Below are 72,089 nucleotides of genomic sequence, written 5' to 3'. Positions count from 1 at the left end.
ACTTTAGTGCAACTCAACTCCTCAGAGCAGAATGTAAAGCTACCTTTAGGCTTTGGTAGTTTCACTACCAGAAATGTGTAAACTAGACTCCCTAATAAGACCTGAAAGAAACGCAAGGCTTCATGAGATTCTGGAAGCCTATGCTGAAAGCCCCAACGTATGCTGTTGAAATGGTACAAAAAGAGACTTTAGGACCTGTAGTCTGAGCTCCTACTCCTAAGCATAGGCAATCACTGCTTTCAATGAAACCATTTCAGAAAAGTCCGAGCCTGAGGATGGGGCTCTGAGTCACTGGTTTCCTTCAGTAGTGAAGCCATTTCCCCAGGGACTTCAGTTTCGCAAGCCCAACTCTACTCTGTTGATTAAGGAATCCCATGACTTGGACCATGAGAAGTTTTTCATTTATTTCGGATACAATTAAAGGCAAAGAAATTTAGCGTGTAATTTGCTGGCAAGCTGTACCCCCTACCTCCCCCCCATTGCCCCCTAACCCTTATGCTTGTTTTCCAAATTTGGGTAGTGATGAGGCTCAAGGGAGATGTGAATTATAACTTGTCTGTGGCTTGGCTAATGAAGAAGGAAAAGACTTTGTTTCCATCTGGACTGTGGTTTTATTTATTTTCTCCCCTTTACTTTAAATAAAGGAAGTTGAATTTCTTAAAAAAAATTACTGCAAAAGTAAATTAGCCTAAGTTTACTGGTAGTGAGAGTGTGGCTCCTGAACAGCCCTTGTCTAAATGAATACTTTTTGCTTATATAAAGTGTATTAATATTAAGAGAACATCTTCAAGATGTGCAGCACCTTGTAAAGTTGTGAGGGTTTGCCTACCAGAGCAGCTTGCTGAACGTTAGCTGTGCAGGAAATTTTTTACAGACTGCCTCTGCCTGTGTTTTCTTGCTCAGTGGGGTGTCCAAACAATCCCTTCTGCAGGGAAAAAGAGGGCAGTAAGTGTAAGGAAGTCCTAGATTTGGAGGTGAAAGAAGCACTGTCATCCTCTGCACCCCTTGCAGCCTCTCACTTTATAGATCGGTTATGCAGATATGCAATGCTACAGCTAGAAAAGCCAATAACTTCTTTCTAATTTAGCTTCTTCCAATGAGCTGGGAGCAAGAGCTGAATGCTTTGCCTTTGCAGGTTTTCCAAAAAGATACTAGAGGCTGCAAAGACCATCATTTGATAAATGAAAATGAAAACACAACTTGAGAGACTAGCAGAGACAAAATAAGGACAAGACCAATTAGCAGCAGTTAGGTGGTTTACACTATTTCAGGATTAATTTCTAACAGTGTGGGCTACTATTTCTGGGCAAACACCATTAGTTTGACATCATCTAATTCTTCCTCAATCCACTGGTGTGCTCTGCTGGGTGCTTAGGGAGTTCCCACATCTCCACTGATTTCCCTGCAGTCTCCAGGAAGGCTTGTGGTGGCTTTTGGAGGACTGCAGTGAAGGGTGAAGATCCCTTCCACATCACAAAACCTCAGCCCCAGCTGTAATATTTTTCTTAATCTTCTGACAAAATTAGAAATCAATTTGCAGCTAAGTTGTAGGAGCTACAAAGGAGCAGTTGGACAGGTTTCTCTTAAGTTTTTCTTCTGCTTCAAAATGACTGTGAATCTCCACAGTATGTTCCCATATGTCCTTAGACCATAACATTGGAAAATGTACATATGGCTCTAGCATCAACACGAATGGTGTGAAAATGAAGCTGGGGTAGAAAAAAAGAGCTGTAACCCCCAAGTGGAAGAAACAATTTCCTATTCTGTTGTACATAGGAACTTGGGTTTGTTTTCCCTGGGTGAAATTTATCCCTGGAGGACAGGAAGCCCACCAAAAATCCTACTGAGGTCCTATTTTGAGAAATCAAATGTGTCTTCTCTGAGCAGAAAACCAAAAACACAAATTCCATCTTGTTCTCATTATTCGTCCCATTGAATGTTATTAGGACCTGTTGAAGAATGTTTCTCTGGGCTTTACATTCACTTTTAGAGTTGTTTGCCTTGTTGGAGGTAAAGGCAGTTTAATTTCCCGTTCAAAATCTGCAGCACGCAGAACTTGCATGCTGCCTTGCAGTTATGCACACCCACGCCCCACACATCAACGCGTAATTTGGAGGGGGAGGGGATTTTACTTTTGTTCTTTCTCAGATTGATTTTTTCTTTAACACAAGATGTGTAGACAGAGAGGACGCAGCTGTTGAAGCGGTAGAAAACTGAACACACGCAGTAATGGACTACAGTAATGCACCCTGTCTCCTGTCAGTCCTATATGTATATTATGTCATGCTTGCTGCCTGCTTCTCTTAAAGGAATAAAAAAAGATATCCAGGAAGGAGTCATTTGTTTAAACACAAGCAAGAGGAACAACTGGATGCCTGTGTCTGGCTCTTCATTGCTATCATGTCTACGAGGCCCCTCATGCATTAGGTCAGACGTGAAGTCTTTCCTTTTCGATAAGATGACAAACGGTTTGTCCTAATTCAGTAACTGATGTACTTAAATGCCTTGGCCCAGCTCCTGAAGCTTGCTAAAATATATAATTCAATCTTATCAGATCCTGTTACACTGCTTCCTTGTTGACCATATGGTGGCAAAGTTCTGAGAAAGGAAATAGATTCAGGAAAGAAACAATGAGAATTGTTCCTGCTTCTGAATGATATATGGGGTTTACTTAGTTCCTACTGTTTCCTGAAAGGGCACTCTGGAGAGTGAATTACTCTGTTAATGGTGTCTAAAGACATGCACCTAAAATAGCTTCTGTCCTACTGTTAATAAATAATTTGCAAACATGTCACACTTCTCGGCTTTTCATTATATTAGGAAGAATAGAGACTTCTCACAGTCCTGTCCCTGGGTGTGCATTTAATTTTATCCAGCTTCTCTTACACTAATAGAGCTTCTCTCCCAAGCTCTGATTCAGGGAAAAAAAACTTGTGTGGATCAGGTTCTTAAGCTTCCCCCCGCCGCCCCCAACCCATAACTGTCTGGTCCCCAAACCAGCCTGTGCTGCTGTTTGCTGTGCTTTTTTTTTTTTTTTTTTTTGTTGTTGTGGTTAACAAGCCTGAGAGGCATTTAAAAAAAAAGATATATCTCAGACCTCCTGGAGTGAGGTCACAGGACTGTCTCAGACTCTCAGCTTCTGCTCCTTGATGAAATGAATTGGTGTGTGGGAGCCACATGTCCCATGGCAAGCGCATATTGGGTGAACCAAGATCAAACTGCTGTCATTTTTTGGCTTACAAAAAATACAGAACTTGCTGACACTGAAAAAATGAGCAGACTGAAAGCATAAGCAAGAAAGGGGATTATCTTGATCTATGGATGCTACTCCTTGGAATACACAAACAGTACAGATGACAACCTCTTATAGCTAAAGGGGTTTTCATTTTATTACTGACACTGGTTGAGATTGAGCGATGTTCCCCTGTTCCTGTGTAATCCTCGCTGTGTAGCTGCTCTACCCTGGAAATGTGTAGTCTGGCTTCAGAGAGTTGTTCCATTTCTCCTCCTCCTCTCGTCTCTGGTCATTCACCTTTCACTCTCCAGGTTTGTTTCTCTTCCACTGTCCGTAGCCATCCCTTTGTGACACCTCTGAACTGGCAGCAGGTTTGGCAGGGAGCTTGGACGCAGAGATGGTTTCATTTCTTAGCGTTCCTTGTTCCTGCCCCCCAAGCAGGACGCATCCATCCACCACGAGCTGGGAGTCAACCTGGAGCAAGCGTGTGGGTATGGCCATAGGGTCTGTGGGGCTCTGTCTCTTTGGGAATGGTGAAACCCTGGCTGTAGAGTACAGAAAAGATGGTGGCTGCAGTTCCTCCTGAGTTCTCAGGGCTGCATTATGTAATGTTCATATTAAAAAAAGAAGTGTGCTTTCTGTAGCTGAAAAAGAACAGTGCTTCTTATTGTCAAGGCTTCCTCTAGAAGACAGTATAACAAATGGTACTTCAAGATGAATAACATCTAGGCTAACATTTTGGGGACTTGACTCAAAATTTTGCATTTGTCTAGGTAAGTTTGTAGATAAGGATTAAACTATCCTCTGTATGAACGTCTATATGAATGCTTTGGCTGATTTTATGATCTAATAAATAACTGTATGCAGAAGTCTCTCTTCCTTTTCTTCTTACATTTTCTACTGCTCCTTTTTTTTTTTAAAAAAAAAAAAAAAAAAGCAAGCCCCAAACCTCTCTTCCTAAAAGATGGTTTAAATAGCGTTGCCACCTGACTTTGCTTGCGTTTTGTGTGTGTGTCTTTGGTGTCATCACTGCTGGAAATTCATATCACAAGATTCCTCATCTTACTGTAGTTGTGTGGAAAAGCATGTTCCAGTGGCTGTGGCTGGGGAGAGCTGGGCTATCTTGCTCTGTTGCTAGTATTAATTAGTATCACCTTTGATCATCTCTATTTTAAGCCTTAATTTTGCCTTTCAAAATGCCAGACACAATCTCATCAGGAATTGCCTATGATGTGTTTTGGGATGGGCGATCCCAACATGTGTACATCCTAAATGTTATTCTCTGCAGTAGTGAATTAGCTCAAAAAACCTCGCTGCTGGAGGGCATTAGCAGAACTTATCAGAGTTCAAAAATCCTGAACATAGGGAGTTCACAGGACTGTCTAAAGGTATGTTATACCAGCCATAAACTAGTAACTAATTGATGGATGTCAATTAGAAGTTTTTCTGAGGTAATTATCCATTTCTTGTGCTTTCCTCTGAAGCAGTTTATCCTTTTCTCCAGAAGTGACAAGTACCCAGGGTAAGAGGAGTTACTGAATTTATCCAGTGTGGCAAGTCCCATGTGCACTGATGAAGTGGGCATGGGAAGATGTCTTGGAGTGTAATCAAAGTAAAAATGGAAAACAAAAGCTCTACCTTTGCAGCTGTTTAAGGTACTACCTGGCTTTCATTACTAATCCTTCCCTGAGATAAAATGAGTAGGGCCCTAAATGATTTTAAAGTAATTTACTGGCCTCCTTAGAATAATTAAATAAATAAAATCATCAGCCACACTCACCTCTCTGCTAAACTAATTATAATAAATCTACAAAGCAGAGGAAAGAATGGGATTTAAGAAACTGTCAGTTTTGGAGAGCTGCTTTTCCCCCACGTCATGCTGTTTGCTTTTCCTTGGTATTGCCCTTTATACTGATGAATAAAGCATGTAGGCCCCAGTGCTGGTTAGATCAGTGTATGTCTTTTCATTTGCAGGGCTTTTGCTTGGGTAAAGCCTAAACTGACTTTATTATCTATATTGAGGTCTTCTGGTGAAGGATCCACATGCAGGATTTCTTGGTCTCATTCTGCCTTCAGGTAGCCACAGTACAGACTAAATTATCCTGTTATTTCTCAAAATATTTCTCATCTGACAGCATTTACGAGCTGATTGTCTCGAGCATTTTGAGATACTGGACAGTGATTACTCACTGGTTGCAGTTTGCTTCAAAGCTTCTTAATGGGGACAGAAAACCTTTTATCTTAAGAGACCTGAAAAGTGCTTTGCAAACAGCAATTAACCTTCAGCCATTCCAGTCTGTTAGCTGTTAACCTTGTAAGCTCTCTCCTGAATCCTTTGCCTGTGTGTGTTCAGTGCCTGAACCTTGATTTAATACATGAGATGTTACCATGGTGTTAGTAAAAAATGCTCTCTTGACCCAGGGAGAAACTGGAAGTTTGGAGGTCGCTTCAGTTTATAATGTAAAGGGAAAAAGAAAGTTTTGTGGACCCCAGGTGGATTCTGACTGGAAAAGGGAAAGGATAAGTCAGCATTTGGCTTTTTCTTTTTTCCTCCTCTTTTCCTTTCCAAATGGTTCTATCTCTCTAAGAGTTTCAGTGTGTTAAAGGAGTTTTAGGGCTTTGCACGGCAGAGCTGTGATTGATCGCTGTAGTTGAGGCTTGCAAATCTCTCAGGATGCCCTGGCTTGAAACAAGCTGCTCTCTTGGTGAAATATTTTAAATTGATCAATAACTTCTCCTTTTGTTTATAATTTAATTACGCTCTGAGGAGTGGAAATGGGCAGTTGAGAGTTGATCTGATATCTGTAGGTCTCTTCCTGCTCTCCCTTTGAGGAACAAGGTTAGATGTTAAGAAACATAGGGCATCAGTCACACTTGATTCCTTCCTGTATTCCACCAAAATCATCAGCTGTACCAGGACAAAATTTCATTAATGTTGTGGCCAACCGGTCTCCCAACATGCGCATCTCCATAACATGTATTTATTAGCTAGGAGGACTGCAATAGCTTTCCTGCCTCAGTTTTGCTGTCTCTTCCAACACTAAAATGCCATGTGATGTTTATTGGTCATTGAGCTGCTCTGCACCTCTGTTTTCCAGCCCTAAAGTAGCGAAACAATATTGACCTGTCTTTCAGGGTTGAGGCAAAGGTGGATTACTATCTGCAGAGTACTTCTAAATTCACAGATGAAAAGTGCTTTCTTTCTGACAGAAGCTTAGAGTCAAACCACTTCCGTGCTGCAGTCCCAATTGGCTCATTTTGCAATAATCTCCCAAGTTGCCTTGTGCAGTGCATGTATTCAGATTGGTATAGATATATTAATTATTGCTGATTAAATGTGCTTGTACTAGCCACTGGATGTCCCAGTTTTTTAATTTTGCTATCACATCTCATTTAAAAAAATATTTAAAAATTAGTGGCTTTTTTTTTTTCCCTAGTCCCCAGGCTGCAAGGAGATAATTTATTTTAGCATAGCATAAAAAGCTAAGGGGATATTAAGGCAGGGAAGTAGATGGGGTATCCCTGACTCTGGGGCTCACATGTAGTTTTATTTTCCTCGGTACTCTGGAGACTTCTTTCACTGAGGTTTATAAGAGAAATGGAAGTGTTTTGGTGCTGCTAGTGGGTTCAGGGGAGTGAGTAAGTCTGTTAAACTGGCAAGCTGACACTTCCGAAATAAGATTACTGGCAAATCAGGGAAACTGGTACTGTTTAATGCACTCTGATGTGGGCAATTTAATTATGGCTGACTGGCAGAGGGGAGAAGAAGAGCTGGTGGTGTTGATGATACATGTTAAATAACTGGGGATGGCAGTGGCAGAGCATTCACGAAGGCCAGCCCTGATCTAACAAGCTCCTATTTCCTCCAAATATTTAAATGCAAGCCTTAATGCTAATAGCTGTTTGTGCTCCCTTCCTGTTGCTTATTATCCTACAGGTAAGACACAAGGTCACTGAGCTGGGCTGTTTGCCAAGGAAGTTTAATTGCAAAATCTTTATTAAAGAAAATGAAACATTAAGAGCAATGTGTCTCTAGGAATGGATTACATTTTCTTCTAATTATCCAGAAATATGAAAGCTGTGTGCAAGGGAATTACTGCAAGAATTAGCATGAGATTATGTAATCACCCATTTTAACGAGGACCAAATTTACAAAGCGACCGTGGTCTACTTAAGGATTGCTGCCACCAGGGAATGAACTGCATCTCACTTGTTTGGGGGGCTGTATCTGCCATGGCCTGATTTAGCAGCTTGTCCTCTGTGCTACGCTCAGCCTAAAAGGGTGGACAGCATCCTCTGCGCAGCAACGTGAGCCGCTACCTGAGCGGAGCTGCTGTTTCGGCATAGATCTTTGAAACACTCATAGACTGGTGGTACGAGCTCATGCCTTTTTGAACCAGTGAGAGTCTTTGATGCTCTCAAAATTAATATTTTAAAGAAATCTATTTCTTTTCTGTTCTGTCATACCACTCAGCTGATATAAAGGGCTGGTGAGGAACCGCATGTCCATTGTATGTATGGGAAAACTGCAAGTGAGAGAACCGAGATTGAAAACTGATTGAAATCAGATCTGTGGCCTTCACTTTAATCGTGAAACATCTCACTGGAAACAAACTCGCACAAACTTCACTTTCTACCTGTTTTCTAGGGGTGCCAACTAGTCATCGCTCCAAGACTATTTTTTTTAACCATTATCTCCTTTTTTTAACCATATCTCCTTGCTCATTTATGGTATTTTTTTTGCATACAAATAGTGGGGGAATTCAGTGCCAGGCAAGTTTTTAGACATCATCTTATACCACTGCAGCTATCACTTTGCCTCTCGCTAGTCCCTGTTCCTTGCTGTGGGTACAGATGTGCTTTGATTTTGCTGTCCTTGTAAGGACTATGTGTCAGCATGAGGCCATCAGAGGGCATGTTATTCTCCCTGGCTTGCTGGGGTTTGTTCTCTGCTTTGTTGGGATGCTATTCTCGAAACACAGCTGCAGTTTTATGGAAAATAGTTCTCTTTGCACAGATATTAATGATTTAACTCTTGCATATGTAATAACAAATTTTAACTTCTAGACAGGGTATTTCATTCCCCAGAGTTTCATAACCCTGTTGCACAGGTGCAAGAATTGGTTCATTTCTCAGGGAAATTTAGTCACCTCAGGGATGCATTATGTGTTACCTGCTAAATCCATCTATCTAGTTTTTTATTCTGAGCCTACTCTGTGCTTTGCAAATGCACAAGCATTTCCTTCCCGCATAGCTTTACATTATCCGTTGAAAATGAATTATAACTCCAACCCTCTAATTCACTTACACTATTTCCAAAGTTGCCTTATTGAATATTATGATATTTTGTGCATTCATGTTTTAATTTGCATTTGATTTAGCGCCCCAGACCTTGCAGACTGACCTTGATTATCCTTGGAAGAAGAAAAAAAAAAAAAAACCAAACCAACCCAAAACTGACAACAATACACAAACCCATGCTTAAAATTTAAGCTCTCTTTTATTGTTTGAAGAAGAAAAAAAGGTCTCCATGATTTAATGTAAACACACTTGTGTAGTTGGTGTTATAACATGCTCTCTTTAGAGGTTGTGCTTCTGCCAGAACCTTTGCCTCTCTGTAACATTAAATTGCAGAGGCTTGAATTCTTCAGTCCATCTCACCTATGACTCTGCTGTGAACACTTTGTCAGCTCTTCTCTATGCTCCAGTATTTTTGTGTCTGCGGCTTAAAAATTCCCTTTAGTTCTAGCCCTAGTGAAGTCAATCGCAACAATTCCTTTGTTCTTATGTAGCCACAATTTTAGTGGTGATGGTAAAATAACACTGCTTCAGAACGTACTAGTGACAGTAATGTTCCCAGAGTCCCAATAAAGTATGGGAAGAACTGACCAGGTAATTCAGACCGTGATCAACTTTTTTTTCCCTCATTTTCCTAAATATACATGCTCTGTCCATGGTATCGCAACATTCATTGCAAGTAAAGGTAACTGTCCACAGACTAAGACAAATAAACAAATTTATTCCTCAAGAACTGTAGGATTGCCAACTAAGATCTTTCCAAACACTTTACAAACCAAATAACATCACCTTCTCGTGAACTAAGTATATCTGGGTGGCATTCATCAAGGGATTTCTCACTCAATGAATTACCTGTGATCAGGTCAACATTTTTATGGGTTGCTGCCTATCCAAAATTGCTGGACAAATGTTTTTGAGCAAATTTCAAAGCCTGTTCTGCTTTCAAAAGGTTTGCTATAATTGCTTATTCACATCGCAGGTCTGAAATTCCCTTGTCCCTTCAATAGGTATTCAGTTAACCATTGCTTATGCTTTATTTCTGCATTCTTACTGTGTAACTTTTCTAAACAGCAGGATAGCTCTCTTTTCCCGATAAAATTACTTCAGTTTTAAAATGAGATTCATCTAGCCCATGAATCTTGTTTTCTGCTGTTTGTTTAAATACAGCCTGGTTTGTAAAAATGCTTGTAGAACACACAAAATTACAGGGTAGAAGTGCTGAATCAAAAGATGTCAGAACATGCTTAAGAGGTCCTAGATACCTTTCCTTCTGGATTCAAAGATTTGCAAAGGCTGTGGTGTCTGGATTGGGCCTGGCACCCAAAAAAAAAGTCTCAATACTTTATTTGCTCCTTCCACAAGATGATGGATAACCATGTATATAATTCCTGGAGAAAACCCACCTCCATACAGAAGTCCAAGTGGTTTCTTTCTTTCACATTCTTTTTCTAACAATTTAAAAAAACAAACAAACAAACAAACAAAAAAATGAAAATCAAGCCATCTGTCCCAGAGGACGGAGAAACAACAGCTTTCCCTGAGATGAACCTCTTTGACCTGATGACCGAGCACAGATTTTATGATACTGGAATGGCACGAGCATACCAATTCTTGACATGCTCATGGTCAGTAGCTTAGGCCTTATCAGAAACTTATTCTGGTAGGATGAAAGCTATCCTAATTTTTCTGTCTCTTCCAGACACATGACTGAGACAGGTTATAGATGGATTATAGAAGAGATGAGTTTGATGGCTCTGTTCTGACACCTTGCTGTGTTTTTATCAAAACGTATTTCTAATAAAATGCAAAGAGGCATTTATATCAGCTGAGAGTTTGACCCAAAGACCTTACAGCTTTTTGTGGAGACACTGCCCTCATATAAATAGCTGTTTGTTCATGCTCTTTCTCCTATTCATTATGGTCAAAGTCTGAGCTCATGTCTGTTTCTTAACGCACAAAGAGTCTATAAATTCAGGGATGCTTGAGTCATTCTTGAGTTTCATTAAGTGAAATGTTACATTATGATAAGACTGGGCAGTATGAATGTTAGCTTTTTAAGATCTTATCTCAGAAAAAAAGGTTCTTTAGCTATTTTGAGCTCTGCAATTACCCACACAAATTAAAGAAATTACCCTCACTATTAAAGAAATACAATATGTCCCACTACCAAAAAGCAGCAAATAGGATTTAGCTTGTGTTGGAGAAGACATACTGTCGTTTTTGTTTTTCATTGCCAGAATAATTGTAGCAGATTTATTTAACCAATCATTCATCAGCTAGTTTACAAAAGCTCCTGGGGCTGCTGCAGTTGTTGGACAGTTGACAGAATTATTTAGCTGATAAATACAAAAGATAATTTAATTCAAGTATGATTTCTGTGGGACTGAGAAAAAACAGCAGTTGTTTTGTCTTTCTTTGGATTCCAAGAGGATGCAGAATTAGATCTTGGAGTATGAGTTAGTTTCACAGTTGGCCTTTTGAAATATTCTGCTATTTTAAAAATAATTTTAGTTATTAATCCTGCTTGTAGTTAAATAAATATAGCTACATTTTGCACTAATTATGCCCTCAGTCCAATAAAGCACTTAACAGGTGTATGACTTTAGAATATGAATAATCCTGCTGGCTCGTATGCTTATGGTTAGATCTGTGCATAACAGCTTGGTTCATCAAAACACTATAAACACTTTAGTCTCACTATAAACAGTAAGTTTTAGGTGTGTGCTTGGAATTAAGCATGTGTTCAGTTGCTTTGCCTGGATGGTGACGGAAAATAGCCTGTTAAATTAACTACATGCAAGAAAGCTTTACTGGATCCAGGTCTGTTGGAGTAAGATTCAGAGGGTCACATATTTATAATTTGGTCTGGGGTGCAAATGACCTGATATAAATGCCATAATTTATTCTTGGTGTTAATTGTTGTGACACTTGTGATACTCAGTAATGTGTTTGCTAGTGGAACAGATGACTTAGAAAAAGGCAAGAAGATTGATCAGAAGTCTGGAAAACATGAGAAAAGATAATCTGAGGAGGTCCTAGAGCCCTTGCCATTGGAGGTCTCCAAAAGCAGGACAGACAATGTCCCCATGGATGACAACTATGATCAGCCCTGCTCTGGAGTAGGTGATGAACAGAGTGACCTCTGAAAGACTCTGGCCTCTGGTTCCTGAACCCAGCAAAGTTTCACTGATAAATATCTGAACAATTCCCATGCCAGTGGTTTTATCATTAAACAAATAGCACAAATACTTTTTTTTTCTTTTTTATAAAAGAAGTCATCTTGGAAATAAATGAAATGTGACATGAATAGGATGTTAAGTGTACACTTGTTTTTTAGCCAATCAAATGTTTATTTTCTTTGTCTTGTTGGAATCTTACCTCCCAATTGGAGAACGTTTTGTGCAGATTAAAATGAAAATTAAATCTGACATTATTTCCTGACAAGAGCTGAGAAACTCAAAGGCCACAATAGTATTGCAAAGTACTACTCTTTTTTTTTTTTTTTCCTCCCCCCCCTCCTTCTCAGAAAAGTCACACTTCCCAAATGGATTGGAATGTGCTGGATAGAAGGAAATAGTGTAAACCACCACCCTTTCCAAAGCTGGTCTTCTGTACGTTGCTATGAAGTGGATCTGACAGATATAATTCAACTGCCTAGTCTAGCTAAGTGCATAATAAAAAATACTTAATCTCAAACTCTTACCTGGCCTTTAAACTCTCAAGTCTCTGGTGTGGTATGCAAGCTCAACTATCCTTATTTTAGTGAGGAGAGAATAAGTGTCACTTCTGTGTGTAGAAATTGGCCATGGAAATCCACCAAGACTATGACAGAGGTGGAGCCAAGAGAGCTGTTGGCATTCCCCCTCTGAATCTTTTTCCTGCTGCTGTATAAAGAAGACCTAAGAAAACCATTCCAGAATTTCCATGCCGCCTCCTCTGCTCAGAACAGAGATGTAATTGCCTAGAATACCTTCCTTTGGCCTCTACGCATGTTTTCCTCTGCAGGATCTGCTGTTTGTCCAACTCCAAACCAAAGTTACCCCCCAACATTTCACCATTTCAGAGCAAGAAGATTCCTTCTTTTTTTTTTTTTTCCTCTCCCTTCCTGGTGAAAGGGATTTGATGGAAGAGCCCATGTTCTGCAATCTAAGAAACCAATATTTTCCAGGGTGTGTTACATCAGTACATCATTATTATGCTCCCCCCTCCTTATTAATTTATTTATTTTATTGCTGGTGTTAAATGTTTTTGTCAAAAGCAACTCTTTACGGACCATTAATGCCAGAGCAGATGATTGTTTTCCACCAGCCCTCATGAATAATTCAAGCTGCCAGCTCACAGTCTCATCCTCAGCACTGAGGGCTTTTCTGTGGAAGCGGGCTTATTAAAGGTAACAATCATAATGAGGCTCATCTTTGAGCAGGATGTACTCATTAATCCTCGGAAGCAACCCTATCTTGAAACAAATCATACAGTGCTGGGGCTTTTTCCACTTCCTGATTTTCTCTCCCTCTGCTGCTACTTTTGATGATGCTACTGCTTTTGAGATTCTGTTATAACAAGAAAGTCAAGGGATGTGATAAGTACTTTGGGAGAAGTGGAAGGAAGAGTAAATGGTGAGATGAGTGCCCAGCAAGCAACCTGTTTTTCCTTCTCCTTGTTCCTCTTTCTAAATTAATTTACTTCACCAGTTTGCATGCCCCTTGCGTGCTGGCTCTCTGCAAGTACTTGAATGAACATGTTTATTGGCAGAAATACTCTGGGACTCAGGGAATGATAAGACTAGAATATTAAAGCAATGAAAACTGTATACTTATTCATCTACCAGGAACTTGATTATTAATTCTGATAATTGGTTCTCAGCTGTGTTTACACAATGGTGGCAAAATCTTATAAGTAAATTGTGAGGTTAGTTCTGAAGTTGGCAATTGGTCTTATTTGTGCCAATAATAGAAGATAACTGAGAAAATACTTGGAAACCAGCCTATTCTCTTGGATTCACCAGTATTCAAAACAATCATGAAACATGTAAGCTCTCCCAAATGGTAATAATATCATAGTTTTTTGTTTTCTTTGCTTTGAAAGGTGGTTTCGTATTAGTTAGTCTAATGTTTTGTGAATGTATTTGTCTAAAAATACAGTAACAGCCCTTAGATTCATGCACAGCTGAGCTGCAGGTGGCTTATAGACCGGCCAACTGTTTGCAATTTTAGCAAGCAAATGAGCAGAGATTGGTCCTCCTCAAATCTAAAGGGATGCTGTTGCTCTAGGCTCTTTGGATCATAAACAGCGCATCTCTATTATAATGTGCTTCGCATAATTGCTTATTGCTTGATACGGTTCTATAGGTTACTGGAATGGACTGAAAAGATAGATTTTTTTTCTTTTTCTACTTTTATGGTGCTTGTGCATTGCTATTATTTTTGCTTTTTAAAATGGATATGGAATGTGGGAAAAAAATAAGCACATTGTTTCTGCCTTTGCTGGAAGAACCTGTCAAACATTGTGGAATATCAAAGACAATATTGTATCAGGAGCCAACTAAGGCTGAATATCTAAGAAAGGAAGGAATCTTCATTAGGTGACCTTAAATTTTCCATTTAAATCCATATTATTCTCAACTTCCCAACCAACCTGGATTGAATGCACTGCCCCTGGGGACTGGTACAATGCTTGCCACTGATCATATCTCCCCCATAGACCCTGTTCTGGGGATGTGGAAAGACTGGTATTCTTTCACACCCTTTTGAGAAAGCTAAATGTCCCTTTCCTTCAATCTATTAAGTTTATTGAAGAGGAGGTTAAGAGGTGATTTGATCCACTAATAGATAGTAGACAGCTCCATTAATCTAGAGGTGGTAAGTAAAGCATGTAACAAGATCCAGTGGTTGGAAGGTAAAGCTGGCTGAAGTCAAACACTGCTATTTTTAACGCTGAAGGTAACTGAGCACTCATGGAGATCTGCTGTGTGTTTTCCCTCCTCCATGTAAAATACAGTGACTTGAACAGTAGTTGTGACTGATAGGGAAATGACTGTATACAGTTTGGTGACTTCTGTTCTGCAAGAGAACACCACAGCTGTGACTATTCCTTCTGGCCTAAAAGTCTATGAAGGATGAAAGAAACCCCACACCTACCCATCTCTCAAGTTTTCAGTACTTAAACAGGAGGGAGGAGTTATGATAATATGATATTCTATGTCCAAAGAACAACAAACAGAATATACTGCTGTAACTTAAAACAAAGAGATATGCACGGTCCTAAAGTGTCTCTGTTGGTTTGTCCTAATGCTTCCTATCTCTGCAAGAAAATAGAGAACCCTTTTGTTACGCTCTTTGTCTATCATTTTCAGGCTGTGGTGGTGTTTCATCTGTCTTAAGAGGGAGCATTGGGGTACAATATTAATGATAGCAGAACTCATTGCATAGAATACATTAGTCATTCAATAACTTTTGTCTTGTTCACCAGGACCAGTACTGCCTATGTTTTGTTTTCTGCTGCAGCAGAAAGTGTGGGCTGACAACTCCGTAAAAAAATTTCTTCTTTAACTTGTTTTTCCCTCTTCCAAGATAAACTGAAGCCTAGGCAGGGGGAGGCCAGAGGAACAACAACCCTACCACTGTTCCAAAATAATTCAACTCTTGCTTCTTATGCTAGGCATATCCATGAGTAGATGCCAATTGAGCTTGTATACCTAACTACTGTGGCTTTAGAAACTAGGCTTATACAACTAATTTTAAGTTGCCAGAACTTGGAAAACAGGTTTTGTTGATATGGATCTGCCCAATAAGCAGGTGGGAACCCATATGGGAAATACTTTATTTCTCTTTCGAATCCCCTGAGGCTCCCGTTTCCTGGAAAAAAAAACACCTTCAGATTCTTCATTTGATACATATGACACAGCTGACTGCTCTTTCCCCTTCAAAGTATGTAGGACAGGGCATTTATTTCAGTGGTAAATCTGCACTGTGTCATGTTTTCAAATTGGTTAGTAGGAGGTGACTGAGGCATCACCCTCCCCAGGCAACCCCAGATAATCCTCTTTGGTTTTGATGCCTGTTGTCACTTGAGTCTACAAAACAAGTTGTTGTGCTCCTCAGAATGGACTCTCTACATATTCCAATTCCTTTCAAGGTCACTTGGAGGACATTTGCAGCAGCATTTGATGGAGATTATGCTCTAAAGGCAGGGAATGAAGAGCAGTTGATAAGGGTTTAAAAACATTAAACTTGTTCACTTGCTAAAAGCATAAAATCACAGCATTAAGCTTGGTTGTGTCCTGTTAGCTTAGGATAAAGTTTCTGCATAAATGTCAAGTGATGTGAATATTCATAAACCCTTACTTTAAGGATCTTTTAGTCCTCACGGTGCCTTTTTGTGATAGTAAATCAGAGTATGTGTATATCTAATAGCTGGGGGTGATAGGTAGATTACAAAGTGGCAGTTTGGTTAAAAAAAAAAACCAACCCACAACTATAAAGTTTGGATTTTAATTCTCTAAATATATCTTCAAGAATAAGTGTCTTGGAGGGTTCTCATGCCCCTAACTCTGGCCATCTAGCACAGTGAGGAAAAACTGATTCTTGAAGACTTAGAGCATTTCTAATTTGAACTTCAGAAGTGCAGATACTAATGAATAATAAAATGGCATATACAGGAAGGCCAGGATTTTAGGGTTTGGGCTGTCTTGTGAGAGTTTTATTCTTTGAAATATTTAATCTTCAAATAACAAACTTTAATTATTAGAAATTTGTTAGCTAATCTAACACTTGCATTCCAACTATGAGTTGCACAGAGTTTGAATCTGCCTCCCAAGATATATGTCGTCATCCAGACTTCTACCATGCTGTGCTCTTGAGCATGTACTGATTTGTCTTAGCCTGTTATAGAGAGAAAGATGAATAGAAGCAGTTCAAATGTAGGCTGAGATTTACACTATAAGTGTCCTCAAAAGCTAGAATTTTCAAGTCTGTTTTCTCCTTCTGAAAAACTCGTCAGTGCTGTTGATGAGGATCATGTGAAGTTGGTGTGAAAAAAATCTGTGAAAAGTCTCAGTTTGTCCCAGCAAAGTCCTGAACCTTGGTGTAAACCTGGGGAGATTTATGGTTTCAAGATGAAATCAGGTAATGCTGAAATTCTCATGGGGTTTCAATACCAGGTGAAATATGTTGTTTATTCTTAGGTTTTCCTTTGAACTTTGTGTTTGAACTCCTAAAAAGAGATTATTTTTGGGGGCGCAAATTACCGCCAGATGGCAAAGGATAAGTGTCTGACAACTCTTCTATCCTGTAAACATTTAGTCTAGGTGAGTTTCTGGAACTGGAGGGTGGAAAAGACTACAGGGGAGAGCTGGAAACTTGCAGCATTCCTGTCATTGTTTTCTGAGATGGCTGAATTGGCTCAGGCTACCAAAGGGCTGATGAAAACTAAGAAGATTCAGAAAATAAATAGCATTTGATTTATTTCATAGAAAAGTGCTAAAAGTTGCAATCCTCACTGCTTTGCTCTGTAAAATATCCTGTGGCCATTAGTTCCACATTTTAAGATAAGAATTTGTGTAGAAATGTCCTTTTTTTTTTTTTTTATATATGTTAAATCTGCTGCTTGATAAATTAATTTAAGGTTCTTTAGCTGTTTTGTTTTGAAAAATAGGGAATAGCCATCTTTGCGTTCCAATAGAAGAGCTTTCAGAGCTGCAGTTATGCTCTTATGTACTTCTACAACAGTCAGTAAAACATGCTCATGATCTTCTGGGCTCCCGTTGTACATGAAGATGTAAATAAGAGCACGTATACGTTTTCAGTGGCTATTGCTTGATTCTTCTGTCTTGGAGACATTAGGTCCTGCTCAGACTTGTACTAGATGGCTCCTAGAAAACCCTATCAAGCTTGGAACAGAATTTAATCCAGCTGTTTGAGCGGCGTGAGGATGGGGCTGTGTTCAGTTTCATTAGTATTAAATGTTTGCGACTCCACTGTCTTTAAATGCTCATGCTGGAACTGGCTTTATAGCACAGATTAGGCCTTTATATTTTTGTTTCCATTAAAGCTATGAGGGACAACAATGAGGAAGAAAAGAAAAAATCAATGACTTCTACTTTTTCTGTGCCACAATCTTCCTCTCTGCAGCTGTGAAGTGGTTCTCCAGGAAATTATTGGCCCTCCCTTTGTGTCTGCTTTAGAAATAGCAACCCTGTGGAGGTCCTAGCTAAAATGATTTTAGTGTAATCAGTGTTCAGAACTTTAATTGTGGAGTTCAGTCCTTTTTATGTCAAGCCAGACAGTACCTATCCAATGTCTAAGCTTATTCCAGCTGGACTTATTCACTAAATTGTCTGACCTTCTAGAACAGAAGATGCTTTAGATAAGTACATGTGTCCAGAATTAAAAATCCTTGCATCATCCTTAAAAAAAAAAAACCAAAACCAAAAAAACCCCTCAAAACTGTTTCCATACTCTATGCTTCTGACCTGACTGGGAAGGGAGGGTATCTCATGAAAACCTGGTCTGGGTTATTGCTCAGGTACAGTCTGGCGGGCATGCACAGCTCTTCTTCACCTGCCATCTCAACTATTGTTTGCAAGGACTCTGATTAATCTCATTTACTAGATTGCTGCCTAAAGGAAAAGTCTTAGATGAAAATCCCTGGAGTCTGAGCAGCAATAAAAATACATATCAGCCCAGATATTTCTTCTACAATAACTCTGTATGTTTTTCTGTACATAAAGACAATTCTAGACACACACATATTCATTTTCCATATACAATTTCAAGAGGAACTTCAACACCATGGGAACGTTATCTTTTTTTTTATGTATATAACACTCATGTACAATACGTGACCAATGTGGTTCCATCCACATCACTGTGCAGTTTAAACAATAACAAAGTTGGGCCACCTGCCATGAAAAACCTCAGCTTGTGGCTTGACTGCTGGGGAGAAATTTCACAGGTCTCGTAGAAAGCAAGGCATGAAAATATACTGTGGGATTGCAAGCAGCTTATCTGAGGGAGAATGTGCCTTGCAAAGACAGAGCTGAACAGAGTATTTCATGTCTTTGGCAAATGTGGTGTGCGTGATCTGAACCATTAATCAAATACTGACAGCCTGCTTGGGGAAGCAGAGTGTCAAATGGAGGAGGGCTTGCAGAGCCACATCCAAATGGCATCTGGGGGAAAAAAAAGGGGAAAAAACAATGAAAGGAATGTTTATGGTACTGGAACAATTTTACTTACATTTACTCTAAACCTTTAGAAATCTATATTGATCTGAGTAGAAGCTGGTGCTGGGTGGAGGGCGGGGGGAATAAAATCAGCATTCCATGTTGCCCTGTCAAGTTTGATTTATGCTGGGCATTTGACAACCACTCAGTTCAGAAACCTTTCAGAACCTTCTTGTCTACTTCTTAAGAAAAGCAAATGAGCTTTAAAAAAAGAAAAAAATAAAAAAAAAAAGAAAAGAAAAAACAAACCAACCAAAAAACCCCTACCGCAAAACAACAACAAAAAACCCAATCTGCACTAAATTTAGACAATTCTGCACATCTGGCGATGCTAATGTCTCTGTGATGTGTGTCCAGATGTCTACTTAGAGAAGGTGGAAGTGTATTCAGATTGTTTATGTATGGTATTTGCTGACTTTAATTTTGGCAATCTGTGCAATAGCTGCTTTTGTCAAAATAACAAGGTTTTGTCTTCAGTTTCCCCTCCTTTTTAATATTCTTTCTTTTCTGGAATTAAAAATATTGTGTGAGGCAAGAAAGATTCTTTTATTGCATTTATTATAAATGAAAATTAAAAAAATAATCTAGTTTGCCTTTATGAATTTATGTATATATTGGAAAATGCAGAGTTGACCCTTTTGGAGCCCATGTTTTTTCTGCTCCATTTATTTTGGGAGGAGTCCATACTTAGTTTTCATAGTGATGAGAGGTACATGTAGTCACTGATGTGAGAAAGAAGGTTTTAAATCTTGTGGTGCTACTATAAATTAACAGAAAGTCATTAGCATTACTAGAGTTATGTTTAATTTCCAGCAATGCCACAGAGACCAGCTGATCTTCAGTATAGTAGTATTTACATAGCTCTGCTGGCCATGGAAATTCACAGCTAAGAAATGGCTTGGGTTTTTTGGTGGTGGTGGTGTTTTTTGGGTTGTGGATTTTTTTTTTTCCTTCTGCTTGCCTGCTTTTCTGAATTACTACTGGCTGCCTCCTATCACCAAAAAAATTGCTTACTTCTTGCCCATCTAAGGTATATATTCTAAATATCCAGAGACACATATCACTTATATTGTTCTAGGATCATTTAACTGAACTGCTTTTAGCACACTTCTAAAAGTGTGCTAAATATGTTAAATATGCATGAACATGCAAGCTCCTCTTATAAAGAGTCTTTATTAGAGAAATGAAAGTGTCTTATGTGTTTTGGGGTGGGATCTTCAGAGGAGATTATGGGAGCTCAGGTCTCACACTGTCAAAAGCTAGTCCTCAGGATTTGCAGTTAAGATTAAATTTGAAAAATAAGTGAACTTTTTTCCATGTCATCATATTCACTGCTTTGTTTTGCCTCACCTCCACCCCAAACACCATTCTAGTAAAAAGGGTGTTTCATCTTTCCTTGTAGTATGCTGAAGGAGCCAAAAAACCCTAACAGCAGTCAGCCCTGATCAATATTCTGACTGTGCGTGCAATTCTCTGTATTTGTCTTGAGTGATCCTATGGACTTCATTAGGTATTCAACATGCAAAAAACGTGTGGGTACCTGCCTGTTGGCTTGGAGCAACCATGGGCTGAGGAAGGTCTCAGAGGTCCATTGTCCTCTGTTCCAAAGGCTGTTCATCTCCAGATGAAGGACGTTACATGTGTGACTAAGGAGCATGCAATTAAGGTCCCGTTGAGGACAATAGGGTACCTATAAAAGAGAGGGGAAGCCAGATGCACACAGAGTAGTTAAGAGTTTCTTGAGCAGGGAGGAGGCGGGCTGTGAAAGATGTGGTAGGGGATGCTTAAGGGGCAAGTCTGAGAGGAACCAGTTTGTTGCTTCAGTTTGACATGTCCTGGTTTGAGTGCTGAAGAATATAAACTGAGTTTAATCTTATAACAGTAGCTGGCTGTATTGCTTGAGGTAGGTTTATTTTCTCCAAATCTGTGAGTTTCCTTAGTCCATTACAGTGATATCGGTAGCTTTTATGGATTTTTTTGCACAATAAGTTCGTGTAGTTAATAAATGGTGTTGCCATAGAATTTGCATTACACTTCTTATTACATCCTATGACTGCAGCTTTATGAAATTAAACCTGTCATTAAAGAAAAAGCATTATTGACTGTCATCTATGGGGAATGGGGAAAAGCACATATGACAGAAGTAGAGCTGGGCAGTGAGCATGCTTATGTCCAGGCTGAAATGCAGGGAGTTCATCCGATTGCTGGGGGCTGAGCTAAACTCCAAGATATATGAATGTCTTTACCAAATGACACTCTGTTGGACAGTGCCATGGGGTGTCTTCTCTGAGGCTGAGTTCATGGACATTAATGCTAGCAGTTGCATTTTAAAGCCTGTTTTGGAATCCTTTTCCAGGACACCATGGTCTCTCCAACCTGACCTGGTTGATGGGCAGCTGTGAGTGCTCAACTGCAAAGAGCCTGTAGGGAACAAGGCTCTGGAATTGGAAAGAGAACCAAGATATTCACTTCTGCCACACAAGCTGGTGTATAAAACTGTGTGTTTGCTTCAACAAGCCAATGGGCAGCCTAAAAACCATCTTGGGCTCCTGCTGTGTCCTGTCCATTGGTGCTGCAACAGCACCAGTGACAAGGAGTCAAGTGAAAGGACTTGAGCATGAACACGCAGCCTCTTAAAAAACCTTCAGAGGCTTCTGTCAGCTTGTTTTTTAGTTGGAGTTTTTAGTTCCACATGTGCATTGTGGAAGCCTGTTACCATGAGTCATGGTCATTGTTCTAAGGGCAGAATTGGAAAATTGCAGTGCAGTCTGCAGCCCTGTTGCAGATACACAGACTGCAGCCAGGCTTCTTCCCTCAGTGGTGAGAGCTGGAAAAACAAGCCCATTAGATCTCAATGATTTTTGTTCCCTAGGGAAATGAACGCTTCTTGGTAAGTCAACAGGAGAATATAAGGTGTTTAGAAAAATCCTTAAGAGATTAGACAAGCTAAACTCTTGTCACTTACAGACTATCTTTAAAACAAAGAGACAAGTCGGGGGTGGTGGGGGGGGAAGAAGTCTGAACTTCCAGTTACCTCTGGTGTGAAATACAGTCAACTTAGCCAAGTCAACAGTGAACTCTGTTTGCTCTCCCCATGCTAAAAAATTCAGGCTTGTCTCGGGGATGTTTCTTGACTGCAGTGAATATGCAGTCAGTTGCATTGGCAGGTAATACAATCTCTCAACTACAACGAGCTCTTCCTTCCAAGGCATTGTAATTTTTACAGCTCAAGTGTTCTGAGGGTGCCAAAATAATCAGGGCTCTGCATTTCATGTTCTTGCCATATATGGCCTAGGATCTGATTGTTAATCCCTCAAGGTGGCAGTAGCTTAATTAAAGCTATGTACCAGTGAGGAGATAATTGTAATGTCCTTTGAGTGGCTGGTCCTAATTTACGCCATGTACAGCCTGATATAGTCATCTATAATGTATCAAAGGTCCATGCTAGCTTTTAATGTAAAGCCGTGTAAGATAAATGAAGAGTACATGTGGCAGGTGCTCAGTACATGCATTTAGATTAAGCCCTGCTCATTGAGGTGGTGATTAGATGAGTTATGTCAGGGAATTGTAACTGCTTCAGTGGATGAGGAAAAGGTTATTTCTAAGAGCTCATTTTAACAACATAACTGGCACATAATTCAGATATCAAATGCTAAATGAGAAAGGAGAGCAGGAAGGGTGCAGGGTGCAGATGCTGAGCCATGTGGACAAAACACACACACATGCAATGGAAGTTCTAGGGCAGAATTGCTGCTAAAAAGCTATTTGAGTAATGCTCTTTCTGATTAGCTTTAAATACCCAGTAGTGATATTCAGCTACATCTAAAGTGAGGTTAGGGTGTGATTTGTTCAGAAATGGGGGCTCAGTCATAGTTCATTTGCTTTCCCTGTGTCCCTATAGACCCAGGAGCATGCAGGTCAAATCTATCAGTACAAAGGTGGAAGCGCAAGGTTTGTCTTGCTCAAACAGTTTTATTAGCAAGAGAATCATTGTGTTTATCAAACTGGCAGAACTTCTGAAAGAGGTAGTCGGGACTTGCTCTTTCAGCACTGCAACAAGATCATAAAGGAAATATGCACTGATGGCTTTATTAACTCTCCAAAAATATCTGAGACCTTTTTGTTTGTGCTGTTTCTCCAACTGGGCTTGGACAAAAACTGGATCAGAGGATTCAGTGAGCACTAATAGGCTATGCCCTACTCCTGTAGACCATGGGTGCTGGTGCATGAAGAGGATGAGTCAACTCTAAAGAGAAGAGAGCCTCAGGGCAGAGGAGAGGGCTCATAGCAAGGATTCCTAAAAGGAAGATAGGATGAAAGTGGAATGAGAGCTGTGCATGTGTAATGAGCAACTGTTTGGATCTGTTCAGCATGTATTTTTGTTTTATGTCCACAAAGAAAACACAGTACAGCTTAGAAATACCAGGCTCTGGCACTTGCTGCCCTTTGCACAGCGTTATGCCTGTGAATACATTCAAAATGTCAAGAGCGTGCTGCTAAGTGTTCACAGGAGCCACTCTTTCCAGAAAGTGGTTTTCTGTATGGGTGGCGTGTTTTGGGTTTTTTTTCCCCCTCAGCAAGTACATTAATATGCTGTGAGGTTTTGCAGCCATGCTTGCTGCATTAACCATTTTCACATTAATCCTTTCTCTTAAAGGTCAGATGAGATCACGGGCCCCGTTAGCCAAGTGCAGCACATGAAAAGGCAAAGTGTGAAAAGAGTGAGATGTAATTCAGTAGGGTGACTGTCAGCAGGTAAAACCAGAGCAAGGATCCAAGCTTTATATCTAAGGTACATGAGAGGGGATATGCTTTCATGCATTACAGCTTCTCCTGGCCAGGGATGGAAACTCCACAGAAGACACTGAGTACTATCTAGTAAGTTAATGTTATTGGGTGTATCTATGCGTGATGAGAGCTGATGAGAATGCTAGAGGGTCCCAGTGCGTTTCTTAGCAGGTGTTCTTCACAACAGCAATATCTACTATATCTAATCTTGTGCACTCTATTAAATCTCACAAGCAAGACAAATGCCCTGTGACAAGTGACTGATCTTCCGTGTCTTGCTCCGACCTCACAGAACAGAAGGCTCCCCTCAAACAAGGCTCCTGGAGGGGAACTGTAGAGCGGTTGTATTATTTCTTCCTGTTATGTGAAGACTTAGCAGGCTGTGCAATAAAAGACATAACATTCAATTGACCTTTTGCTTATCTATAAACGTAAAATGAGCTACACAGACCCCAATTCACGGAGGAGCCATTTCCGAGAAATTTATTTCCTTTTACTAGCCATAAAAATAAATTGCTCCACACAAAGAATAGGCACAAAAATAGCTCTACTAGCCTATAATAAGATTATTATGAAGGAGATGTTTTTCCCTGCGCAATCACAGCCAACCAATGTGTTATCAAATTTTTATCTCATCGAATTGCTAGGCACAGATTAGTGTTCTTGGGAGATTTTGTATGTTATGCTGGCCTTCTGTAATCTTCCTCAGCCTATGCACCCACAACAGGCTGGATTCAGGGATTGACTTCTATTCTTTGAAGGATGGATTTTTTTTTTTCCCTCTGCCCTACTTTTAAGCCAGATTTGAAGAGTCTTACACAAAGCATTAAAAGAAAAAAAAAGGTAGTAATTTTTAGATGTCGTATCAGTCTATTTGGTCAAAGCCAGGCAAAACTGTTCTGAAAGGCAATGGGAGGATAAGGCAATAAGTCAGAGTTTATCCAGCCCATTTCTCTTTGTGGAGCCTGGGACAATGAGGCTAGCTATTAATCTTGCCAGGGTTGTAACTGAAAAAGTTGACTCAATCACTTCCATCCTTTTATTCTGCTTTTCCAATGAAATTCATAGTGGAAAACACTCCTCCTAAAGAAAAATGCCCCTCCGAAAAGAATAAACCCCAGCACATTGCCCCTCTGTGATTAGAAGTCAGGAGTTATCAGGATTAATTTTTGTGTGCTCAGCTGTGTCCTGATGTATCGTGCACTGATGGAGATGCTGAGCGGCAGCAGGCTGGTGAATCCTAGAGTCAGGGGGTGGGTTCTGTTTTTGGTGCTGTTATGTCCTGCTCTCCTTGCCTTTGCTTTCTATCAGCTTTTTTTGTCTGGTTAGCTACAAGATTCCTACGGTAGATGCTGTTCCTCATAGTCTGGAGTACTGTGTCCAGCTCTGGAGCCCTCAGCACAAGAAGGACATGGAGCTGTTGGAGCGGGTCCAGAGGAGGCCACAAAAATGATCTGAGGGCTGGAGCACCTCTCCTACGAGGACAGGCTGAGAGAGTTGGGGTTGTTCAGCCTGGACTAGAGAAGGCTGCAGGGGGGAGACCTTAGTGCGGTCTTCCACTACTTAAAGGGGGCCTATAGGAAAGATGGGACAATCTTTTTAGCAAGACCTGTTGTGACAGGACAAGGAGTAATGATTTTAAACTAAAGGAGGATAGATTTAGACTGGATATAAGGAAGAAATGTTTTACAATGAGGGTGGTGAAGCACTGGAACATGTTTCCCAGAGAGGTGGTGGAGGCCCCATCCCTGGCAACATCGCAGGTCAGGTTGGACGGGGCTGTGAGCACCCTGCTCTGGTTAAAGCTGTCCCTGCTCGCTGCAGGGGGGTTGGGCTGGATGATCTCTAAAGGTCCCTTCCAACCCAAAGCATTCTATGATTCTATGAAACTGCTCTGAAGGGCCTCCCAGCACTTCATCACCTATATCAGGTTTAGTCTCAGGCCTTCCTACTGGTAAGGTTTGCAACCCAGATATGCCTTGTTAGAAGAATACCATGTCTGGCATCCCCCTGAAGGAGGAAGGGGGCAACATGTCACGTCTTGGTAGCTTTTTCTCTGACTAGCAAAGAGGAGTGCAAGAATTGGGGAGGGGAGGTGGTGAGTGTATTTGCCTTGAGAGTCAACATGCTTTGGTGCAACTCTGTGTGGGGTCTCTTTTTGCTCATATCAAGACAGTGAAGCACTAAATGAAATATGTTTACTTTAGATCCAATCAGGCCATCATTTTATGCTTTCTGAATATTTATTGGTTGCAAACATATTGGAGCTTAAATCATTATGTAATCGTGATTAATTTATTATATTGTGAAGTTTCAAAATAGCGTCCTCTGTTCTCACATGATACTAATTAGGAACCAGTGGATTAGTAAAATCTGCATGAAATGTGTATTTAGAACCATGATTTTAAATGGTTTCACTTAGTTTCTTAACCCCTATATATTTATTTCAGGACAAATAATGCAAGCCTTATTTCCTGTTTGATGGCCCCTGAAACTACAGACTACACATCATGCTGTGTCTGACAGTAGCACAACATATATATATATTTATATGTATGTGTGTGTATAAAAACATCTATAAAATTCAGATCCATTTCTAAAAGGAATGAATTTTCTCGTTCTCTCTGGATGGGCTGTGCTGTGGTTGCATTAGTGTGGACAGGGTGGGTGGGGGGGCAGGGTGTCCCTGCATCCCCCATCCCTGGGGCAGGGTGGCAGGCCAGCGGGGGGGCTCAATTCCTCCCCATCTGCTCTAAGATGAGCAGCTTGGAAAGCCCTGTGTTGGGGCCAGGAGGGACCTGGAAGCTCTGAAATCAGCCTTTGACAAGCGGTTTGGGAGCTGGCTGCGATTTTAACAACTGATTTGACTACACTGCCTCCAAGACAGATCTGGATGAGGGGCCTATATTTGGCAGGAAAGCTTTATAGTGGCATAGATTAACCTGGTAAGATGCTGAAGTAATTTTCCTATTAAGAATCTGGCTTTGCTTTGTATAAGTACAGCATGTCTGCATTTGGGATTTCTGATGGGAGTGTTCTTAATTTAGACCGAAGTTCATGCAGATCGATGTCTCTCCAGTTAACCACTTATTTTTACTGTAGCAGTGCTTAAAGAGCAGGTCCTGCTGCTTTTAAACCACTCCAGAGTTCATGCTGAAGTAACGAAGTCAGTCTTGTAATAAAAGATGACTAAAAGAGGTGATCTCCTTTTGCTGCAGGGTGGGGTCACCTCAGTCCAGGAACTGAAGAGGGAACTGTGGCCAGCTGATATTTTCCTCCACGTTTGTGTCATTTTTCTTGCTCATGCATGCATATTCAGCTCCCATATGCTTGGGATCCAAAAGGGCTTAAAAAAGACCTTTGCACAAGGATCCTTTTGCTCAGCTCTGTCTGTATTGATGGATCTTAAAAGTGACGCAGAGCTGTGCAAATGGACTGCGATAGACCGAGGATCCGGTCTGTGGTGCCCACAAATCCAGCTAGTTTCCTGCCTTCGCATCTCTCCCCCTCTCCCCTCCTGTGGTAAATAGCCTCTAAAACAAACACGCATTTCTAAGCATTATGTCACTTCTGGGCAGCAGCCAGGGGATAAGATTAGCACCATTGTCATCAGAACGAGTGTGGGCTGTCTCTTTGATGAATGATATTGGATCCTCAGGACGGTTTTGGTTTTGGTTGGTTTTTTTTTTTTTTTTTTTTTTAATGTGCCTGTGTATTTTTGGATACGAATGTCCCCAGATAGCCTCAGGACAGGAGGGGAGAAAAGGGAGAGGGGTGAAGAGAGAGTGATAAGGTTGCTTTGCTGTCAGCCCATTTTCTCCTGTCTTCATCTTTGTGGGAAAAAAACCCCAAAACCCAAGGTGTGAAACACAGGCCCTTTGACCAGCTGGGTCTCTTTTGTGCCCTCTGTGCCATGAGAAAGACCAAAATATATAGAACAATTAACATGACTTGGCTTGTCACTCTTCCTCCCCTCCCGCCCCCCATGAATTTTTCATCCTTATTTAGCTCCCTGGCTCTTTCAAATACCAAAGCTAATGTCATGATTTCCACTTTGTCAGGACTGAGGTTTTGAGGCCAAGCTGGGCAGCTGCTGGTGAGCTACCATGCAAGCTCATGGTGCCTGCACTCCCTAATCTTCTCTCCTTGTTTCTCCTCTATCTCTTTGTCTGGTTCTCATCTCTCCTTTTCTCTCCAGCCTCTGCTACAGCCCCCAGGGCCAGAGGCTGTCCATTCTCTGCTCTGTGCTTTGTATAGCACCTACTGCCATTCCTCACAACTGGGAGATCTCAGATTTGGAGAAAGCAAGTAATGGCATTCACATCTCTAAATACTTTCTCTTACAAATGTCAAGATGCCCTTTCAAAAGGGACTCAGGAGAACAGATTCTATTTTTTGGGGGGATAAGTGAACTCTAGCTGAACTTGGTTTTTTTCCCCAGACTCTATTTCCAAAAGAAATAAGGTTTTTAATTTGGGGGGGGGGGGGGGGAAGTAATTAATTTCTTGGAAATTATTTTTGTTGCGTATTTCACGGTTCAGTCCAATGTGATGTGAAGCAAAGACAAATGCTGTCACTAGAAACAGCATGAGATTGCTTTGTGATTTTTAACCCTCTGTACCCCTCAGCTTGAGCATCTGTGACTTCACCCACTGTGATTCATTAAAGATATTAAAATAGACATGCCTTTTATTACCTGAGAACCAGAAAACATCTTCATTGTTGTGCCCTGATGGCAGCCTACATTGATTTCACCATTTCTTTTTCCCCATCTCTGTCAAGGGTGTTCACTTGATATCACTTGCCTTGGGCTGGGGACAAGGATCCTTATTTCCACTTATGTTTATATAATGCCCGGTGCAATGTGGCGCTGCTCAGGGTGCCAGCACTACAACACAGCAAAAAAAACCCCAAAATCCAAAATAAAAATTGAGGTGGTAGCCTTTCCTCAACGTAGTTGCTTCAGTATAACCCCTGCATTAGGTGATATCAGAAATTATTAATTCCCAGTGCTACTGGAGCTAGAGTGAAAATCAGCTTCCTTCTTATGAAACAATTTCCTTCTTTTCTCTCTGTGGGGAAGCTCATAAGCTTTTCTTCTATTAAAGGGATCTGTGGTTTTTGGAAAGGGGAGAAGACTGTTCCTTAAAGCATTGAGGATGAACGTGAAGCACATGGCAGCACTGGGATCACTGCAGTCTTCCCATTGTGTGACCATTCACCTGAGTCTTTTCATTCTCTCTTTCCAATTTATTTCCTTACATAATAATGACCCAAAGGAGGGTCGTCACTTTGCAAACACCATTTGGCTGAATTTTGATGAGGGATTTGAATCACTCTGACAAATGGGAGCCTTCTGCCTGGCTGGCTGTAGAGGTGGGGGTGCTGGGGGGATAAGAAATCTTGCACAGAGTGTGCCTGGCCCGTGCTTTGTCCTGAAGGTCTTTATACCTGAGCAGACACATGCATGAAGACTTTAGCAATATTAAGGCTGGATGATGAAGTGACAGAGGGGAGGACTACAGGGAATGGTAGCTTTCAGCAAAGGGCAGTTCAGATAATTTGAGCAATTACAAGCAGATATTGTACTTACTTATGCTACTCCTTTCTCCCCTTTCCCTCTCCTTTTCTGTCGCCTCCTTCCCTCTCTCATACCCAAATTCTCCCCATGAACTTGGGGTACTTGGGTTGATGAGGGTAGTTAGGGTATAGCTGTAATGTATTATTTGTCCTTCCCAGGGCTTTTGAAAGGGCTGTTGAAAGCCATGGCGTAGTTTTAGCTTCTGCTGAAGGTTGGTCAAGCCCCAGGAGAGCTCATGGCGGGCTGCCAGTGGTTTTTTTAATCTGGTACCACCTGATAACACCTTGAGATTCAGAGTGTATGACTCTGTGCTGTGTCGGGGACCTCTCAGGCCTCTTGGAAATCCCCCAGTTATAAAATACAGCAGGAGAAATGCTTATCTAAAACTTTAAGGGATTAAAAGCACTACTACAGAACCAATTAGCATTACCTTGTGTCTTTTTATCAACTGAGTCATATGCAACCTAACTCTGTGCTGGAAATAAAGTTTACCTGGGAATCCTTATGCAAAATGACGTTGCCCATTTATGACCTTCCAGCGCATGAACTTGTGTGCATTTTCACCAGGCTCTCAGCATGCTGGATGACTATCAGCATCCTGAGATATGTTTTAAATTAGTGCCCGAGGGGAGAATGGGATTGAGTTGTGCACCACATGCCCAACTCAGCTGAACTTTCTTCTTATGCTTTTTATTAAAGTTGTATATCATCAAGAGAGTGTGAAAGTCACATTAAGGAAGGGAAATCATCTCCCCAGCACCCTGGCCTGTCAGGCTATTTTGCATAATAACTTACGGAAATGAACTGGCCACTTCTAATACTTGAGGACAGGCTGGGAGAGCAAGAGCCTTCTGAGGATTTTATCACAAAACAGCCTTATGCGGCACATCTGGTTTGTTTTAAGCATCTCTGTGTATTGGGAAAAGAGCAGCAGGGGATGGGGCGGGAATGCTTTATTTGAAATCTTTTGCAATGTTTCTGAGTCAACTGTTTATAATGAGAACAATGGTCTTGGGAAAACTGCAACCAGGAGACGAAGCATCTAGGCACTTGAGCCACTAATGTGGAAACTTCTGTTGGGTTTCTTCACCTGCTTTATTTCCCTGCTCTCCTCCAAAGTCCATGTGAATGCTACTGTTGAGATGGGCTTTACCTGCATAGAATAGCTGAAGATGACTGAAATTCAAATCAGATCCCTTTGCTGTAGCGCAGTCTCTCATTAAACATACATACACATGCAAAATCTAAATGTCTGAATCATTGCTAATTATATAATTATTCACCTCGTGCCAGGGGTTGCTTGGTAATTTGGTGTAGTTGTGGTGAGCAGAAAATAGATGCAGGCTACTTCTATGGTGCAGAAGTCAATGAAGCTCTGGGGATTTACAGCACCTGAGGTTTGGCTCAAGTCTTTGGAAACTGCAAGGCACAAGGTTCCTATTTGTAGCTTGAATTACACACCTGCCCTGACACATGTTCAGGAAAAGACATTACTTTAGTCACCACCCATATGTTTCTGGACCTTAAATTGAAGAACGAATTAGTAAAGGAGAGTATGGAGGTAGGTGACTCTGGATAGTGACCTGCTCCCTGGGACTGAGGTACCATACTACATGGAGTCAGTATCCAAGGGAGGTGAGCCGCGGCCCTCAGGAGGTCTGTAATGCTGTGAGGAGTTCAGTGCGGGGGTCCTGAGACTTGGACTAACACCCTAACCACCCAGCAAATCTTCTGGGTGTACAACTATAAAAATACATTTTTTTCTTTCTGTGTCAATGAGCTCATCACAAAACTCTCAAAATTGTTTATTTGGATTGCTTGACTATTCCCTAAAAATGCAGATTTAATACTGCTAAAAATCAAATAAAATGCCAATTTGTTTTGCACATAATCAAATAACAAGCAGAGAAAAGTTCCCAACCAGACTAAATGTACTGGTTTCTCCTTTAGTGTCCAAAGCTGCTCTGCTCTGACTAGCTGTTGTGTTTTTGCACAACACAGCCTCGTAAACTGCTATTTTACATTGGAGATCTTAAGGAAAGAAAACAATTAATTAAACCTCAGAGCTAATGGGAATCAATACTTAATGTTTTTAGTTCTCAGAATTAATTGCAAAATGATGTATTGCTAGTTTGATGGTGAAATATAGATGGATATCTCAGATTCTTCCTCTGGAATGTCATTCCTGTTGACATACTAGCTGGCTCCAATTTTTTCCTTTGCCTCCTGCCTGCCTTTCTGTGTTCTAATTCTCTTGCTTTGAATTCCACATCAAAAGTTTGATAACTTGATTGTCAAAATATAGTGGCAAATTAGAAAAACTGCAAAGCACAAGGTATTTTTTATTTATTGGAAGGTATAGGGAATTTTAAAATGGAGCGTTGGAGAAGGTTTCATGTTACCGTTCTCTTCTGATTCAGCTGATCAGGTGTTTGTTTCATTTCCAATCCAGGGAGGAAAGGAAAATGTATCTTTACTTGGTTCCCACAGAATCACCCAGGAGTGTCTACAGTAATTAGGTGCCTTAAATTGCAGCTGGGGGCTCTCCTGGGGGTTTCAGAAGTGCACAAGGAGGTCAGACTCTGAGTACCTGTTGATGTCCCGCTGATTTTCTCAAATAACAATTCTCCCTATACCATGTAAAACTTGCAGAGTGCTAAATGAGTTGTGTGTTAGCCTGGCCATGAGCACCTCCAGGTATTGTTCCTGAGGGTCACCCACACAGCCCCTCTCATCAGCCTCAAATCATCTCTGTTTTCGCAGGCGAGTGATACTCTGGCTCCATAAGCAGCAATATGGTCTTGATGAAGCCGCCTTATGCCGTGGTGTAATACACCTAAATATACCCGTGTACTCAGTAGGGCTGACTCATACAGCACAAAATATTTCCACTAATAACCAGGTGCCAAGTGTTAGCAGCTGCCCTTGCTCATGGCAATGTGGACAGCAGGCTGAGGACCAAGCGTGGCTCTGGTTGGTGGAGGTGCCCTGATGATGCAGACCCAGTGGGCCTGATTCAAGTATGAGTAAAGGTAATCTGTTGGTGTTAATGTTGTATAGAAATTAACACTTAGACGCATTCTGGTAGTACATTGACACCCACAATTTTTGTCTGTGGTATCCAGGAGTAGTCAAAGGATTATTTCACAGTTGGAATAGTCATTTTATAAGCATGGTAGGGACTCTAGAAAATATTTTGTCATTTCCTTTACCCTCAGCTTCTTCCCAGAGTAACAGGCATGCACAGAGCCCTGTTTTAGATACCTGCATTAATAATCGAACGTGTGTGTATGTGTAAGAGTTGCAAATAAACACATCTTAAAACAAGATCTATCTTCCTTCCCTGAGCTGGCACGCTCCCAAATGAACTCAATTGTAAAATTCCCTCGTGCTGAATTCAGATTTTTTTTCGTGTATGAAAACTGATGACCTCACAGGCCCTCCCTGTGGAATAAGGAAAGTGGTAAAACCTTCCAAGCATTTGGTGGTGGTGTGAGCACTGTTATTAGCAAGATATAGTCAGTGCGAAAGGCACACATGCAGCTGACGTTTTGCATGCTGGCTTTCTTTGTACTGTCTAAAGAAGACTACAAATGAGTATGAAGAGAAATATTTTTCTGTATCTGCTATCAATTTTTCTTTCTGCAGTTAGCCCTTGTGCATGGCCAGTTGTTCTGTTTTCTGTCTCTACAGTCCTGCTGCTCTCTTAGATGGCTGCATGAGGGTTTTTTTAACACAAGTCCCTGAGAAACATGAATAAAACTTAAGGGAGAGCAAGCAGTAAGGTGCTCGCTCCCTCTAGTATATATGTTTGCATAATATTGTGACCCAGGGCAACACCATCTTTTCAGTCAATACAGTAGAAGCACAGAAAAAGCTGGAAGCAAATATTACTAATCCTGGTTGATCTGGAAGTTGATACCAATTCTTGCTGTAAATTAAGAGTCACTTTGTGGTTGTCTCTAAGTTGCAAGACTACACTTTGGAGAAGGGTTTAGCTAAGTAACCTCTGTTGCGTTGTGTTTTTCTCACCATAAATGTCCTTCTTGTGGCACTCTCATCACTGTTGTGAAGCTTTCTTGGTTATGTGAGCTCTGTGGCAAAGGGAAAACTTTAGGTGACCCCCTTGGCAGTGCTGGGAGTTGAGCAGTGACTGGACCTAATGTTTGGTATTTCAACATGTGCTATCTTCCTTGAGCTGGTTAAAACACTTGTAACATTTTTTTTTTCATAGAAAAATTACATTTCTCATTGAAAAAACAGACCTCTAAAGTTTCCAGTTTTGAACACTGTGAAAAAGAACCCAAATCTGAATACTGTTGGATGAAAACCAAATCAAAACAAAACACACACCCCCCCTTTCTTTTCCCTATCAATTCTAAAAAGATATTAAAAAAAAAATCATTCTGAGATAAATTTAAAATAATGTGTTTTCTGGGGAGAAAATAGAATAGATGGAAGACTTTCAGCCTAATTTAGTAACTACCACTCAAGATACAACTTGGAAAGAACTTTCTAAAGCTGGAAAGTAATTCTAATGACATTTGTGACTAGGGAAGCATATGATTCTCTTTCATGGTTTGATTAATATTCTCTATTATATCAGGCAGCTTAAAAACTGAAGGAATACTTTATCAGCGTTGTCCTGCCATTCCTTTAATGCAAACCAACATCTTTCTGTAAAATGAAAAGTAAATTGGCCAGAGAAGGACTTTGGACTTTTTCTGACCTGTCTGATGCAAAACAGAATCTGGTAATACTCCTCTGTGCAATCAGATGCGTGTCCACACAGTTAAACCTGAGGCAACACTCATCTATGATGAGAGACATATTTCTGTGGGTGAATGTAAAACATTTCTTTATGTTTTATTCCTTTCTGCAAGAGTTGTGAAGTACGGGGTGATGTTGTGTAAGCGTCTCGGACAAAGCAAATGAAAGGAAGAACAAACAAAGAGAAGGAGATGAGGGAATTCATCAGGGAGTTTGCTTGCAGCCTGAGAAAGCTGCTAGCACAGGTCTAAAAGCTGAAATAAGATTTAGCATAAGAGAAGTCTGTCTCTCAATCGTATCCAAGCCCCCCCAGGAGACTCAAAGGCACAGGAATCTGCACATGGGTCTCTACATCTGGAAGAGAACATGGGGCTGATGAATTATTCATGGATTATCTACTTGTGCTCAGGAATGTCTCTTTATTCATATATCAGGAGCACAAAAAAGGGGAAAAATCTTGTATCACACCTGCCTTTTAATTTAGAAAGGGATTACTTGTACTGCTGTGAACAAAGTCATCTGGATGCAATGGCAGGGTTTGGAGGAAGGGGTCTTGAAGCCATGGCAGGCTGTAATACTGCAATTTTATTCCATTTTTTAGGCAACATGAAAGAGGGCAGAGAAAATCTGTAGGATAAAGACAACTGTCTGGAAATTGAAACAAACAAACACCCACCCCACCCCATTTTTTCAAATCTTTTGAAATGATGTGCATCTTCATGAAGTCCATAAAGAGCTGAAAAAGGGTTCTGAAAGATACATTTCCAGGGCTCTCCACGCAACACCAGTCCCTTTGCTTTAATTTTGGGTTGAATTAATCTTAGTCTTCCAGACTGATAAGTGTGAAAAGTCCTCTGAGAAATCAATTCATCATTTACTATTCTGGCAGCATCTTAATGTAGATGAGAGGGGAAGATTTGGGCTGAGACAGAGTTGGCTGTAGGGAAAGAGGGCAAGGAATTTTTTCCTATGTTCTCACTAAAATAATCCCCAAAGCAATGGACTTCTTGCAAAAACTCTCTCTACCCTTCCCAGCAGATAGCTACGTCCATTGAGCCAAGCTCACCCATGGCAGAACTGTAGCTTAATCCTCTGTAAGGCCATAATGCTTTAACATATTGCTTTGTAACTGAGGGCCAAAAGGTCCTACGTGGCCTGATGAAATGGTCCTTCCGGAACTATGTGCTCTAATGATGAGGAATTTTGTAATCTAGTTTCTACTTTCCAGTTTGTGGCCAGTTATGTCTCTGTGTGTTCTTGTACTGGCTTTGTCTATTAGCTTAATAGCCCTTCTCCTTTGCCAGTACTTCTCCCCTACTCCCCTCTCTCCTATACTGTATTAATAGAAAGCAATCACGTTACTTAATCTACACAGCAACATATGCTTTTCAGTTTTCTCTTTCTTCATTATCAGAAAGAATCACACTTTAGCTTCAAAAGATATGGAGCTGCTGTTCAGCCCAGAAAAGCTTTCCCAAATGAACCAAGACTTGTATAAATGAGTCATAGCTTATGGGTTGGCAAAATCAGGCTGCAGATATGCTCATTGTGTTTTTCCAAGGCATATAGATTGTTTGCACAGTTAGAAATACCAGCTTTGCCTTCTATTTTATACAGCTTCTGGGTTCATACAAGGGAGTAATGCAAACTATTTTCAGCTAAAACCAGTCACACTAGGTTAGAATAAACTAGTAGGTTAAATGTTCATTTCTGGCAGGGTCCCATTTCTGGTTAAAAGCTAGGAAAAAGTATGGGCACAGATGACTTCCTGGGCCAGAATTTGTACCTTGTGATGATGCTTCCCTTGGGTTGTCTACTCATTTGCTGAATCCTTGTGAAATGTGATGTAGGAAGTGTTTTCCTTTTTAGCTAGACAACACATGACACAGGCAGGCTCTTCAAGGACTCTATGGCTCATGTTACCCTGCCCATACCACTTTTAGCACATGTCTATGTTAATGTTGTCATCCCTGATATAACTCCATGCATCATTGTATAAAAGGTAGATCTGTGAGTAATTGACTTTACATTGTGGATGTAATCTAACTGTATAAGTTCAGGTTTGGGCAAGCATATACACCCACATTTATTCAAGCCCTGCCTGTCTTTGAAGAAGGTATCTTTGTTTTAGATGAGATCACTTCTCTCCAGACTTTGGGCAGCATAAGATCTTTTCCAAACATCATAAATGACCTGTAGTGTCAAGCAGAGGGAAGCTTCGCTGGTTGGTTGGACATTAACTGGTCAGGTGGGTCTCCTTGCCTTAGGACAGCCAAGTAGATGATCATAAGAGAAAACAGCACTGCTTCTTTCCAATGGAGAGGCTACCAAACTGGCAGATATTTCTGAAGGAGTAGTTTGACAGAAGGCAGTGGTGCTGGCAATGAAGCCCCCCATACTACCCCTATACACTCAATTGGGGAAATCAGCTTTAGGCTGGGGAGCGGCTGGCAAAGTCGCATCCATGTTATATAGCCCCTAAAGAGGTCTTGTGGATCTAGTGGGCAACCAAGGGGAAGGAGGGGAGATGTTCACTCTCATGTTGCAGCACAAAACATCCTGGGCTTTTCTAAATTAACTGGCAAAGGCTGATCTGCCTCAGCCGACGACAAAGCGCGGATTGGATTTTCTCAGTGTTTCCGACCACAGCACAAATCAAAAGCACCGTTCCATGCCAATGCTCTCAGTGCAAGTGACACTTTAAATGGTCATGACTGTGGAGTTTGTGTTCATTTCAGTTTATCAGTCTCGTAAAATTGTTGCATTCTTCCCTTCTCCCTGCTAGTCAGGCTATGGATTTGTTATTCCTTTTATTTCTTTTCTTCTTTGTCAATCAGCTCCTAATAAGGCATTGAAAAAAAATCCAAAGCAGATAACTGAACAACAGCCATTCTTTGTTCTGTTTAAACTCTGGGTTTTCCATCCTTACTGTCTACCCTGGTTAAGGGGAAAATTCTTGACTGGTACATTGGGACCTGGATTTTTCTAGTGCTCATAACAGCTCATAATCTTTCTGGTAGAGACTGGAGGTCCAGACTAGCAGCAGAAGTAAAGTGGTTCCAGAATCAGGACTGGGACTTAGTCTTTACTTATTCTGAGATACTCAAAGGCACAGGAAAAATGCCTTGGTTCCTCACACCTGTAGTCGGCACTTGCTTTGCAGGGGGAGTCCTGCCTGCAGGAATCCTCCCCAGGTGTCAGCTGAAACACTAGGTACTGCTGGAAATGGAGGACATTCGAGTTCAGGAGCTGCATCATTAATGCACACAAGTTGTTTTGCTGTTGGGAAGGGCAAGGAGAAGACATGGGTTAAGGAAGGATCAGTTTATTCCCTGCTCTGGAAGTATTGGTCTTGGCTGAGTGAGAGTTATTGACTTCACCGTGGCATTTCCTGGCAGGGGAGCAGTGGTGGGCTCGTTGCTCGAGATGCAGGTCATGTTTCTTCCTGTGCACTTTCTATCTCTGAAACTCCTTTCCTGTGAATTATGGTTTCACGTTCCTTCAGGACTGTAAGTAGGTGCTGCCCAAAGCTCTGCAAAAGGGCTCAGCAACTGCATCTACCAAAGCCTCTTGAATGCAAGAGATGGAGCAAGGGCCGTTGGAGGATGTGTAAGCATCTGAGAAAAATGTGTCTGTGAAGACAGTGAATAACTGGACTGCCCTGATGTCTGTGGCTCTGGGTTAGCGTAAGCCCACTAGGAGAAGGGGACGGTGTTTTTACCCTACTAGTCCCTGTCTTTGGTACCCCACACAAATCATGTTTGCTGTGGTTGGGAACAAGGGGCTTGAATCCCATCCCAAGATACAGTGCTGGATGCCTAACAAGGCCCCTTTCTACTTCTCACTCCTTGTGCTTCAAGTGATAGAAATAACAAAATGGAGAGATCATACATTAACAACACAGGGAAAGAGGGCAGCAAGATCATGTTTCAAGGAGATCTGAGTGTGGCTGATCCGTTAACCTATGAGTATTTGTGCCGTGCAGAGGAACACACTGGTCAGCACAAGCCAGTGCAGCTGATCTCAAGCCAAAGGCTCAATCAAACTAAGATGTCTTTGCTCTCGGGAACCCTAAATAATGTCAGGATCCCAGATCCCAGGTGAAGTGTAAAGGAAGGCCAGAACAACCGTACAGAGAAGCAAAAATTTCTCTCACATCAGTTGGGGCTAGTGAAAGGTTCAGCTGTCAGTGGCTGGGTTAAGCGTGCCAAAGGCTTTCATCCCCAACTGCAAAGCACTGAATGACCAAAGCACCGGTCAGAGGAAGTATAAGGATTTTGGGGGATCAATGCCACAACACCCATGCTTTCTATTTTTGGTTTTAAACGTAGGGATAATGTATGGGAAGACATACTGTGTGAGTCTTTGACTCTGTGAAGGACTGATGAGGGCCAGGGAGGCAGCACCTGCCATGACTTCTTTACGATGAGAGCTAGGAAGGACTGTCGTCACATTTGAGAGACTTCAAAAGTGGGTCAGATTCAGTGTTTGAAGAAAGAGTCAGAAGACCCTTGTCTATCCCTTGAATTTCTAAATGCGCTAGGCCAAATGATGAACTGGAACAGATCTTCCCCATTATCTTTTAGTAGTAAACTAAAGAAAGCATGAAGACAAGAAAATATTATTGATTCCTTGTTGTAGCAAGCCATGCAGAAAGTGTCAAACACGGAAGCATCTGAAAAGGAAAAGCAAGTTAGCAGCTGCTTTTATGCACGTGCTTGGTCAGTCCTGCTTATGCGTGAGCAATGATGGGGTTATGTACTATGATTTCTATGATTATATTACCAACTTTTTACCCTTAAGCTGAGAAACTACAGGTTTGGCTATGTACTTCAACTGTTTGTAAAGCACTAATTCAACCCTCCTTACTTAACCCTAGGGAAACATCCATTTACTGTGCCTGGTTGAGTGCTGGAAGAGGTGAAAAGAAGGCTGTGTTTAGTGTTTTGCTGTTTGGTGTGGGGTTTTTTTGGTTAGGTTTTTTTTTTTCAATCTGTTCTCCAGATGATTTGTTTGTGCAGGACTTGGCTAGTGTTTATGTGGAAGTGGAAGGTAAAGCCTGTAGTCAATGGCTATATCTTCAAGAACTGAAGTGACTCCTCTGCTAATTTGTTTTGTTGTTTGCCGTTTAAAGGGGATAAAGCACACTTCAGGGACAGGAATTCATGCTGAGAGAAATCTGCTGCAAAGGTTCGGCTGTCAATAGTGTCAAGCTGAGCTGAGTGTGTGAGAGGCTTTTGTCTCCTAATGCAGAGACCTCAAAAAAACTCCCCTGTGCACTGGCAAAGGTTTTGTTTTGGTTTTTTTCCTCCATTTATCTTCTTTTTCCTTGCCAGATTTCATTAATTGTTGAGGAATCATTGAGGCGTGATTGTTTGGATTGGTCTGAGCCCCTTCCTGAGAGATTAGCGGGAGCTTTCACAAGGAGAGGTACCAGGCCAACATTTTGGGTGCTACCCTGTGATTTGCCTTAATGGTCCAAACTATGCAGCTGTTAATTACTGAGGAGATTGTGCTAGGAAGACTGGTTGATAGAAAGATGGCTGGTGAGCAGCGATCTCACAGAGGTCTTTTATTTTTTTATTTATTTTCCTGGAGCTGTACACTTTTTAATAGCAAGACCTAGCTTACCCATTTTAGGTGGGGAAGAAAGCAGGGTTTGGATTGGAAACATCCTGATGGAGCTGAAGGGGAGGCAAATGGTCTGATTCCCAGGTCCTCTCCTGCCCCAGATTCAGCCTGTGCTTATGCAGCGTCTCTGCGCATACTTGGAGAAGGGAGACAAGGGAGTTAAATCTGCGGGGACCTGAAGTAAAGAAAAGGTATTATTATTCATTTGGCCAAGTGCTTGAGAATGTGGCACTGATATCAGATGAAAAAAAAAAAGAAAGAAAAAAATGTATAAACATGTTGGCAAGGGGAAAAATGATCTGCAGCACAGGTATTTTAGGCTATATTCTCTACATTAGGGCCTTCTCGGATTTTGAATCTTAATGTCTGCTTTACCAAAGAGGACAGCATCCTGCAAAGCTGAATTGCAGGAAAGCAACACTTCTCGCTGCCAGACTATTATCACAGAAGATGTTAAAAAAGAAACCACTGATTCATCTGCAGTGACTGCCAGGAACTCAAGCAAGCCCCACAAATCATGCTGCTGAGCAGACTGCGCTTCCAAAAGCAGCTATTAGAAGTGTCGGCTGTTTTCTTGCTTTCTGAGTCAAGAATCGATTGGGCAATGGCAAAGAATATTCAATGCTTTCAGAAGCTGCTTTCTGACTAATTTCTTTCTGAATCCAGCTGTCTCCCCGGAGACTTTCTTTTAAACCTACAATGTATATTTATTTTTATAATCTGCTTTTCACCTGAAAAGAATAATAATCCCCATTTACTTTAAGCCTGGCTGAACATGCACTGGATTCAGAAATTAATTTCTCCCTGCCCTTAGCAGTTAAGCTCTGAAGGATAGATCCTCAGCCGCTATAAATTGTTTAGCTTCATTGAAGGGTTTTGCCCTGTGTCTTTAACCTCTGCAAGCAAATCTCAGCTTAGAGACCATATGAAAATTGATTTTGCTTGTCATGTCATTATCTTCATTTGGGTAAATGGTGTAACCAGTGCACTGCTGACTCAGTCCTGTGAGGCTTTGAGTGCACCCAGTGACAGACTAAGCCCCCACCAGCAAAATGATTTGGACCAAAGGTGAGGGTGCTTAGCATCCTCCTGGGAAATACTTTGTACCTCAACTATCGGGCTTGGATCTGGCACCGTTTCAATTCTGCCAGACTCAGACCTTCAAATATCATACATCCACCCTGCAAAACTCAGGAGTCCAACTTAAAAATTCTGAGATGATCAAAAAATAACACATGGGTTGGCTTGCTGCAGTTCACCTCCTGGCTTTGAAGCCTGGAGGGATGTTCTGATCACAAGTAAAAACTATTTTTAATTTACCAGTTCAGGTTGTTACCTAGACACTCCCCTCCATCAAACTTCGTACGAGGTGGCAAAAGCCCTTTCCAGGATTTAGCTCTGTGTCTGGTGGATTTGGAAGAGGACAGTCCCCAGACCGCAGGCTGGGACTGAGCTACTTCTGCAGGTCTACGTAGCAGAGAGTGTACTGAGCCCATTGCCAGGATATTTGCTCCAGACAAGGCTGTATCTGTGAGGCTGATATAAGCGCTACAAACCTTTGCTATTGGAAACATCTCTCTCTGTGAAGGCAGAGCCTCTTCCTTGGTCCACCACATATTGAGAGCCCTGAAGGAGAAAGGCCTCTAAAATCGGGTTTGAAGGCCATTTAATAGACCAAGATTAAGAGAAATAAAATAAGTGTAAATGGTGTTCTACTATTTAATTTTTTTTCTGTTTTTTCCTGGTCAGGCAGCAGCAGCAAACATGTGGAACAGGGCTCAGAGCTCTCAGCGCTGCTTCTCTAAACCATGAAAATATAAAAACTACATTGGAAAGGACTTTGCAAGGTTATTTGCTCCATCCCTCTGGTTGCAGGCAGGATGCCGAACCTGCCGTTAAAAATTGCCGCTGATGATGCTTCCATACCCTCCTCTGGCAATTTATTTTAGTGCTTTAACTAGCCTTGCAGGTCACACATTCACCCTGGTCTTAAATCACAGTGCTGTCGGAGGTGGACCCTTAGGAAGCAATTGGTGCAGCAGGGGAGAGCACCACACGGTCTGGCATGTTATTGCAAAATATTGCAGTTTATGTGTGTCAGACGTGTATAAACTGGCATCTCTGCCTGGTGCTGCCAGCTATGGAGTTAAGGAGCTGGCCTCGTCTGCCCAGCATATTGCAGGATAATTTATTAACATCTAATGGACTCTCTTGTTTCCGTCTCCTTGTCAAAACCAGAGGTTATTTCTTTCCCTTCCCCCACCTCCTATTCTCTTTCTGAAATGCTAAAGCATCTGGCTGCCTCCAAGCAAGGACAAACTACAAACACCTGGGTGTTGGGTTTTTTTTTTTCCTCCTCCCTCCTGAGATCTGCAGCTGCATGACAGACCCATTCTGGAGGCTGTGAATGGCACCTTCTCCCCAGGGCTGTCATTCGATCAGAAACAGCCCCTGACTCTTGCCGCTTGATTTAAAGGGCCCTTACTCTGGGGCTGACCTGATTACCTCATGATAAAATGATGTGGGGCCATGACACCGAGGCATGATGTCATGGGCCTTGACGTGTCACCAGAAGAAACACTAGCTTCCTGGTGCTGGAACTTTATTACAAGGTGGTTTTTGTTCCCCTGTGCACCGATTTAAGGGTATGTAGCACACTTATCCCATTTGTCCCTCCCCACCGAGACTACCACCATCACTAATTCTGCTGACCACCTTGATGGTACCCCACGGCGTCCTACCCAAACAGGGTGGGAGGTTTGGATGTGCCCTAAAGGTAGGTACTGGCCCTAGCGACCTGGATCTGTTCACAACCCCCTGCTCGTCCAGCAGCTCAGCACTGCTCCCAGATGCCTAATTAGATTGAAGCCTGAAGTCTCTGGATATCATCCCATACTTTTATTTGAAATGATTTATTATGCCGTCTGATACAATCCTTGCAGATAGCTGTTACAAGGCCTTGTTTAACATGCTGTACGCGCTCTTGTCCAGTGCAGAAAATGTTCTTGGCAACATGAAAACCAAAGACTTGGAAACCATCCTTAAGAGTCTTTTCCTGCCTTTTCCCGCACACCAGCCTTGCTTTCAACTGAGAGCAGTCTGTGAGGCCTTTGTCTCCTTGGATGGACACATCAATACACGTCATCCTGAATATTGACTTCTGATGGTTTTAAGAGTCTTTTTTTTTCCTTTTTAAATATGCTCCATTGGAAATTGATGAAGTACTTTCCAAAATCCACAGGCCGTTGGCAGACACGAGTAGCTGGCAGTTGGACCAAGTGAGAGGCTTGCAGAGAGGTTGGCTTCCAGAGCTGCTTCCACTAGCGCAGACATGCTGGGGTGGCCATGGTGGTGATGCCCCTTGTTCAGGTACAAGCTCCCAGCTTGGGCGTCTCCGCTTGGATAGGTCCAGGGAGAAATATTCCCCTTCCCTTGTTTTCAAGCCAGTGCCATAACAGCAAGCAATGGTCTCTGGAGATGATGCTCTTATCTCTCTTACCTGCATTCCTGACGATGCACTTGCTGTGGTCCTTCAGGCTCAGGACCTGAATCTGTCTCGCTTATGGATCACACTAAATTCCTCAGGAGTGCAGGATTCAAGGTACAAGGCAAGAAGAGAGCCATTGCACATGAAGACACAAAAGCCATCTCTGATGCACAAAATACCCTGCTAGAAGTTAAATTTCTTATACATTTCTCTAGTGAGCATAGCTGGATTTTTGCTACTGATTTCACTGGAAAAAATCAGGATCTGAAATGAAAGGTGACAGAATATGCTGCCTAGGTTTATTACTGTCAGTTTGCTTGAGCTGGCAGATAATTCATGGCAAGTAATTTATATAGCACTTTTACTTATCCTGCCCTTTATCTCATCTGTGGTCAATTTGTTGGAAATCTTTCTAATTAGAGTTGTCTTTGCCAATCACATGGTTTATTTCTATTAGCTCATTGGCTAAATGTAGCTCTTATATGTCATTAATGCCTTATAACTGTTACAAGAATAGGAAGAATAACTCCTTTCAACTGAAAATAATTTTTGCATTATTTAAGAAAAATGGAAGTCAGATAAAAAAGAGATTTTTTTTTTTTAGCAAATTAATGTTGTTTTAATTTCCGAGGCTTTAAAAGACTTCCTATATACAACTGATGTAAATATAAAACTAAGTGCAGCTGAAAGCCAGAATTATTTTATTCTCTCAATGTGAAAGACAAACATTGTTATCCCCTGCCCCCCTCCTCCTGCCCCCTCCCCCCCCCCCCCCCCCATTTTTCTACCAAAAGAATTTCACATTAATCAGCCCAAGCTTGTGAAACGTTTTGGATGACCTGTATCAGCTAAAAAAAAAAAAAAAAAAAAAAAAATCCTAGCCTAGGAAATATTTCCTAGCTCTATACATGATGATAAATTCAAAAACCATTTTCCTGCAGGGGTAGCAACATTAGCCTTAAATGCCTTTGTTCCTGCCAGGGAGCTCATTTGCTGGAGTATTTGCAGAAAAGGAAATACAAAAGAGAGGTGAACAAAGGGGAAGTGGTTGAAAGATCGGAGTGAATTCTAATATCCCAGATGGCAAATGGAGGGCACGAGAGAAAAAGACAGGTAAGAGTGCCACCAAGCTAATTAGTGAATCTGTTCAGCCTCTCACCTGGGCTGAGGAAGAAGCTGCTTTTGACATTTCTTCTCCCTGGTAAAACCAGCTGATGAGTTGTGGGTGGGTAAATGAGAAATATAACAGTATCTCCCTGTTCTGTTGTATATCCTGGTGAATGTTGGCTCAGAGGTATGAGATCAGAGCAAGTCCTGCAAAGATTTACTGCACATCCTTGTTTTGAGAGCAGCAGGTTTGACCTCTGGGTGCTAACACACATCCTTGCCCACCGGCTCCGGGTTTGCATGCAGCTTCCAGCTCACCAGAGTCCGAGCCTGGCTACTACAGGGCTAAGCTTCAAAAACACTATGAAGAGCAGCCTTGTTAAAGTCAGCTGGGGATCTGCCTGCTCAGATTATCCATGTTATCCCTGCAATGTGAGATTAGCACCCAGACCTCAAGAAAAATTTGCATGAGGGCTTTATTTATACTTTTCCCTACCGATTGATGCTTCTGTATCAAAATATCCTCCACCCAGTAACTTTGAACCAGATTTTCCTCTCTTCATTCCTGCCATGCTAAATAATTTAACCTCTGAGGGAGTTTTGCCTCAGCAAAGCTTGCGGGGGACCAATACGGCACGGCCAAATTGCAATTATGCAGGCACGTCTGCTAGGAAGGAAAACTGAGTATTTTCCTAACTGCAGCATCCTTCTGCCACCTGGTCCCACTGCTCCAGACAAAACCATTTGACACACATGTCTGTGCTTTTCATTCTGGGAACTGACTGTTTTCCCCTTTCCTTCCCCCTCCCCTCCCTGCCTTCATTTCTTTTTCTGCTGAATGTCAGAGTATATTGAAGAAGCAGCATTTTTTTTTTTTTTTTTATACTCTTTGGCATAAATATTGTGCGGGGCACAGACAGCATGGGCTAATCGATACTGGAGCAGTTGGGCGGTGGGGCCATTCACGCCTTGAATTTAATTTCACAAATTGATCTATGGAGCCGAAGACAGGTTGCAAAAGACAAACAGCCCTCTGTGCTCTGCTCTGCCATTCCCTGGCCCTCAGAGCAAGAAGGAAACCAAACTTACCATGAGGATGTTGGCTAATTTCAGGCCCTGCATAAGCAACAGCATTAGAAAAGCTAAAGACATGAAATTCAGACTCTCTTGGGAGGGAGCCAGGGCTGGGTTTGGATTTGGGTTCTGGCTAGCCACAAATCTCAGCCCTCAATTCAACCCTCTAGTAGATTTGGCAGTGTTTTGTATTGTTTGTTTATTAGGACACAAGGAGTCATTCAGTCATGCTATTTTTTTTTTTTTTTTATCAGTTAAAACTCCAGGGGTTCTCTTTGCTACTTTCCTTCTCCAGTAAGCTGACTGTGGGGCAATCCAGTGCAGTACAATCATCTGTGCCAGCAAGGAATGCAACCCCATAGCTGGAACTGCTTCTTAGTTATGGAAAAGAGAGGGAAGAAATTGTACGTGTGGAGCTTAATCCAGTTCCTACCTGTAACAGTGGAAATCTTCAGCCTTGGTCTGTACAACAGGCTCTGGCTGCAAGTACTCACCCCAAAGGACAGATGCATTTGGAGCCTTATCTAAGTTCTTCAGTCACATTGTGCCTTCAAAAAGGGGTGGAAAAAATCTTTGCCATGCAGGCTTCCTACTGAGATTTCTCACAGCCTTTCCTCTAGAGCTGCTGAGGCATGGGGGATGCTCCCTGCTACTTGCTGTGCCCACTGCTGGTGCCAGCTGGAGCGTCAAGGACAAAAGAGCATGAAAATGAATAAATGGGATTTGGGGGTAGCATGGCTGGTGGGTTTTGTTTTAAATATGTGCATGCAGGGAATGTCTGAATTGTTAAGAACCTCTAACAAACTTAACTTAGAAGGTTTGAGAAATAGGATGGTGTTTTCTTCTCTATACATTTTTCATTTTTAATCTGTTTTCTGGCAAACATAGCCCTGAATCAAATCTGATAATAAGATCATCCCAAAAAGCAGGGAGATACTTGGAGCTTAGTCCAAATTTCATACATCTCTGTTTTTCTCATAAAGTGTTGTTTAGAACCCAGGACCACTGTGAGCCCTTCTCCTCTTCCCATTGTGCCACTTTTATTTTTTAATTCTTCCAAATAATAAATAACCTTTCAAATACTCTTTTTAGCAATGGATTAAACAGTGCAATGAGTGACAACATGGTCTGAAATTTCCCATGCCTGACTTTGCTCTTCTAAATCTGGTGGGGGTATAGAATAGCCTAATTTTCCTTATTTCTTCCAGCATTCAATGCTACTTTCTAGATTTTCCTTTGAGTGATGTTCCCCAATAATCATGTCACCGAGGAAATGCCTGCAGTGACATTTAGCAGTCTGCAGCTAGAGCAGTAGTTTTACCCTCTCCATGACAACTCTTTCCAAATGTTCACTCGCTTCCCTACTACATGGCTGGCACTTTGCATTAGGTGAGAAGGCATGATTTTATTTTTCTACTTGGCTGTTGTTACTACAGTTGTTACTATCCTGTGAGCATGATATACACACTACATCTCTGACTTAACACACAGCCTTGCCATGGCTTTCAAGCTAATTTCCTCACCCAAAATGTTGTTCTTGACTAGCATAAAGGGGCTAAACCAGGAGAATACTAAGTATTTTGGGTTTTGCCTGTTATTTCTTCAAGGTATGTTATGCTATGAGCAATTTATGCACATGGGGCAGAAGGAAATGCAATAGGAATAGGAATTTTTTTTTTTTTTCCCTCCTTCAGTGAGAAGTATTGACTGAGCTACATGTGGAGAGGCTTTCGTTATGGCTTGAGTTGGCTTACCTACAGCCCAGTTCCTTACACTTTCCATCTTACACTTTATCTTTGCTGGCTTCAAGGGATCTTCTAAGTAGGAAAGTTTCTGAATTTGGGAAAAAAATCATATCCCAGAAATATTCTTTTGCTCACTACATTTTTACATGTGTCAGTATTAAATTTTTTGTGTCAGCACATGTTTCTGCAGGAATGGTCATTGCAGGTGTCACTCTGGGAATCTGCAGCACACTTTAGGAAGTCTGCCCAGTGCACAGCTCTTGGTCTGAAAAGGAGAAAAAACCCTGCATGATTCACCACCAATTTTTGTTTCAAAGTTCCTAATATAGAACTTTCCTGTTAAAGCACTAAGAAAACAGTAGGTGAAACTGTAAAATGGAGTAAAAGAAGTAGCAAAGTGAAGCTAAAAGCGCCTCTTTCCTGGGCATGTCCTGGGTACACAGCTAATGGCACCATTTCCTCGCCCTTCTGCTCTGGGCACGGCTGTCCTGTGCACCAGTGGGTTTGGGAGCTCTGCTCCCAGGACTGCCTTTTTAAGACACAGATACAGCAGCCTGCACAAAATCCATCCTGAATCGCACTCTGGTCAAGCATATGCCCCCGTGGCCAGAAGCAGCTTTGTAACAGTTGCACAAACTGAAATGAGCCACAAGCTGTAAAAATAACATTGTTGTGGTGGTGAACTTGACAGTGTGCCCATCACAACATCTCCTGGTGCCAATCAGATAGGGTTCACACCTTGTGTCCTTTATCTCTCCTGCCATCATTTCATCCACACGGAAAGGGCAGAAAAGCATGAACAAACTGTTACACTTGGCCTGATAGACATCTCTACTTTCAATTACTTCTCTGTAAACAGATTGATGATAACAAGTGCAGCCATCTCAAATGGCTCTGTCCGAAGCAGTGGGTTGCTCAGTAACTGCTTGTACCTGCATGCTCATCCTCAACTCCAAAATGTACTTACATTTCAAGTCACTTCTTTTGTTTCCAACCTCCTTTCTATGAAGTATGAGATAATAATTATCTACACTCTTGTTTAATGTCAGAAAAAACCTTCAAGGAATAATGTGAGATGCACTGACAGATGCCAGTTGCTATTTTTAAAGAATACATAAAAATCATTCTTCGCTTCCAACATCTGTTTTATTTCCGACTTTTCCATTCAAGTCAGGTAGGACTGTAAGGATCACATTTCAGGTTTGACATTATCTGGCTCATCATTTTTCGAGTGACACAGCCCACTATGGCCACGGCTTGCTTGAGTGTCAGTGGCCGATGAAGCAATGGCTATTTGTCCTTCAGATACCACCTCCGAGTCATCTTCTGCCATGATTTACAACGTGCTCCTACTGCTACGGTGGCATTTAGATGTGTGGCAGGTTGTGACTCTTGCTGCCTGTCACTTTATTACGCTTCTGAATTTTTCAAAACAGCGGATCTATGATGAAGTGCCTTCATCTGTTTCTACATCGTCTTTCATTTCTGTGGCCCATGCTGTCTGACACAGGGATGCCTTTTTCAATGTGTCTACAGAGTGTCTCCAGATATGCTATCAGGATGCCTCAATAAATAGGGCATAAAGAACGTAATATTTTAGCAGTAGTGCTGGTAGCTGAAATTGTCTGAGGATATAAATGAATTATTTTTGCGTAACTTAAAACATGTTGGACTTTGGTGTCTCAGGAGGGAGATGAACCTCTCGTATGGAGGCTCCTGAATTAGTGCTCGGGAGAAGGTAGCATATTCTCAGCTGAAGCACAGGCTCGGTGCGTGATCTCTGTCCCCCCAGACTCTGTGACAACATTCTTGTTGCTTTCCGTGGAGCTGAATCTAACCCTTAGCACACAGCAATTACTGATCTTCCTTTAACACTAGGTGCCTTACTAGTGCCTCCAGATATGATAGGGATTTTGATTTATTCATCAAAATTCATCCAGCAGCAAATAGAAGTGCATCCCCCTGTTTCACACTAATATGCCTGTACAATCACCCCTGCTGTTTAGATGAGGAGCTGATTTCCATGCCACAAATCCCACTTTGTGCCAGATCCCTTTATTCTTTTTGGAACTTTGAAGATATATTATGATGCTAATTAATTCCTTTCTCAAGAAGAGAGTAATTGCAAGTATTGGAAGCAACTTCAATGCAGGAAATGAAGGCAAATAGATGCTCTTTTTCTGTCTGTCTTTCTTTTTTGATTTCCCTTTTGAAGCCAAAGACCATGAATTGATCTGACTTTTGGGTTCTGTCATTAACCCACCATGATATAGTCACATGGTCAGATGCAGCAGGTTGCAAACCAGTTCTGTCCAAGCTTTGGGTTTGCTTAGTTAAGTAAATCATTTTCTGTACCACATCCTCATGCTATTTTGAGTTAGTGAAATACTCTGGTCTCTGGGGCAGGATACCAGTTTTCTTCCTGCCCCTAGGCTGGTGTCCCATGGCAGGGGGTGCAGTTATGCTGCAGCATCACAGTTACAAATGCTTTTTCACTTCCCGTCTTTAATTCCCTCTCACCTTATCCTTACTATGGCCTGGCTGTTGCCATTTAATTTGCATGCCCACGTCTGTGCCTTTGAGTGGCTGGCTGGCAAACGACAGTTGCATGCAGCTCCCTCTTTCCACATTAAGATCGTGCCCTCTCCCTCTTTTTGGCTGAATGAATTTGCAAACCAGAGAAAACCAGAATGGACAAAGCGTGGAACAGCGAAAAGGTCAAAGCACTTGAATGCAATGCAGGGAATTGCAGCGGGGCTGTTGCTGCCTTCTAACAGCTATAGCCCTAAGAATAGGAAGAACACAGCCTGTGCCTGATGGGGAAGAGGGCAGCAGGAATTGCGACAGGGAGCAAATGGCAGTTGCCTGTCTCTTGCAGCCTCCGGGCACCGGCTTCTACTGGGGCAAGGATCAGATTCTTCTTCCACTGTGCAGGTCCAGCAGCAGGCAGGGTGCCAGGGCCACGTGGCATGGCCTGACTGATGAGCCGCTTGCCGGCTTGTGCAAACAGGGGCATGGGGAGAATGGGCTGCGCTTGCTGTGAAAGCTGGCAGTGGACCTCTGGCACGGCAGAAAGCAATAGGTGTGTGTCTTGGGGAAAGACAGCTTGCAAATTCACCTGGGGTGCTGGAGAAACTTGGCTGCTCAGAAGCACAGGCTCAATACGTGTCTCAGGGCACACTATAAGCACAGTGAGCGGTAGCTGAGAGCGGTCACTCCTGAAGCAGCCAGGAGGACGGACAGCATCAGGAGAGTCTCCCACCAAGCACGCTGTGCACAGACCCCACCGGGAAGGACGGCTGTGTGGCTGCCACCTCTTGCTGCAGGAGCTGCAGCGAATGGAGGGGAGGCCAAACTCCCCTCCCCTGCAAATTTGCAGCCAGAACTGGTGGCTAGATGGTGCCACTCACTGGGATTTTCCTGGTGAGACAGAATCAGATATTCATTAGTGGGAGTTTTTGCTCAACAGGAGCTTCTTGGCCATGCGAGGGGTGGATTTGGACCTCTGTGGTTCCTCTGCGTGTCTTGGGGGGAGGTGGTAGGACAGCTGCAGCATAAACTTTCTGTTCTTTATGGATCCTCCCCTGGGAATCCCTTGACCTTTTAGATGCCTGATTTATATAATCCTCTCAGAGGACAGACTAAAGGGGGGATATTATCAGCCAATTAAAAGGTTCCCTCCTGAGGAGGGTGGAAAATAGCATACAGATGATCTATTTTTTATACAACATCAATTACCATTCTGTTGCCAGATGTTGCACTGAGGAAGATCTGTGCTGTAATGTGCTCTGTGGAACTGCCTCTCCCAGACTGAAACTCTGGGAAGAGAAACCCTGTGGCAGATTCCTAAAGTTCTGTTCTAAATTAATTAAATATTTGATGGGTGTGAAATGTACCTTTCTGACAAAAAGCAACCGTCAAATCTGCATTGGCTATATCCTTATTTGCCCCTAGCAGCTCTCTGCCAATTGATGCTTGGGTCTAGATGAACAAGTAAATAATTTTTAAAGCCAAGGGGCTTTTATTTTAGTGCTGTTTTCTAGGAATCTCCCAGCTAACACCCACACTACACAATCCCTATGGTATTTACTCACAGTTTCATCTGATCTCCCTCTTGCTTCCCTACTTCCAGCTGTTCTTTGCAACCAGTACGCTGCCAGTTATCTTCAAAAGAGAATGTGACAGTGTGTACTCATGAAGATATGCAATGCCACAGTATTTGCATCAGGGTTTTGGTCACACGTGTCATATGGAAAAGATGCTACAAATGGGAAACAGTTGCTGCAGACTCCAGGGTGTTAAATAAAATATTCTGGAGATCATCTTGTGAAGAGGGAAAATTTTGCATTTCACAGCTAAAACTGGCCACTTCTGAGGTTTCTAGGTAATTCTAGCTCAGAGAAATTTTTGAACAGGAAGATTTCTACCATAGCATGTGGAGATTGTTGATCCATGAATTTAGACGTGGAAGAGAGGACAACAAGACAGAACAGAGAAGGAGGAGTGAGGCGGGGCCAGAGCAGGTCTGACAATGATAACTGGGAGCTCGGTCTTAGGGCACAGCTGCAGGGAAATGGCTGCCTTAGGCTGTAGGAAGGACCTGCCCTTCCAGACAGACACTGACATGCTAGAAGTCTGCTCTTAGTCTTGAGAGGCTGTTGGGTGTCCTATGAGTCTCATTTTCCCCTGTGATCCTGGGAACTGTCTCTACCCACTTGTCTCTTCATCTTGAACTGTCTTTCAGAAGAGGATCTAACTATCACAGCTTCCACCCAGCTGTGGTCCTGGTGTCAACATCAGTAGATATTTAACTACCATTCGTGGCATGCCCTGATCCTATCCCAGTAGGTGTGGGTGGGTTTGGACACCTCCACAGAGGCTGCTGTGCTAGTTTGGCTCCGTGGGCCACGAGGAGGCCACACAGCAGGGCAAGGACATTACCTACACTTGGTTGCTGTCAGAAGCTGTACAATATTCTATATTCCAAACAGACTAGAGGCTTGTGGGTTTGCAAAGCTGTGGCCAGGGAAGGTCTCCAGTGCAGATGCATCCTGTGGAATGAAAGCTCCCATTATGCCGCCCTTTTAGCATGCATCTGCCTTAGCTGAATGGTGCTCATTAGTTCATGTCCAGTCACTCCTTGGCTAATCCATCAATGCTAGTCATGATGGATATGCTTGTAGGAAGGGTGTTGGTGCCTGGGAACTGCTGAGTGTTCAAAATCCAGGTGGGATGAAAATTCAACCCATCATTCAGTGACCTCAGTGGTGCTAATTCAGCAGCAATGGTGTCAGGTAGCTTCAGAAAGCAGCACAACTTCAGTCCTGAGCTTATTTCCCAAGCTCAGCACAGTCCAATCCAGATCAGTCAGGTAGATGAATACTTCTCAAGGTCCTTCTTCAGTCTGTGATTCTTGCTGGACACTGCTCTTATTTCATTTTAGTTGCTTATGAGCCTATAAGCCACAGCGGTCCTAGGTCAAAGATCATCCTCTGACTGCTGACCCAGGACTTTTCATTAAGGGCTGTCTGCAATGATGTGCTACAGGTGCTAAATCTCATTTCAAGCAAGTCAGTACACCTGCCACATAGAGACCCGCCTTAGACCCTAGAAGATGTGTAGCTGCACTGGTACAGCTTTTTGCCTGGATTATCTACCACCAATGTCTCTGAGCAGGGTCAGCTTCATGGGCCACAGTGTGGTGAGGGTGTAGTGAAGACTTTTGTGTCACAGTGAGTGAGATAATACAGCACTCCCAGACCCTGCACATCACTCACACGTTTCCCTCTCAGTTGTGCTCAGGCAGGCAGATTCAAAACTGCCCAGTTTCTCAGCAGACAAACAACTCATCACCCTCACATATGTGGAACGGGACCCAATGCTGAGGCTGTTGCCTGGCTTGCACAGGCAGGCATCATGCACCCCTCTGCTCCTTCACATTGCAGATGACAACCCAGGCCACAAAATCCATTACTGTTTATTCACAGGGAGAAAGACTGACCTGCAAGATAAGGTCCCTATAAGCCTTGGTGATATCATGAGGATGAGATGTTGTGACAGCAGGAGAGACTGCAAACATCTATGTGTTGCCCACGTGTGGTGTTCTTAGTGGCAGACTGCTACATCAAAGCAGCACAGTGCTGACAGTTGTAACCTTTACAAGGAGTAAGCAATCACCACAAATGACCTGAAGGCAGACAAATAAAACTCATTTTGAGTTCCGGGTGTATTCTGTCGAGGAATCTGTATAGGAAAACCAAATGAGAAATCGCAAGTCCTGTCTTACTGCTGCGCTGCAGAGAACGCAGCGCTGACCCCTGATGAATCAGTTGAGGTTGGTGCAAGAGGAGCAGAGGTGTGTTTGTTGATTTGGACAGAGGGAGACCAAGTGCAGTTATGGTGAGGGATACCTGACTTAGGAGGCACATTGAGTAACACAGGCAGCAGATGGCAAATTAAAGAATATGCAATATCTTATTACAAAACTAGCAAAATACATTTGCTGTATTTTGTAACGTCTTGAGATGCCATGTTGTCACAGATCTGTAAAGGGCATCATGCTGTGAACTGGGACATCATCACAGGTTCAATCCCTGCTTACTGCAGGGGGGTTGGGCTCGATGATCTCTCAAGGTCCCTTCCAACCCAAAGCATTCTATGATTCTATAATCATGTTTCATTTCTTTAATGTATGCAGTCATTCTCTCCTTCAGCTTCTTTACAGCCATGTTCATGCTGCCCATCCTGCTGTTTGAAGTTAACTTTCAGGTCATGCACTTCTTACTGGTTAATGTTCCACCACCGAGCTCTTCAGGCCTGTGGTCTGCATCTTAGGCACTGACTCACCTTTGGAATACACCCAGGGTTAGGCAGCAAGGTCATGGATTCGACCATTGTGATGGAGATCCACCAGATGGAAGGGGAAAGAGAGCAATTTCCTCATTTCAGCAAGAGGCTGAGCACTGGTCACATAGCTTGTGTTCCAAGGCTTTTGAGGAATTTTCTTACAACAGCAGTCATTTTATGATCAACTCAGATGGTCCTTTCCCTTGGAATTATTACTAGAAGCACAAGATTTTTAAAATAGTCAGGATTCATGAAGAATAATTAATACCCTTTCTCTGTGTGCATGCCTATACCCTCTGAATTGAGAACTTGCCAGATGTCTAAGTTCAAAAACGTCAGCATGTAAGGGGAAAAATTAATTTTGAGACCAAAGAGAGGAAGACAGGATGTAAAGGAGGTAGAAGGGAAACCTGAAGTGATGGGAGTTTTCAAGAATTCCAGATGCTCTCAGGCTGAAATCATAAGAAATAATCACTTAATATCTGGGTAATTTGAAAAACAGATGACAAGGATGGTAGAAAACAGCTGTTCCAAGGAGTCTAACCAGGTTATTTCTCAGAGCAGGAGAAAAAAATAGTCCTGTCAATGGAAAGGAAGATTTAACTCCTCATGTTCTTCTGAACCTCTGTTGCACTGTGATGATACTTGCAGATTCAGAGGCCTCCATTTTCCAACGTAAGGCCTGGTAAACTCACTGCAAAGGTTTGGCTTTTTTCAGCAAAGCAGAGCACCATGTTTTCATACATTTTCAACACTTTCACTTGATGTTTAAGTAACATCTCACTATTTTCCCACTTCACCTTCCAAGTCCAGGCTTTAAAGTTTCTCACCATGTTCCTTGTACTTCGAGCTTAACCTTTGAACAACTTGAAGTGTCTTCATTTTTTTAATGAGCAACACTTTCTGAAATCAGGAATTATTGTCACTAGAGCCACTTAGATATTTTTAACCTATAGCTGTCCTTTACTGAAAGCCTAATTGATTTTTTCTGGATAGTTTAAAAATATTTTTCAGGGCACAAACCTGAATTCACCCCAAAATGGGTTGTAACCAGAAGCTAACTCCATAACGCTCCTGCTTGTTGACTTCAGTACTACTAGCCCAATTTGAATGAGAATGACAGAAAAGGCTTTTGTTCTTCTAAGCTCCTTTAGCCAATTTACTTTCATCATATTAGACACTGGGCTGATGGTGCACAAGCTGTAATTGCATTGTTCTTGGAATACTAAGATGTGGTTATGAATGTGTCCACTTCAACAGCTGCCCTAGAAGCTATGCCTGGTGAATATTTTTTAAAGAGTAATTGTTCTGTCTTGCCTTACATGGACTTTTTCAGATGTGAGGCAGTAAATTTGGAGCAGCAGATGTGGCCAAATTCCTGAAAGATTCCCCTCACCCTTTTCCCTTTCCCTCTCAAAAAAGTTTAGATTGTGAACCCCCTCTGGGAGCTAAGTACCTCTGGGATGGCTTGAAGATAAAGGCAGCTGAGAAGGCCATTGACACGAACGTGTCCTGACAAATTTTAGTCCCTCTATTGTTCTTTTTGCAAAGAAGAAAGGCAACAGACAGCATCATCAGGAAAGGCTCTATCTCTGCAGCTTAGCTCAGCTGGCAAAGGCTGTCAGACTAAATATGAGGACATTTCAATATAGCTCACCAGATAGAGCTTCTTCTTTCTCTTAGAGAAATTGTTAAACAAAGATTCAAGGAAAAAAATCATAATAATCCTAAAAGAAATGGTTATAATTGCATTTCAGGACTGTGCTAGGAAGTGAGCGGATTAATTACTGACTTCATTTTGGTTATTTTCTTGTTCCTCAGGACAAGGTGAATCCTACTTGTTTTCAGTCATCTCCCACCACAGCCAGACACCACTCCCCCTTTTTAATTATCACTGGAGCTCAAGGCAAGTGCAGGTTTCACATTGACAGCTGCATCTCTCCATCTCCATTTCCTTCCATTTCTCTTAACCATGCAAGTTCACTTTACCACGTTTGGCTTCTCTTGACATCAGATCTGTACTTCTCAACTTGTTTCATACTTGTTTCATCAGCTCTCACTCCATAAAGCTTCCTGGAGCAGGAGAAATTTGGAGGATGCTGGGGTATCCTTTTGTAGTAGAGTATTCCTTGTTACCTGCCCTCCCCTGCCAGCCCTCCCCATTGCTGAACTTTAACATCCTTACTCCTCAGGTCTGGAGTTTTGTTCCTGTTTCTCTTTCTTTGCACTACTTAAAATCATGAACAATCCAATAAATTCATTGGGAATTGAGTGAAAATGTGGTATAGGAGAGAACAGAATCACATCCTTTTATTGCTTAAAGTATAGCATTCCCAGTGGGTAAATATCCTGTAGTACCACTGTGGAAGAGCAAAATATGTGAAAAAACACTTAGTACCAATAAGGATACTAATGTAGTTAAAACGTTAATCTTGCTGCAGCTGTTGTCAAACCTGTCACAGGGCTTAAGGTAGTTCCCTACAACTCCTCAGGAGAAAACAACACGTGTGTTTCGAATGATCTTAAGAGGAGGAAACTGGATCCGGGGCATTTTTCATTTAGATATACGTAAAGACATGTACTTCCTCCCCAGGATTCTTGTAGCCTGCTCTCATCTGCACAGTATCTGTGAGAGCTTGGACAAGCCCAGGGCTGGAGGCTAGAAAGAGCAGGTGGTGGGTGCTGCTGGGGATGCTAAGCTGTAGGATTTTATCAGGATGTTTGCAGAAAGTGGGAAAAAGGCCCATGAGAAGCAACCACTAGTTTCTTACAGGATGCTTGAATGTTGCTGGGAGCAGCAACAGATGTGTCCCATTGATTTGCTACCTTCAATCCTTTGTGGGTTTTTTTGTTTTTTTTCCCCCAGGATCCTTCTTTTGGGCTGATCCCCAGCAATCAACACCTTCCCCGTGTTCATCCTTTGCAGCCCTCCCTGCCTGCTCATTTAGCATCAGTCTAACTTCCATCTTAGCTCCAATTAAAAATAATTTATAAGGGGAAGAAGAGGGAGGAAAGGCCAGTTTCTTGATTTTGTGGTACTCAGAAAAAAAAAAAAATTGTACCTAAGCGATGCTGATAATTGAACGCTCTCAGGATTTTTAGGTAAACCTCAAAATTTTTGGCCTGGCGGTAAGGAGAGGGTAACCCAGGGTAATCCAGCTGGACAGAGGCCAGAGCCCACCAAGACAGAGTCATGTCATCCCTTGCAGAAGGTCATATGGTCGGAGGTGGGAGGTGGACATGGTAGTGGGATCACCAGAAACCCTGTGCTGGAAGGAGCAGAGGGATTTGCAGCATGGTTTATGAAGGTTTCTGCTGTTCGCAGCTGTGGAGAGCTAAACCTCCTTTGCGTGATGCCCTTGCAGCAGTGCAGGAGAACACAATGAGACAGCGGGGCACCCAGCAGGCATCCACATGCTGCTGCATCAGTGCTGGGACCTATCATCTTGGGATCCTCCCAGGGCTCCTGAGACCTGAGCTGACAGTCTCGGGGAGCCTCTTCCAGGTACAGAGCCAAGGAGCTCTGGGACCTCAGCCTGTTTGCGTGCTCTGCCTCAACCCTTCCAGGCTGAAAATTTTCCTAGCACTGCACCTCTGTGCTAAACAATTTCTTCATGGAGGAAAGAGTTCAGCTTGGGCTGGGAGAGACTGTAAAGGGCTCCTGTGGACCAGGCATGGCACTTTGGTGTAGATGCAACTTTTGTAAACAATCTCTCTTGATGAATAGCTTAGGTTCTGTGACAGATGTGTAGTTCCCAGCTATGATCGTCCAGCACGCTGCACCCTAAAAGCTCCATTCAACTCCTTGTATCGCTGTACAGATTGCCAATTTACTTGTGTCTCTCTGCTCTGAGCTCCAGAACCTCAAATCCCAGCATGGAGGTTGCCCCCATTACTGAACATGGGCAGCATCTGAAGCAGCTGATAGATTCAAATTAACTGATGTCTCTTGGCAGGTATGGCTTTTTCACCAGAGCTGCACATGTTTTTTAGCTGGGAACACAAAGCCAACATTTCAGCATGGGAAAACTAACTGGTATGTTTTCCTTCTGAATAGAAAAGTATTTCACAGGGGATGAAGGGTGAGGTCGCGACATTGCAAGCATTCAGGTTAGTGTGCCCTTAGTGGAGACCTTCTTTCAGCTGGAGGTCATTGTTATGAGCTGGGACATTGCAAATGAGTGTCATCCGAAATTAAACAGCTGACGCTTCCAGTTTTACTCAAGAAATGTCAGTTGCTCCTCTGAGGCAGCTGAAGTCAGATGTTCAGAGCAGTTCCTGTCATCATCTTAATTACAGTCTGAGCTCGGCGTTGGTCATTGATGTAGGGTCAGATGGGCACAGCAGACTTCTGCAAGCATGAGCTGAAACACTGCAGCTGAGTGTCATCTTGTCGCTGTGCTGGGAGCCTTCGCTGTAGTGTACTGTGTCTTTATTTGCACAAAGTCTTGGCCAGATGCCTGGCACCATGCCGGCAGACTGGTCCTATTTCTATTTGTTGATAGATCTCTCTTATATCTGATACCTTGATTAACGTACATTGATTTCTCCTGTTTCTGCTGGGTGGAAAGGGTACTTTTAACAGCAGCCTAGGAACTGGTTTCTCTCAGAGGGGTTACTGCATTGCATTTAAAACCCTCAGCCTGTACAACTATGAACCAGTGCTAAGCACAACATATATTTTCAGGACTTGCTTTTCCCTGCCACTTAGTGGCTTTAAACGGCAAAATATTTTTGCAAAGACAAATTGCTTTGCAGGTAGCGTGCTGAGCTTCTGGAAAGGCTCCAAATGCACAGAGGGATTCAGAATGACTCCCTGAATCCCCATCAACAAGGTGAGATGACCCCAAGCACTTATTTTCCATGTATGAAAATTAGAGGAGTGTGAAATATTGACAACAAATTGCAGCACTGTTTCAAATTCAAGGCAGTCACGCTGCTGAAAGGCTCAGAGGGCTAGTTCACAACAACACAGCTCTCCTAGGACTAGACCCCAAGTACTTTTTGTTTTAAATGCAGCAAAATTAAGACCATTTTACAATACGCACAGGCCATTTCTGAATAGCAAACAGCTAAAGTAGGACCGTACCCCAGCAAATATAATCTGCGTTGATATGATTAACTTTTGAATAAATCTGTGATGCTGCCTCAGGACAAGCCATTAGATTATCAGGCTGAAGAAGAATACCTGATGCTGCAGCGTGCTTGGAGACACACCTTTGCCCTGGCTTCTTTTGCCAAGTTACAGTCTCCAGTGCCTTCTGTTTGTGAAGATGCAAGGGGTGTCTGCAGTGGTACAATCTGCCCTCTTTTCCTGGTGGTAGAAAACCTGTATTTGTTCTCCGGTTTCTCATACTGGGACAATGTGGTGACCCTCTGGATGCTGGATATTCCCCACTGGGAAGAATAGCTGAGAGCTCAGCTGCTTTCTGCAGCAACCTGTCCCTTTCCCTTGCCCTTTCCCTCCCCTCTTCTCCCACCACTTACCTGTCTCTAACTCCCCTCAGTTCATAGTAGAGGGGTCCTCTGAGCGTTAGGTTTTTAACCCTTTTCTCCCCAGAAGTGGTAGGGAATCTAATTCTCTACATGTGGATACAACATGCACGTTATTTATTAGAATCAGCAGCTCTATAAGGTTAAGCAAGAAGTTGCTTTTCAAGACCCTGGGTGGCTCTAAACATTATTAAACGTGGTCATTAGAACATGCTTTTCCAACCATTGAATGGTTGTGAACATTAAATATTTTGTTTTAATAAGTGCTTGCTTTTTCAGCTGCTGAGTGGCCTTAATCTTTTTTTTTTCCCTCATTAAAAAATGTTGTTTTTCCAGCTCATGAGCCACTGAAAATACTGTTCTGGTTTTTTCTCTTCCTTTTTTTTTTTTTTTTTAATTCACTGATCAGTTTATTTTTATTAAAAAAAAGGAGTGAGAATTTTGGAGCCTTTGGCTAAAATAACTTGTTTTCAGCTACCAGGACAAGTATAGGGCAAGGCTTAGGATAACAGAAAATCAAACCTTGCTTGTGTGAACAAGTTCCACCGAGATAAGAACATGCAAACTATCCAAACATCAGCAGATTGTCTTCTCTGTGTGCTCTGAAAGGACTGATGAATCACACTGCTGCATGCCAGTTTTCCCACCTGCCAATCAAGCATGTCCTATTGTGTCATTTGTATAGATTCACGGGCAAGATATGAAGCAATCCTAGGGTCAGAGGTGAAGCAAATGTGTTTTGGATTCAGAATGAAGATGAGAAGTTTAACTTAAATTTCATTTCCCTTATTTGTTTTATAAGGGAGACCATGATACATAAAAAGAAAGGTAATTAGGCAGAAAGGTCTTTTGCTAAAGCATTAAACTGGAAAGAGCTACTTGTGCTGTGGGCTCATTGTATGGCCACGAGAAAGTAATTCGTACCATGACTCTGTTGCTTAACCATAGTCTTCACAAACTACTTGGGATGCTCACTGTACCCCACCTGCCCTCCAGCTGTCCTTCCAGGAGGGAAGAGGTCTCCTGTAGGTCCCACATTGTATCTGCTAGTACAATGAGGCCTTGAGGATTACATCTCAAGTGACATTAACTGTCTCTGTTTAGGCAGATGGATTGTAATCTTAGTCTTTCTGCCTTGTTTCCCCATAATAGTAAATCCCAGGAATTTGCTGGAGACAGAGGCTGCCCCTTACAATGTGTGCTACCATTCCTGCTCCCATAGGTCCCTGATTTTCATGGTCGCTCCGGTGGAGGAGGAAACATTGACAGCACAGAAGGCAGTTGACAAGAAGTGGCCAACATCTTGCTCAGCTGGGGAGCTCTCCTTAGGGAGTCTAAAAGTGGCAGCTTTCCCCTGTGGCTGGGGCATTTGGCTTTCTGCAGCTTCTAAATCACCCACTTGGAATGCACTGTGCATCAGCCTGGAAGAGAGTCAAACCGTTTTATGAAAGCTGCAATTAGTGGCTTCCCACAAATAGCATCTAGCACTGACAAGTGGCTGCTCTGTAATGCTGTTTATGGGCTTGTTTCAGGTAATGGAATTTCATTGCCTTTCAGGTGCTCTCGCCACAGGAAGCACATATATTTTTTCAGCTCTGTGATTTTTTCCACTAAATTGCACAAATCATTATATTTGGGCAAGTGCATTGGAAACATTTTACTCTGCATTTATTTTGCAGCTCAAGTCCTTCATGAAAGGAAGAATAAATATGTTCTTCTAGGCAAACAACTGAGGTGAGAAAGCAGAGAGAGAGCAGAGATAGTGTGGAAATAAAACCTGGTCTTCACATATAATAAATCAGTGTATCTGCACTGACTTAGTGTACCTGTGCTTATTGGTATTGGCTGATAAGTGGATCCAAAATTTCCCCCCTTATCTATCCCCACCTGTGGCGGCTCCTAGCAGCCAGTACCTGAACCCATGTCTGGGTCTCCTGGACACCCATGTGTCTTCCTTGGGAGACCAGGCTGTGAAGTGATGTGGAAGAGGTTCCTGACTCTTCTCCTTCATATTTATATGCAATTGCTATCTTTGTAGGAATGGAGCAAATCAAACTGAGAGTTCAAATGATGTCTTTAACTGTTGTGGATGATTATGTTGTGTTGAATGTGGGAACAGAAGGCAAGAGCAAGTCACGTTGGTTTTGGTTGGCTTGTGTAGTGTAACTCTTTACCCGGGATGATCCATGGCATCCAGCAATCCACAGGACCTCCCTGTGTGGTCCATACTTAGCAGAGTCCTGCTGGCTGGCTGTATTGGTATTTGATAGGAAAAAAGTATCCCACATGAACAGCAGTGAAAAGAAAGCCTGTGAGACGAGATCACTTACCCTGAGCCTGTTAGGTCACGGTTAGGCATAAAGAGCATTTGTAAGGAAAGCTGAGCACCAAACTGCATAGCATCTTTTTTTGTTCATGAGCCTTGCTGAAATCATAAGCCTCAAAGGGAAAAGGAGGCCGTGAACCCAAGAAACAGGTGAATCAAAAGCAAAGTAGTTGCTCCAAGGGGGGGAACTTGAAATTAAGGTTGCAGAAAACCAGGCCTCCTAATAGGATAATGCAGGTAATGCTATCACACAGCATTAAAACAATACAGAACTAATTAGCTCAAATATTTGCTGACAATGTGGGTTTTGAGGAGAGGGGGGCATGGGCTTTCATAAAACTTAATTAACTCATAGAACAAACCAGTTTCATTCATTGCCACAACGGAGCCAATCAAGATAGGCTTACTGTTTGCTCATTTGGAAAACGATTAGGATTCCCATTTAGACTTAATTACAGTGCAAAGGTTGACAATTATAATCTTTGTGGAAGCACTGGATGCCACAATATCTCAGTTGAACACGTGCCTATAATTACAGACATCATTTTCTTAGCAGAAAATGTAACCCACTTATTACCTGGATTTCATGCCTGTAATTAGAGATAGTAGAAATAAAAAAAATTAGGAGGGGGGCTGGTGCTGAATTACTTTGCATCTTTCCATAGTAAATTACTTTGTGCAACTGTTTGTCACAAATTAAAACCTTGGTTTGTACTTCATACTCCTCATGGAATGACATTTGTAGACATAAAGAGGAATGAAACTAGCCACAAAGGTCATATTTTGACACCACTAAGATCACCATTGCCTCAGATTGGTTTGGTTCATAAACCCTTCCTTATACCTCCCTGAAGTTTCTCGTATTACACAGGCATGTGCTTATCACCCGAGTTGTTGCAGAAGCAAGCTGTTGAAACTTGGTCAGACACTTTGGAAAATCACAGCTTGATCTGAACCAGAACTGAATAGACTTAGCCTGTTGACAAAAATAAACCACATTAATATTAAAGTTTGCAAGAAGTGCTTGACTACAATTGTGTTTAATACTGGTGTTTAATACTGCAAAACACAAATGATAAGCAGGTGGAGATTCCTCCCATTTGCCAGCCTAGATCCCTCCAGGAGACTATTTCAACTCATTGTATCCAGGGGCTGCATGATGGCTGAGATAAGAAAAAAAGAAAGTTCAAAGCATTTTACAGATATTAATTACAGATAAGGCAGGAGGTAAGATGAGGAAGTAAGAAACACAAGCTTGCTTCAGTTGGATTTGCCACTGTCCCTGGGCCTCTGTTTATCCCACGGGCTCGTAAAGAAGCTGTGGGAGAGTGCCCTTTGCAGGGAGCAGCAATGGATCAGCACAATGCCGAGCACTAAACAGGCATCACATTTAACAACAAAGTTGAATTAACTCCTTCCCTTAGTTTAAATTGCATTTATTTCCAAGCCAGGGTGAGATTACTGCAGGACTCCAACCTTCTTGTATTTGTCTCACACAGGACATGTCTGATCTTAGACTAACACCTGAACCTCCTGGGGGAATGGTGCGAGTGACTTTGGGACCAGGGCATCACCTTTCCTTGAGCAGCATTTTGACTACCCACCAACCGAAATGTTGAGTTTGCCTCAGATATAATGATTTGCAAGGGGTAGAAGGAAGGATAGAGTTTCCACTTATATATCCTTTTTATTTTCCATGATCAATGAAGAAATACAGCATTCAGTATTTCTTCCTACATTTGCCCTGTTTCTTTTGAAAAACACCATTTGCCTGCTGAAATGAGCACTGCCCTGTTAGGAGGGGAAAAACCCCAGCTTTATCAGGTCAGATAATCCCTGTGCACCATAATCAGCAAATAGGGTCAGCAGGACTTCAGGGAGTGCATTTTCTAGCTGATTCCTGTGGAAAGGCAGCTGGGAGTCTGGAGGCAGAAAGGCATTTTGTTGATTTTCCAGAAATATTAACTCGTGTTTTCATTCAGTTTTTTCATAGGTGTAGATAAAAGGGAAGAAAACAAAGTTTTGAGCGTTGGCTGTGTCCTTTTGAAAGTTTACTGTTCAGGTGCTTTTAATATTGCCTGAATGCTGAGCATTTTGCAAGAAGAATAAACACAGTGATGGAAGTAAAAAAAAAAACCATGAAAAATAAGTCCTTACATTGTTTGAGGTGTTTATAATGCTGAAGGCCTTTGCTTTTTTTTTAGTTTCTTATATCTTATTCACTGGAGCTTTATGTAGCCATGGAGCTTGCATGGTATTATTGTGTTGCTTTGGAAAAGCTGAGAGGGTGGATTTTTTGACGCCTTGGCTCCCAGCAGCCTGGCAGCAAGAAGCTCTTTCAGATGTCAGCAGAGAATCCCACTCATCTTCAGGCTTAAGAGCAAGCTGGAACCCCGCAATGCCAGACACTGCTTGGAGTGACAGCAGGAGGACTTCCACATGTCTTGTTCAGATGGGAGCTAAGTGCTGGAGCATCTTGATCGCTGCAGGCAAGTCAGAACAGGGCAGCTGCGCCCCTGCCACAGTTTTCAGTGCAGGATGAATGAGCTTTCTTTTGAACTGCTGAACTACAAATTCCCCTCCTGCCCAAGCAACCGTGGTGGGTGGGACAAAGGGGAGAAGAAAGAGTTGCTCAGCGAGTAAAATACCAATAGGTGTGCATGCTTGCGTGGGTGGAGAGAGCAGCTGACTTGCCAAACTCACTTGGATTCACTCCACTGAGCTGAGTGCAGTTGGGAAACCTGGCAGGGTTTGATTGCCTGCTACCTGGAAAAGCTCATTTGGAATGCCTGGTATCTCCAACCAACCCACAATTAAGCAATTAGTTGCAATGATCAGAGGTTCAAAGAAATACACAGCACTGAGAAATATTCTAGCTTGTTTTAAAAGTAAGGATAATAGTTTAAAAAAAAAAAAAAGAGAGAGAGAGACCAAGGAGAGCGGAATCCTCCTAAGAGGAGGGGGAAGGAGGAAATGAATGGAGTGGGGATTTGTTAGCAAACACCAGTTCAGGCCTATTCATGATTTCGTGCAGAACTAGTTGTGCCACTTCAGTGTTTATTTATCCACTACAAGAGTCCCAGGTATGAAAACAGACAGAGAAACTTATTGGCACACAGGCGTTCGGTGTCTGGCAGCAGAGACGTGAAATCCCAGGCAGGAGCTGCAGTGCTGTCTGCCTTTGGAGTGAACAAAATCAAAATCCTACAGGTTTTTAAAAACAAGACAGGTTTTTAAAGGTTCAAAAGCCAACACTGTAATGTGTGGTTACAGGTCACTGGCCTTGGGAAGATGTGTAAAAAGATTCAGGAGCAAACAAACACATGCTGAAAATCACCTCCTGCGAGCTTCATAGAACTACATTTATATCAAACTACTTCAGCATCAGAAATCTTGGGTTGCATTTACTTTCCTCTATCATCCACCTTCAATATCATCTTTGTTTTCTTTGGAAGACAGTGACAAAATTGTGTATTTCTGTCCCAACCAGAAGCAGTCTGAACATCCCTGTTGTTTTAACATTTCTGAATCAGTTTCATAAATGGAATAAGTTATGGCTAGTCAATGTGAGTTTTGAAAAGCACATTGATTTTCCTATCCTTATCTGAATTCAGCCTGTGTATGTTAAGTGATTTCTCTGTTTTTAACTCTTGGAGATGCTGCCAGCCTTGTAGTCATCAGCCTTGCAGAGGTAAACACCACGAGAAGTCAAGAAAAGACCATTTCTTGTTACAAAGGTTTCTGAGGTTTCTGGAGGTTAAGCCTGGAACAGAATATAAGTGGAGTTTTAAATTGCAAGGATAAGTATCTGAGACAGCTGTAGTGTTACACAGATATATAAGAAAATTATTAGTTTAGTGTTGCCATCACTCTGAGTATAAAACTGAGCAGAGAGGGACTTTTTTCTGCCTTTGCTCTTTACTGCAGGTATTTTATACCAGAATTATTAGCTCTGTTATTCAAAGATGAGAGTGACTTTAGTGTCGTGTTTGTGAAAAACTCTTGCATGGAAGCAGTGGTTTGGTGACTAATAGAGAAGGCCATGGATGCACACACCTCTCAGATGTATCAGTGTTTGCATTAAATGAGCATGAGAAGCAATGGCTGAGCTCATGCTAAGCCCTTCTGCAGGATGACTAAAAAAGTTTTTTGAGCGAGCTCCAGGTACAGCTTATGCAAAAAATTAATCCAAGTACTCAAACTCAAGCAATCTACTTTTGATATGCAGCGCATCATATTAGTGAGCTGGAGAGACAGAAAATTAAAGGTGAAGTGGCCCAGATCACCTTGGCTTTGGCATTTGGGGCTTTTGAGTGTCTTTCTTTGAAAAGGAGGTGCAGAAATAAGTGCCTTCTGAATACGCTGTTAACTCGAGAGTGTTTGAACAGGAGAGAAGATTGTTGTATGTGAAAAATATCCTTGGGAACCAGTGCTAGATGTCATGCAAAGTGAATCTGGCAGAAATGATGGAGAGCAGAACGGAACTGCTAAGCAGGTTTGTTGTGGCTTAACACGTGTCTCCTGCAGCAGGAAACCTTCTGTGCCAGGCAAATGGGAGCCTGCAGAGGACTGAAGGAAATGGCAGAGCCAGTTTTGCATAGGACCACCTCGTCCAAGGATATGATCCAAAGAAACACGGTAAGTGGGTCCAGCTCTGTCTCCAGCACAGCTCAGTACTGTGCACTGCATGTGCATTGAGGTATTGTTTACTCTTGGCTGCAGTCAGGCTGTGACAATCAATAACTTCTCTCCAAGGCCTTCAAATTCTCCCCAAAGGAAACCCTGGAGGGGACCACTCCAAGTCACACCTGGTTTGCAAGCAGATATCTTCTTGTAGGGAAAAAATGAATGTCTAATTTGTTCAGTGAGGAAGTATGTTTTGAATCTCAGTGTAATCTGACTCCCTGGATCAGGAGAGATAGTGCATGGTTTTTGAGAGAGAAATATATCCTGTTCTTGAAGTGGTTGGGAGAAAGCAGCAATCTGTGTGGGAAAGATGGAGAAATGGCAGGAGGGAAAAGAAAAATTACATGCATTAGTGGTTTATGCCTTCCAGACATTTACAAACTCTGGGTAATGCAATGCAGAGAGAATTTTAGTCATTCCAAGGAGGCTGCATGATTTAAGAGGGCATAAGGGTTGCAGTTTGCTCCATGATTTAACCCACAAATAAAACTTCCATCACCCAGTTGAATATCTGGAAGGAATTTGGGGTTGCATTTTTAGGAGCACAGACATCAATAAAGCGTTGCTTTATTGCTTCAGTGACCTATCACCTCAGTATTGTCTGGCCCTGTGCGGCTTGTGGTATGGAGAAGTTAATGTGTAAAACATACCACAGCTTCAACAGGTTTGGGAAAAACAAAGAGAGTCTTGCGGTTATTGCACTTCTGATTTTTTTTACATGTGACATTGCTCTTCCTATCTGTTGCTTGCTTTAAAGACCACCTACCCGATCCATTCTCTCTTGCTGGCCTACTCTTTGCCTTTCAGAGAGAGTTAAAACTATGCCAGTGTGCAGCTGAAGGTCCAGTGGCCATCATCAGCCCATGATCTAATTAAATTAAAACTGTTACATGTGCCTTTAATAGCCTCCTATCTGTTTCATTCAGTGATATCTTCCAGTCCTTTTCCTAAATAGCTGATACATTAGAAATGGTCCTAGAGTATTCCTTATTGTATTCCACTTGCAGAGGCCACTTTACCTTGTTTAATACACATTGTTTTCCCAAGGTTGGGATAAGTTCTCTTAGCACTTTTCTTAATAACTTGTACTTCATGTAGCATTTTCCCTTTTCTCTTCCATTTCATTCCCTCCTTACATTTTCCATATTTTTCACATTCCAAAATAATTTTCTGTCTTAGTTTTTGACATGTAAAGATAAGACATATATCAGTATCAAAAAAATCCCCCAGTCTGTTTTGTGATGAACAGCAGATGAGAATGACAGCAGTGAAAAAAGCATCAAGCATTCTCCTTCTATCTTGAAAGACATTAAAAAAATGGAGGAAAAATACTTGGAACTGGCATGAGAACTTCAGTCTACTGAGGGTTTAATTTTTATCCTTATTTTATTAGGAAGGGGAAACATAGGCCGAAGGACTTGCCCAAATGAGTCAGTCGTTCAGCCTGAACAGATGTGCTGCCATGATTCTGGCGTCTTTCAGAAATACCAAGACTCAATTTGATTGTGAAATACTTGCTGAAGCGCATTATCAGGGAGCCTCAAAGGGGTTTCATTTCAGAGCTAGCGGTCTGAGGCTGTTCTGATGTGAAGGAAAAGTAGATAATACCTCATATTTCAATCAGACCATGAGCAAGGACCCAGAACAATCAAATTCAGCTCCTTTGCCCTTCATGCCATACTTCACATCTTCATACAGCACTAGGAGAGAGTTTGAGCCAATGACAACTGGAGCAAATTTGTAGCATTGCAGCAATGAGTAGGATTGAGAGTAACTGGACTTAGACTTATGGGCAGATTTCAACAGCTCTTTCTGATCCATTTACTGGAGGAATGTCTTTAGGATAATTTCATTCCTGTCACTTCAGGTGTAAAGTGATTTTAGTGATGATGGAAGTCTCCAAAGTGATGTACTCTTGGTTTGCTTCCTTCCTTCCCTCTCAGCACAGCTAACTAGAGCAATTGGCTTGCTGTTCGGGTTATAATTTGGTTCATGATTAAAGTCCTCCCTCTCCCATGCACTCTCACTGTCCTCAGCGCTCTTTCCAAAGGGAATGTAACACAGATATCTGGAGACAATTCCTAACCCTGAATTGCCAAGGAAAAACATGGAGTTACAGTCTCAGGTATTGAGGGTAGTTAAGCGGCTGATCGCAGCTCCATTTGCAATACAGGCACTTCAGAAAACCAGAGCTAAATGTATTCTGCATGGCACCAAAAGGCAATATAAAACTTCAAAACACACCAGAAGCTGTTTAGCCAAGGCAGCAGAGATATCAATATAGGCTGCTAAATTAACTTCAGAAGCAAAGTGAGTGTTGGGTTGATACCCCATAGTCATCTGCAGCTGCCCTGTAAGTTCTGGAAGAAGAACTGTCATCTTCATGCTGGTGCAGGTGTGCTGCATGCTGCTGTGCTCCTCCCGGGGAATGCAGTGTCAAGTGCACTGCCTTAGGAGTGCTCTGAAAAGGCTTTCAGACCCTCCTTAGGTAGGAGTCACGGTCTGAATATATTTTATATCCTAGCAAGATCACACAGGAGACAATATGTGCTGTTATGAATAAAAAATGAGGCATAGAGAGGGTAGTCTAAAAGACTCATTTTAGCCGGTTGTTTTGATTTTCTTATGGATAAGGTTTCCCTTGTTATTTGAACAATTTGAAAATCAGCTTTTTTAATAACTTTTTTTTTTTTTTAAAGGAGGGGGTGGAGGAATCTAAATTGCAGGTATTTTCATTGTGACCATTTTCAGAAAAATGCCTTGCAAACATATTTCTATAAAGAGCACACAGGGCTTAGGATGCTCAACAGTAGCCAAAGCAAGCAGCAAAACATGTGAATGCCTCCAGACTGCTTCTAGGGTTTTGTTCCACTGCCAAAAGCTGAGACGTAGACTCACAGCATGAGGCAGCAAACTTCTCTGGCTTTATGTGCTTGCACATGAGGTGGATTTAACATAAGAGACTGTTATGCTCCCCCTGCTTCTCCCCTTCTATTTCTCCCTCAAGATCTTGGTTTAATAACTAAGAGAGTAATATGGAAGTAATTCTGGATATAGTGATACTGAAGGCAGATGAAACAACTTTGCCAATCACAGCACATATTTATCAAAATATCTGTGTTTGTGAACCCTTTGGAAAGACCAGTTTCACGGTATTTAATCAGGTTGCTTCCATCTTGTGGCTGTGGATGGCCGAGTATTGGGAGATCTCTTAGATAATGTGTGTGGTTCCTAGGGCTGTTCAGAGTATAGGGTCAAGATGCCAGAAGGACGTATGGTTTCTGCTCAGGAGGAGCTGGACAGGTACAGGTGCTTTCCTTCATTTATCTTTCTGCCACTCAAGGAACCTTGGATGAGCTCTGTATCTGACTGGTGGGGCATCATGCCCTAAGAAGCAGATGAATCCCATCATCATGGGGCAACCTTTCTTAACCTCCCTTTCAACTTCCCTGTTCCCTGAGATCCTGCTCAGCTAATGGAAGTTGATTGTCTCCAGGGTAAGGAAATCAGCTATAATTCCTAGCTGCAAGGGTTTAGTCTCTTAGATAGCATCATTGGCATTGGGAGCCTGACAGCAATTAAAGGTAGTTAGCCACTGTTTGGTGAATATAAACCTCTGCAGGCAACAGTTGTAGTTTGCTGCTATTCTATTACCCTGGAGGAGGTGAACTGCTGGGGACTGCTGCATTTGCACCTTGAGCCTTTTTGCAACCCTCAGCACAGCTCTGACCTTCATGGGCACTTTGAGGGACACTGTCATGAAGCAACTGTGAGGGTTCCCCTTACCAAATCCTGGTTCCCAATTTATGCAACAGCTGGAGATACAGGCCTGGAGGAAATGGAGCATGATTTCAGGATGACCTTTGAGAAGTCTGCCTGGTACGTATGAGGTATGTGTGTCTGTTGGTAAACATAAAATCCCCAGATCTGTATGGATGGAAGTAGATCCTGTCAGAGAGAAACTTTGATCACCCATGTGTAATTTTCTCATATGCAGATGTCAACTTTCATAAAGCCTATGGATTCAGTTTCAGATTAATGTGAAAGTTTTGCCCTTGTTTATTTTGTTTCACTTAAGAAAAGTTGACTGGATCCTTAAAAGGTTGTCAGCCCTGATTAAATTAACCTTTAGGAATCATCTGGTAGAACCCTGGCATGAACCTGTATTTGGAAATCTCCATTTGAACTGTCTTCTGCTCCAGTTTTGCTTATACATTAAAAGAAGCAGACAGTAACTCTCTGTCATCTGCTGTCGTTCGGTTAAGTGGGTCATAAGAGATATTATTAGATGATCAAGTGATTTCTGAGGGATTATTTGGAGAAGGGTTTCTGTGGGTCTCTTGCCTATGCAGGAGTTGGAAGCAAGTTATGAAAGCAGGGGGATGGCAAGAGGTTTGAGCTGGTCAGGGCCAGGGAACTTGGGTGGGGACATGAAGACCTTGGGGTGGAGAGGGGAGACTGTGGCTGCTCTCATGGCATGCTGCAGCCAGTCTAGGGGCACGGGCCAGAAGGAGGGGAAAGCAACATAGAGATGCCGGTCACAAAGGACAAAGATGAGACCTGGCTGATGTGTAGCCTTGAGAGCTGGAGGAAGCATTGCCAGCAAGTCAGATGAGTTTTCAGTTTTCCATAAAAGCCAGACTAAGGTCATGTAGCCACTTTGAAGAATTTGCAAATGTAGCAACAACTGCAACTCCTGTAAACCACAGACTATTCCTCCCCTCCCCCGTCATGTAATTCTCCGCTGCATCAGCAAAAGCATCAACAAGCAAATTATTTGTTATCTCAGCTTTCTCCATGCCTGATATTTTAGCCAGTTCTTGCCTTTGACTGCTCAGTTTGTTGGGCAAAGTTTTTTAGAGTTTGGGCAAACAGGTAGAGTTTAGTCACCTTTGCTTTGCAGCTATATCAGTAAGTCCTAAGCCTCTTACCCAGATCATCTCCAGTCTCTCCCTCCTTCTTCTGCTTCTGAACAAAGGGCTGCAGATAGAGATCACAATCCAGTGCTAGGAGAAGCTGTCTTCCTAACATGTTCATGCATGTAGAATATTCCCCAGAAGCAAATGTGTTTTTCTAATCTCAAGACTTTGCTTTGTGCGTTGAGATCAGACCTTGAGCAATAGAAATTCACTGCCAGACTTCCCCTCTGCTATGTACAAATTCTGCATATCAGAGGTATTGGGGACAGGATTCATCTCTATAAAACCAATTTATTAGAACTTGTGAAACCAGGTTTTATTCACATGGTACTGCAGGTGAGCAGCATGGTTTAACCGTAGGATGGCATCACTGAAGGGCATTTCACTTGCTTCGTGTCTAAACAGAGTCAGAAATGGGGAGAAACATCTTGAGCAACCAATGGCAAAGTGGGGGTGCAGTGATTTCTGCCAGGTATCTCACGCATCAAACAACTCCTTGGTTCTGTCTGGTCAGCTTTGAAAGTTACTATTTAAGATTAAAAGTTTTCAGGTACTCAAAGCTTATATTTTTAAAATATCTATTATAGTTAGCACTCAGAGCCATTCTGTCCTGCCACTATTGAAACAACCCTCCTGTTTTCATGTTGTACCTGTATTTCCATGTGGTACCCAAAGGATAACTCAGTCTCTCTGTCATTGTCTGTAGCCTCTCTTGCTGCATGGGATCGTTGGGCTGACAGCTCTGGTATGTCCGATTCTGCCATGTGGGTGTTTTCCCACTGAGAGCTGAGCTGGCACCAGCACCCATCTTTTGAATATCCCCAAAGAGCTTTCAAACAGGAGGAAACTCCTGTGGGGTGGGGCTGTGCTCCGCAGGTGAC

Source organism: Pelecanus crispus, chromosome 7, assembly GCF_030463565.1.
Source record: "Pelecanus crispus isolate bPelCri1 chromosome 7, bPelCri1.pri, whole genome shotgun sequence".
Taxonomy (NCBI): domain Eukaryota; kingdom Metazoa; phylum Chordata; class Aves; order Pelecaniformes; family Pelecanidae; genus Pelecanus; species Pelecanus crispus.
Note: the sequence above shows the minus strand (reverse complement) of the source record.